This window comes from Cinclus cinclus, chromosome 3 (genome assembly GCF_963662255.1).
Source record: "Cinclus cinclus chromosome 3, bCinCin1.1, whole genome shotgun sequence".
Taxonomy (NCBI): Eukaryota; Metazoa; Chordata; class Aves; order Passeriformes; family Cinclidae; genus Cinclus; species Cinclus cinclus.
Genome location: NC_085048.1, coordinates 91,370,734 through 91,442,822, shown reverse-complemented (window position 1 = coordinate 91,442,822; position 72,089 = coordinate 91,370,734). Strand labels below are relative to the sequence as shown.

Sequence of the window (72,089 nt, the reverse complement as noted above, 5' to 3'; positions counted from 1 at the left end):
TCAGAAATTTGCAATACTAAATACAGGCCAATGCGTCTCCCCCTTCAAATAAAGCACCATTAGTAAGTGCTGCTTTGCCAGGTTTCAGGTTATTCTGTGACACTATTAGTGAGATGGCTGCAATTATACCCTTTCAGAGGAGGAGCTGTTGCTTCTCATTTGCAAAATATTTGCAACATATTGTGAGGGCAAGTTTTAGTCTCTTGCCACAATAGCAGTGTAAGGGGACCCTGGGCTGATTATGAACCTGTTGTGAATTTTGACAGGAGTAAGTCATTATTAGTCAAAGCATCATCACACTATAGAAGTCACATTTCACCAGTCCTCCTGAAGCCTTTCTAGCTCTCTAGTATCACATCTTTGAGTAACATCTGCAGCTGCAACCAAAGCGGAGAGAGCAGAACACATTTCTTTGCTGGCCTGCCTGGCAGTATTGGCATGTGCTACCATGTGCCAGAGCTCCATAGGATAAGGAAATTCTGACAGAGCTGCATTTTCAACTTAGTGAACCCCATTTTACTGATATTTTGTGTGAGTCCCTCATTTCAGCTAGAACTGGATGGGGGAGAGTATTTTTTAAATATCTCTACAAAAAGAAATGTGTTGCTGCCCATCAACATATACTTTCTCTCAGAGCCTGTGCATGGAAGGAACACAGCAGGTAAAAAGAGTTGAAAAGTTTGATCATGCATCATTCCTGTTTGCATTGTTAAAAGTAAGGTTCTGACAAAGTATGATGAATTGTGAGGAGCTTTGCATTACACATAAATATGCCCCTGTGGGCTTCTATCATCTCAGCTAACTCATATCTGCTTCCTATCCCGGTATTTTCTTATTATTGTTTACTTAATACTTAATATATACTATATTACATATTAAATTCTATATTACATATTAAATTCTATAATATGCTATATAGCAATAATGATTATAAGAATAAGTGTTCTTATTTCTACTCTCACTTGCATATTTTCAGGAAGATCAGAAGGTCATGAAATCATTGAATGGTTTGGCTTAAAGGGGATCTTAAAGATCATCTGGTTCCAATCCCCCTGCCATTGGCAAGGGCACCTTGCATTAGATCAGGCTGCTCAGAGCTCCACCCAACCTGGCCTGGGACACTTCAGGATTGGGCCATCCACAGCTTCTGTTCCAGTGCCAAAGGGCTGAGTCTGTTTCTGTTCATTTTGTGTGTGAGGGACTAACAAAAGGATCACCCTACTCTTCTCAACCTGAGTTTGACCAGTGCAGAATGAGGACTTCCTTGGGATTGCAGCCTGCACAGAACCACAGTGGCAGCCTGCCTTTGGTCACTCAACTCTTAGTATGTAGACTTAAATCCTTACTCAGCTGCCTCAGCTCTTCTGTTTTTACCTGTCTCAGCTTCTGTCTAGGGTAAAGGAAAGGATACACAGGGTGGGAACAAAATGTTACCATGCTCTTTTATCCCTCCAGTAGCTCATTATTGACTGTGTGAGTGATGTAAAGGAGTCCTGGCTCAGACTGATTTCAAATTCAGTTGTGTGCTGAGCACAGAAGCAGCAAGAGCTAGCTGTAAAAGGCAGAATGATTGCCTTCTCTGTTTGCTACTTGGTATTAAGAGCCAGAGACTGAATAGTTTTTAGTGTCAAAAAAAAGAATGAAGAGTGATACTCTATGACCTGATCATGGATTTAACAGGAACAGATTGTATTTTCATATTTACATGTACAGACAAGGACCAGCAGAAAAGAGACAGACTAATTCAAACCCTTGAGAAATACAAGAAGGGTCTTGTACATGGTCTTCCTGCCTCACCAGTCAAGTGCAGAAGTATTTTTCCAAGCCAGAAGAAGGTATGTGATGCTCTGACAGCATAAGACCTGTCACACTGGTGGCATTGAGCCACCTGAAAAAGCCCATTTTCCCCTTACTTAGCTGTGCTTTGTGGTGTGGGGAGTGCCTGTAGCACAGCAATTGTGTGCATGTTTGTTCAGTGTGGCTTTTTATAGTCTAGTCAGGCAGAGATAATATTTGACTCTCAGTTTTGCCACCTGGCACCTGTCCTCCCACTGAACCATTTCTGTCCCTACATAGCCTACAGTGACAGGTACCCATGTGTGTATGTGACCAAAATGTGTTCAAGAGAACACAGTGTTTTCAAGAGAATGAAACTCCAATATTTTTCTCTGTATTTCCACACTTTGTGTTGCTTTACAGTATTCCCTGAATTTTAGAACATTACTTATTGGCAAAACCAAAAGCCTAAAATAATCAATCCTATTTCTGTATATTCTGCCAGATACCAGAAACTGGACAACCCCATATTAATGTAAGTAGACTTTTTCTTCACCAAATTCTGCCAGTGGACCTCACCTCAACAAATTCTTGCAAAACATTTCATCCTACTGTAGCCCAGTGCCTCTTTCAGACAAAAATTCCTCAGTAGACTATATTTAGATTGTAAGACTTTCTATAATTTGAGAATCATAGTGGGTTTACCACTAGATTTCCAATTATATTGTTTGCAAACATCATCCAGTTGAAACGTGCATTATTTTGTTTATTAAAATCTTTCTCCCAGTGAAATGAATAGCAAAACAATAGATCACAATTTCACCTGTGGTATTTGTGAGGAAAACAGTGGCTCTGTTTGACTTCAAACTCATGAGATGATGCCATGCTCACATCTGCACAGGCACACAAGGAGAGAGAACAGAAGATACTACTGAATGAGGACTGTGAGACTGCCATTGAGTGATCAATTCCACAGGTGACAATACACAATGCACAAGGCAGAAAAAAGTCTCCTGTCCTCCCTCTGTCAGCCCTGGCAAGGAAAATGAGATTTCTGTAATTTCCCAAGACTACTTGTTATTAGAAACCTCAGCTTAGTAAAGAGACGGAAGGAAAAGGAAACTAGTGAAGGACTGGTTAATTAGCTAAAGCACAGGGGCAGGATGGCTTTACTAACTTAACCACTAGCTGTTGTTCCCAGAAATGATCAAGTCAGTTATACCTCTGAAAACCAATTGAGCCAGTTTGAAAACAGTTTCTTAAAATTCTTCCTGTGTGAGCTACTTTGTAGGAAGAAGTGTCTCTAGTGAATTCTTGTGTATTTTTTTCTGTCAGTTTTGTTCTTTAACTTACAGACAAACTGGGCACTGTTGGAAAATGGTCACCCATTGTCTGGTCAGAGCAACTATCCCAGGACAAAGAGAGAGCAGCCCCTCTCTGTATCATCTCAGAAGTTTGCTTCAAGGACTCTGATGCTGGGTCCTGCTGCAAGAAAGACAATCCCAAATACTGCTCTGTGTGCTTTGTCTCAGACGCCAGCTCACAGTGCTGGTGCTCACGGATCACCTGTTTCACCCCTCCTGCAGTCTCACATGCCTTTGGGCAGTCACAACAGGAAGAAGGCATTTCAATACTCTGGTCATAAAACCTACTCTGGGGACCTTCTTGATAAACATGGAATTTACTTTACAGAAAAGAAGCAGTGTTTTACCCCTCAGATCTTGAAGACATCGCATCAACCTTTTCTTGTAAAATGCAGGTATTATAATCCTCCTTCCAGAAAAAGGAGGTCCTCCCTGGGCAGATCATCATTAAAACAGCAGGCATCAACAACAAAAAGAGAGAAGGCATGCACAGGTACTGGCATCAATGCTAAAAGTTACACAATTTTGTTTTCAAACACATAATTTGAGCCATAACTGTTTCTCACTGTGCTTTTAATCTTTCAGATTTTTAAAGGATACACATATGAGACTACATTCTGTTCACTTCACTCAGCAGCCAGTTGAGGTTAGTGTACCCAGTGAGTTACAAAGACAAAAGGACAGAAAACACTGCTCATACACAAAAGCTGTCCTGGTTAGATGGAAATGAAATGGATAATGGATTCAGTGGCTTTGGGGAATCTTTGTTAAGAGCAAAACCAAAATATTCAACTATCTTATGAGAAGTGGCTATAGTTGTAATTGAGAAATCCAGCACACAGGGCTAGATAGGGTCAACAGGTATCTGTGAATAAAACAGGGACAGCTAAAGAAACTAGTCTCTCTGAGAAACACAAATGAGACAGTATGTGATGTGGAAAACAGTGCATCCCAACACAAATCTGCTCTTCTGAAAGCAAAGCTCATTCCTACTTGACCAAACTCTTGCTTTTTGGTTGGTTTACAGCCTTTTCTTCCATCCAAATAATAACTTGGAGCCCAGAAATGTCCAGACAAAGTGCTATTCACACAGCCTACGGTCACTACTGTAGAATGCCATGCAAGATTTGGTCTGGAAGTTGCACTCCATTAGTCATCTGGATTATCAATATAAATGGTGGATGATTTAGAAAATTTCAGTGCACTTAAAAATAAGGGCTGCTTAATAACAGCCAAAGCCATGCATGATAGAGGAGTTTCATATAATTCCTTGGCTCACATGCCCCTTTACAGAAGCCCTGCTGAATTTCTATATAGCTCAGCCAAGGAACCACAGGCATGATTTGTGATAGCCTTGTGCTTGATGGTACTACTTCAGTCCTTGTTCCAACCACCAAAACCTTCATTAAACAATATTAGCAAGAGAAGCTCCTACTCTCACATGATGACGTGATTTAATTTTCTAAGTCCTCTTTCAAAAAGATTTTGCATGTCCTTCTAAAGAAGATGTTGTTGTATTTGTATGGAATCTGTAAAGATTTTCAGTTTTGTCGGAAGTTCTGATTTTCTTTTATTTGCATCATTTCTCTCAGGTTATACAAGCTGATTTCCATTTCTGCTAATATGAATCTACCCAATAATAATACTTGTTCATTATTAACATGAGTGATTGATACCCAAAATGTTTATTTCACATGAGCTGGAATACGATACAGTTGTGGCTTTTATATGCTGTGGAATCAGATGATTTCCCTGGCACTTTGAATGGAAATAAATAATGATAATACAAAGACAGTTAAATTATTTACTTTTTCTCCATTTCATTTTTGTGGCAGAACCATGAATTGTGGAATCATGATTGTGATATGCCACTTTCTCCAGGACTGCAACTTGAAGAAGCGTAAGTTAAATGTTTGTCCCTTTTAAAGTATTTCTAAGTTTCATATCAAAATATTAAAGTAGAAATCTAGTGGAAAACTGAAAACATGACACAAGATCCTATTTTCAATGGCTGTATGCAGTGAGTAGAAGGATTCTATTGGGAATAAAGGATTCAGCTATTTGCTTGGGAAATGTGGGATCAGAAAGTTGGAAGAGCTTCTCTGGGTCATGCCATCCCTTTTACCATAGGTAAGCTAAATATGTTAAGATTAATTAATAAAAAAAATGTTAAAATTATTTTATGGTACCAAGACTTTGTTCACTGGAACCATTTTTATCTGGTTATTCACAAAAGGCATAGATCTTTTAGATTAATGAAATTCATGGATTAGGATATTTGAGAGTTGGTCAACAGAATTGTCAAAATCAGTAATTTTAAAAACTTATAAGCCTGATTAGTCAAAAATGCAGATTGGTAAATAGATTAAGCACTTCTGTTTAATTATTCTAAAATTACTGCCTCTTTAGTTTGTACTGCAAACCTTATTTGCATTCTGTGTATATTGAAGAAAGATACTGACAGTTTGTGTGTTTTTATAGAGAAGAAGAGTACCTTTGTTTTCTCCAGGATCTTACAAATGATATTTTGATTAGATGTTGTTACCAAAAAGAGTAAGTGCTTTGCCTTTAATATTTATTCCTTTGAGAAACAAAATTCTGACAAATCAGTGTAAAGAACTGGTGGTTTTAATGACAGCAAAGTGTAATTTTGATTCAGTTTAACTGGATGAATGTTTTTGTGACTGCATTGTATGGGAGTCATGATATCAACTGAGTAACTAAACAGAAATTACTCTCAGCCAGCCTCACACTTCCCACTGACTTATAGTAGAAACATGGAAATAACATATTCACTAACCCTGTTCTCAAGCTCATTTCTTTATACAGGATGGTGATGGATATTATTGTTATAACCGTCTTATTCCAATTCCCAGCCAAACTCGAGGTAGCAACCCATGGAGTCTTCCCTAGCAAAATTTATCAGAGTAAGAATCTGTGTTTAGAGTTCCTCCTCCCTCTTATCAAAGTAAAATAAATAAATGCAATGATTGCTTTCTGATGTGCAGTCCCAAATTAATGATCCACACATAAAGGTTAGAGCCAAACACACCTCATGCTGCTGGTGTCTAAATGCAGCTGTGACAAACCACAGAGCTATGTATAGCACTGCTAAAAGTGACAAAACTGGGTGGCCCTTCCCTAAGCAATTTCTTGCCTGCATCTTAACTGGAAGAAACTAGTCCTTTGATAGAGGATTTTACCTCAATGTTTAAGATTTTAAGTGCTTTGATGCTAGAGAGGTGCCAATCCCCCAAAATCAATACAGCTCAGCCTGACACCAAGGTATTTCTTTTTCAGTTTAGAGGATTTAAGTTAGAATCCTTAAGCCCCTTTAAAAAAAATAGGTTTCCATTCACACAAGTCATTAGCTTGTTTTCTGATTAATCAGTTAAGAGTTCCCCTCCTTCCTTCCAGGTTGTTTTAGTTTTCAGATAAACATAAGGTCCAAATTAGAAGTGAATTTTCTGGATACACTGGGAAGAACACTAGCATATTTGAAAGACACTTATCCATTTATACTGAAAAGGTCACAAATTATGGGGCCAGCCCATACATAAAGTAAAAGAAAGGTAAGGGTCTGTGTGTTTGTATCCCTGCTCAGGCCTGCAGGGTGAGAGGACTACTCTGCTGGCTTTAGAGGGAGGTAGTTTAGATGCTGTATACTTCTCCCTCAAAAATAAAGTTTACTAAAAATATGTGAAAAATCATCCATTGTGTTCTTGGCTCATCTCTAGTAACAGAACTTACTTGCTCTGCAGAAGAATAGTGAACAATCAATATTATCTTTTCATTTTAAAGCACAAGATTAATTTCTAAATAAATTTTATGTCTAACTAGGAGAGACACAACTAGTGGCCTTAGCTACCCTGCAGGATTAATATTATAGACACATTTTAAAGTTTCCATTTATTTGGGTGAGTGTTCTACAGATAAAATCATGAATGCCCTCTCAATTCCAATATACAGTATAAAACCAAACCAGCTCTGCTGAGCCCTCCAGCTTATTGCAGATATTGCTGAAAATGCAACCATTGGGTTAGATTTAATTATGATTCCAGAACCTGAAGACCTAACTTCCCTAGTCAGACAGATCTTTATTTTTACCAATTCACACATCTTTGGCTCACAGTTGATCATGGCTCTAAAAAGGTTATTGAGAGAACTTTCTGAAGACATCTCCCTTTCCCTAGTACACCTATTAAGCAAACTGTGAGTACAAAAGTCCAACCTTCAGTGTTTCCCCAAGAGGTTACTGAAAAAGAGAGCCAAGAACAAAGAGATCATGGAAATGACTTTCAGAGTTTAAAACGTGCTGGCTGAAGGCAGATCCAAAGCCCTGTTTGAGTAGCACCATATACTGGACAAAGGAACAAGAGCTATAAATGAACCTAGGAGGCTGCTTGCAGTACTGCCCAGCACCCCAGTACCCCCAGCAGTTCCACTCAGTCAGTGTAGTGGGACAGAACTCAGCAGTAGCAAGAGAGACTTAGGCCCCAGCAAAACACAGAGGGGGACTACTACATTGTGATGGAAAGCACCACTACTCCTATATTTTTATTAGAAGTGGAAGAAGACATTAGAATTATGTACATGAACATCTTTCCTTAACATAGTTCCTGTCAAACAGCATGCACTTGGAATGAGAATATCCAGCAACCTTAAAATGTTTATGATTTTAGTTTTTAAATCCACTTCCAGCCAGATGGGGAGGGGATGGATCAAAAGTGGAAGGTTGGGATGTATTTTAAGTGATCTGAAAAACAGGCTGAGTAGTAATTTTTCATTTTGAAAGTATATGGACCTTGAACAGTTCAGTTTTTTGCACTGATGTTACTTTTTTTTTTTAAGGGCATTAGAAGATGTATTTCAAATGCACATTAAAAGTAAGAGGCGTAACCTTGATGAGGTGAGCAAAAAAATCTAATATTAAATATTCTGTCACCTCCAGTAGAAATGTTGTACATCAATGCTGAGCAACAATTTATGGCAGATGAACTACTACACAATTTTAATAAAAAGCAAAGAGAAATTCCCCTTACTAAAGCAGAAGTAAGGGTGTTTTCAATGGAGGGCTGGTAAAGAGAGATTTTTCTGTACAATTTTGTGTATTGCTCTAATAATGTTTCTAAAAGACAGATACTGTAGTTAGCATGCAGAATGACTTTAATTACATAAAATGTGTTCACAAAGAACATTTGCTGCTGCACTTTTTTGCTGTGACTGCTATTTTCTGGAGTAGACCAGCAAAATAGGCTTGGAGGCTATGACTAGATCCAGTAAGAAGACTGCAATTTAATAGCTTGAATTTAAGAGTTTGGTCACCAGAGCAGAATGTAAAATTCTAAGTCCAGCATTAAAGCTCCCCAGGTGGTACCTGCTGAGTATTACACACCTCAAAGTCCTTGTCTGGACATCTCCCACAGTGAGAGAGAAGAGGCCTGTGGAGAAACAATAAGAAATTCCAGGCACAAATACACAGCCACAGTCCTATCTCTCCTGTCTGCAAGTCTGTTACTTTATCTAGGACAAGCAAAAGCATATTTGCCTGTGCTAATCTAGGGTTTGGACCCCTCTCCTGAGAGCAGAGTTTATAACTGCCTTTTGAAAAAAATTGGAAGGAAGACACTGTTTTCCTTTTAAAAGTCATTTGCAGAGAAAGTGTCGTTAGTGGTGTTGCTATTGTCTATGCTGTTAACCCAGTCTGGCTGAAGAACTTGCCCATGAAACAGGGAAGGCAGAGGACGGCAGACTCCAAAGACCCAAATCCAATGCCTCATGAGCAGATGGCTCAATTGGGCTTTTGAACTAATTCCTCTAGGTTAGACTGTAGGAGGGGGACACCGCAAACTGAAGCTGTAGCACTGATTTAAAAGGCACTAGGTTTCTCTGCTTCCCAATAAATGATAATATAAATTCCTACTTCCCTACACACTCTGAATTAAAGGGGAAAAAAATAGATAAAAACACATTCCCAAGGGCCTGCTGCAGAACTGTGGGCTCCACAGAGGGTACAGAAGTTCATTCACAGCCTTCCTTGCGTTGCCTGCCAACTGCTAATTGGAGGGGCCCTGCCCACTGCACAGGGCTTGGTGCACGGGGCTTGGGGCATGGGGCTTTTTCATCCTGTGCTTCTCCTATGTCCCACAGGGACTGAGCCTGCTAATTCTGGCCTTGAGAGGGGTTTGATACTTGAGTTCCCCTCTAGATCTTACTTTAAAGGCCTCTGCACAAAAAGGCATTTCATTTGGTCTGATGATAGAAAGGTTTTATGGTCAAGGACTTGGAGATTGCATTCTAAAGCTCATGTTGCTGCAGCAGACTCAGGTGGGAACGTTTCTGAGAAACTATCAGTGCAGCTTTTAAACAAGCTACTTTGGCTTATTTGTTTCTGCAAATTTGTAACCGTTTAGGACTATACTTCCTTCAACACTAGGCATGTGGGAGTTGCACACATGATTTTCACATTGAATAAACAACAATTAAAGGAATTATAAAATAATTAGAATGCAGAATGTTATTTTGTCTTTCAAAGTGCTACAGTTAGGGCTCTCTCAGTGGTGTTTTGGTAACTAGTTAGTTGCTGGACTGACAGGCAGTAGGTGGAAAAAGTGTTTAGGGAATGATCTGAGTTGAAATTAGTGAAATTTAAGTTGGTTTTGTGGGAAAAAAATCAGCAGCTGCACCTCAGTTTGAGAAGATATGTATTTTACATCTGACTAGAGGATGCTGAGCATATTTGTAAAGGTCAACTGTTGCCTTAGAGATAGAGCTGACAAACTTTATGAGGAAACTGAAGGTGCATGATTGCTTCCAGAAGGTTGAGTTTGTAAGCCGTAGCAAATTTCTGCTATGTCCCCCTGCAATATTTTGATATCTAGGATCACATTGTTCTGCGCCTGAATTGATCTCAAGCCTGGTGTCTTCCCCTTCAAAAGTACCGACAAAAAATTTAAAGAAATTTAGAAAAGAGGAATAAAACTGGCTGAGCACTGATTTAAAGATTATTGTTAATCACATATTTGCATGTATTGCCATGCATCAATGAAAGGAAAAAGCACCTACCTACCACTGTACAATAGAAGAACACAGCACACACAGGAGCAAGAAAAGTTCTTTGGAAAGGTTAAAAAGTGTACCATAACTTACACTACAAGAAGCTTGTGAGCAGTGACATTTATTAGACCAGGCACAGCTCCCACAAGAAAACTAATGGAAGCTGAATCACTTTGTGGCTTTTAAAAGTGACTTGGCCAGTGGATGGAAATGAATTTCATAGTGAGTGGACTTTTGTCCTACAAAAATACATCTTTCTCTTTTATTTTGTAGTCCTCAAACCAGACTCTTTTTATTTCCTATCACTCTTTTCTGGACCAGACAGACAAAATAAGATGGAAACACATGTCAAGGTCTTTGCAATGTCTTTTTTTTTTTTTACCCTCACTGGATGCCTGCCAAATTTTTATTTGGGTACTTCCTTCTTTGGGCTCTGCTCTTCTGTGTACTTGCTATCCAAAACCAACATTCCCATCTCCAAGTTCCTGCTGGCATTTGCTCCAGCACAGTGTCTGAGATCTGTTCCCTGAAACAACCTCCACGTTCGTCTACTCCTGTTAAACATCATGAGGGTGCTTAAACCCATCCAAATGTGTTGCCTGACCCACCAACTGTGTTTGACCACATACCACGTCTAAGCAATCCTCAGCACTTATTGAGAGTTCACTGCTCTAGTACCTACAACCTCTTCTCCAGCTTTGAGAGAGAGAATAGCACCATTGCTCTTCCAGGGAAATGGTCACACACTCAATGGGATGTTACATGGGGACTGAGGGAAAGAGGAATGCAATTAGTTGCCTAATTAAATTAGGAAACAGATAACATTTTTTTTAGAACATGCAACCTCGCATAGCATGCCTAGGAGAAAGCATGCACCAGCCCTTCCAGCAAAATTTATTTCTGCTATTCATACTGTTTCACTGCCTCTGCAGACTGCATTCAATAGTCTGCTTAGAAGTCTTCAGCTGAGGGTTCTTTTCACCTGGCCAGTTCTGAATATTCAAACATTCTTTTAAGATTGAGTACAGCAATTTTTTTCCTACCACACAAATAAGAAACTGAAAAGTTTTCCCAACAAAATTTCAGAGGAAACAGGTTCCCCCATTTTCTGTAGTAACAAAATGGTCTCCAGTCAAGGAAGCTTGTAAAAATTGTTTTTTTTTTCTCTAACCACTTGCTCGAATCCACACTCAGACAGTTTTATACCTTTAGAAGTGCAAGGATGACATATCTGCTGCAGAACCTGGTCCATACTCAGATACATTTTGAGAAGCTATCAATTCCATAAAAAAAAATGTTTCCTTAAAAAGAAAAAAATGCTGGTTCTTGCTAAGAGGTACTAGTAAAAAGGTAGCTCTTATAATCCAGGAAAGTAGAAAAGGTATCTTCTGGGCTTGAAATAGCCACTGAAATGGGTCTGTAAGTGCATCATTTCAGGAAATTGATGGGAAAGTAACACAGCACCTGCAGGGGTAAGGGATCCAGGGCCCGTCAGTCTTCCAATGAACAAACTGTTCCAAGTAACTTGTTTCTGGGAATTTTATCATATAAAACCAAAAGCTTCTGAAGACACAAAGTAATACCTTACACTTGTTTTATGCCTTTGCTTTTAGGAGGATCATAAAGTGTTCATTTTCAAAAAATACAGTGTAACGACACCAAAAGTTTTATCTCAGGTGAGGGGAAGATGGAAGACATCTGATAAATGGCACCCTGCAGTGTTACCAAACATTTCAGTGCAGGAACATAGAACAGCACAAGCAGCTGAACACCACAGTGCTGTGGTAGCTGAAAAGCCACTTTATCCAACCAAATAAATTAATTTCCTCTAATTACTGTGCAAGCATGGCCTCAGTGATAAGACTTGGCAGAATGTGTCATAGGGTCTTTCATAGCCAGTATTGGAAAGGTTTATTCCCTTAGAAATTTTTACATTTCTAAGGGGAAAAAACACACTATTTTTGATATACCACACCTCAGCACTATCTTGAGTCACACTGAAGCAGACACAGGAGAAAGCAACCTCTGCTTAGTCCCTGGCACTGTCTCCTACACGTTCTTGGCCATTCCCTTCTCAGAGTGCCATACCCTTTCTACTTAGCCCATCATGCCTCATGGGATTGCCTAAGGAGGAGACACATCACAAACGACTGTGGTTTGGGATGCTAATGCAATAATTAGTGGCTTAATCATCAAAGTGAATAAGCAACTTACCAACAGTCCCTTTCAGCCCTGTGCACTGTTACCATTTAAATACAGCATTTTGTAATGGACCATAATTAGACACTGCACATGGGAAAGTTTTAAAAGTAAACCAGCAAAAATGAAAATGACTGCTCTGAGATGAGCAGAGGACCCAAGTTTATTCTTCTCACAACAGAAAATGTCAGTGATCTGGTATGTGGAAACTTTCTTCCAAACCAGTACTGACCCAGTGGCCCCATCACAGGCAGAAGGGGAAACGTCCTGTGAAACAAGTTCTCTTACCCATGTGACTTAAAGTAGGAATATTCTATCTTGGAAAAATTTTAGAATTGCCAGCATGAATAGTTTAATTTCAAGTTCTTAAATTTCTTCTGAAGTTTCAACTGGATGTACTATTTCACTGCCCGCTCTGGCCATTTATACAGCAGAACTCATCCCACTTCAAGTGCACATTCAGTGCACTTTACAACCTTTACTACAAGCTGCCTACGTAAACCAGAGTTTCCAAACATGAAAACAACTGGAGAATTGGACAAGTACCATGCAAGCATGATCCACCTCACTGCCAGAAGACATGTGCAGGGTAGATTCTTCATACCTGCACTGGATACTTTGGCCACTGAAACCAAGCCTAGCCCAGACCATGATTTAGTTACAGGTCACCAAGCTTTAAAATGAGGTTAGAAGGGAAAACTCTCATAGGTAAAACACACTTCATTCACCTAGTTATACACAAGATCCAATCTGTTAGTTCAGCACTGTGCAGGCCTGGCCACAAACTCGCACACTTCCCACCCTTCCGTTGCCTTGGCTGCTATACTGGATTTTTCCCTTTTGTTTTAGGTTCACTTAAGCAGTCAAGGTAGCAAAACAGAACACAGAAGATATAAAATTACCTTATAATATTGACAAAGAGCAGCCTTGAAGATAGGTTTGTATAACTTTTATATTAGTTCAGAAATTTCTGTGAGAATTTCTTTAGAGTCATGGAAGAGATTTTAAAGTTGTTCTTTTCACTTTCTTGGGTATTTCTTAATGTCTATCATAAGACATTAAGGGCATAAACTTCTCAAAAGAAAAAAAATGCTGAAGGCTGCAAATCTTATCAGTCAGTTTGACAAAGCATGTGTATGGAGAAATCCACTGGATCCCTATCACAAGGAGTTTGTTCCATATTTTCTAAACATTAATTTTCCGAGTTACAAAAGTGACTTATTTTGAAGCACTGGACATTTTCTGTTTCCAGCTCATGGAGAATGTCCATTATCTTTAACATGTTTCAACAGAGCAACTAAATTTCTGTTAAAGTGGTCAAGATTTAATGCTTGTTGTAATGACCTTCAAATTGAACTAGAGTTATAGAATTTCCCCAGTAAGCTCCTCAGAGTCCACCCATTTTTTTTCCCTATGTGACAGCTTCCAGACTCTATTCCATGCCATGAATATCTACAGGTCCTCCTCCACAGACCAGAGGCCATCATGATTGTCATCTCTTAATAAAGCAAAGTTCATTGAGGGTGCTCTAGGAATCCCAATTGATTAAACTGCAATCCATTTTGCCCTTCATTAATTCTGACAGTGATACTAATAATTTTCTCAGTCTTAGCAAGTCAAACCACACCGGTCAGGTGCTCTCAGTCCATTCTGCAATCATCTGCCATTCAGAATCTACTCTTGTACTTTCCAAGATAGGTGAACTGCTTGCTTGCTTACTACCTGCAATCCACACTGCTGACTGCATATTTCATCACCATCTTCCCATCTCCCAGCACAATTATACTGGATCACTGATGTCTTTTTTTAATTCCAATGGTCTTGACTTTTTGTAAGGCTGAAATAGATAAATATACGGGGTCAAAACAAAATATGAAAAAGGACCTGTTTTGCTCCAATGAATTCTGGCTGTTCAAGCTGGAGTCTTACCTATGAGGAACCTGAGTACATGGTAGGCATAACCTTGGGCTAACATGCAGTCCCAAGCTATGATGTAGCAATCTTCCACATTATTCTGACACAGAGAATATTAATTTGCTGCTACTTTGTGCTGTGTGTTCCATGGAGCACTACTCCATGGGAACTTATTGTAGGCAGGCACTTCCTATACAACATACTCCACCAAAAGAAGACAGATTAAGATAAGAGCCAAGTGCTTTCTAGCAGTTACCTACACTGGAGGTGTCTAAGACACCTCTGTAAAGGAACAGAAGTACCACAGATGATGCTCAAACACTGCTCGTGCTGCAACAGCTGTGACCTGGAAAAGAGGTGCTTGTTTCTAGCCTTTTCTGGTATTTAATGTAGATGGGAACTGCATCTTCCAGAATGGGATTTTCCAGGAGAATTTAGCTAAAAGATAGATAATCTAGACTGCAAAATTCCTTGCAAATGGAAGACAAAGTCTCTGCAACTTGAGTGAGATAGAGGAAATAAATGAATGAGGCAGAGGGGACAGAAGTGAAACACCTACTTAACTGAAACCTCATTTCAGTAGTTTTATCCAGTTAATTAAGTATTGAGGAAAATGGATGCAGAAAGTACATTTTAAAGCAATCAAGTACTGCCAGAAATCAAACCAGCAATTTGAAAAGAGAACAACACTGCTCTCTGGCATCTGACAAAATAAGATATTTGACAGGGAACAATATGTGCAGTACTGGTTAATTGGGAGGCGAGGAGAAGAATAATCATAGCAGCATTACTGAATTTATAGAAGTGTCTCCAGTGCACCACAGGGACAATGTGAATTTGTGGAATCCTCCTGTCTGCTACAGCAAGCCAGCAATCACTTACATTCCCATCAACATTTTTTTCAATGTACCCTAGACAGCAATGCAGAAATAGCAACTGTGGTGGCTGAGCCCAGGAGAATTGCCTTTAAAATGACTGTAAAATCCCCCACTTTCCCCTGCTGATGAAGAGATATTGGATAAGAAACAAGTGGGGAAGAATTAACACTTGATCTATGTTAAAACTTATCAGAGCTGGGTACAACCCTTTCCCAGTTATCTGAGTATGGAATATGGCTATTCCAGCACCAGTTCTACAACAGGTTAGGTTGACTGTGTGTTTTTGCAAAGCATTAGCTTTAGAGCAAAGACAAGACTTTTGTTTCCCCATCTTTTACTTCTAAGCTGTAGCCGAACACCATGGGAACTCAACCCATAAACTCAGCTACATTTTGGAAGCTCTGGCACAGTATTCAAGGCTATACTGTCTCCCCTGCAGCTGGTTCACTGACCTTCCATTTTTAACACGTCATTTTAAGCACATTAAAATGATGCTTTCAACACAAGAGTGCTGCTTTGTTAAATAAGTCAGCAATGGGGATGGAGACACCTGAACAAATCATTTGGTAACCTCCTCATTCATACTTTCAGTGTAAGGGGTTGTGCACCTCATGGAAGATTCTTATTTAGATTCTTTGATATAAACTAATACTTTCATGTGTAAATCCATGTCTCAACAGTAGTTTTTCTGGCCTGAAGATAATATCAGGAGCCATATACCAAACAGATAAAAAGAGAAGTAAAAGAACAACTAACCAAGTTAAACAGTTAAGCAAGTAGATCTGGGAATCACAAAATAGATTCTTTCCTCTGTAATTGCTCACAAGAAATTGAAGAGAAAGAAAGATCCCACAGGATGAAGTATAAGTCTTCTCCATTACTACTTTTAGCCTCCATGATGAGAATTCAAGGTAATTATGTTAGTCCAAAAATTAAGTTAATCCAAACTATGCTCCCCTCAGAAGAACTAAAATCTTTAATCCCTCAGTGCCAGGCAGTACCTAAAACCACACATAAGCTTAAATATCAACAACAGTGCTGAAAACAGAGTATTTTTCAACTTGAGGTCAAAAGAATACAGAACACTTCCCTTTCTCTATACTGAAAAAAAAGAATAATTGAAGCACTCCCCAACCACAATTAATAACTTCCAACTTCCCATTTTGCCTCTAAAATAAAAAATCAGTAGACAGATGGGGATATGCAGTCTTCACGAAAAAGTCAATCTTCCTTCACAAGATCAAATGTATTTACACTGTATTTTATGTGGTACTCAGCAGGCCACTTAAATAAAGGAGCCCTGAAATAAAGGAACCTCTGTATCCAGCACAGAGCAGATTCTCACTAAGCTTCCGTCTGTTTAATTTATGAAGCACAGTAGCAGAAAAGCAAAATACAAAGAGCTGCTGATTTTTCTATGCACCCATCAGACCTTTCACTGAAGTATTTCAACAGCTGTATTGTCAATAGAGATCATGATTTGTCTGCTGTTAAAAAAGCTTCCAGGAATAAAACCATGCAAAAAGCCAAACAGATTTAGCTGCTTTATAGCTACATCCTGTTTTTCTATGTTCCATAGAGTTTCTGAACTCTACACTGAAATAAGTACTTGACTGTGCATATAAGTATTTCAGAGAACATGACAATGCAAATATATAATAACTATTATATATATATTTTTACTGAGATCACTTCTTATCCCTGGAACTATATAGATAGACTAGTCCATCTATCGAGCATATCCACAACATTGCCTTTGAATACTGCAGTTGTAATCTGCTTCCACCACAGCCCACCTTTACATCCAGTTGTCAATATTGCTAAATTCAAACAGCTGCTTTCAATTGCTGTTTTCTGCAGAAAATTGCTGGCAGCCTTTTATAATTTACGCCTACTTAGGATAAGATAGCCAAAGCAGAGGGAAATAGAAACATTTTAATGGTTAGAGAGCTGAAATCTCAAACAGCAAGAACACAGCAACTGAAACGAGTTCTGGGACAAAGCTGGAGCATTCTCCAGCACCTGGGCCATGGAGTAGCACTGGTTTTGTTTTTTCCTACAGTGTTAACATTGCTCAGCAATATTCCCTGTGTAGAGGGAACTTGTCACGTGTTGTATAGAGAAGTTCCCCATTAGGTGGTTGTTGCACTTTTCTCTGTCAACACTTTCAAGGTTTTAGGGCACTATTTGCTTTGTTGTCCAATACACACTTCTGAGACCAGGCACATTTGGACTCATCACTGCTCTCCCGGGTATTTTTCTTTCTGCTTGAAAGTGTATTAATTTGCATCAACTGTAGGGCACACCAACAAAAGCAGCTGGATAGTGAGAGTGTGATTCTTCTTTCAACTCCATCTCTCCCTTCCACTAGCTGTCACTGGATGAGTAGACTCTTCCAAGTGGTTCCAGTGACCCAACAAACGTAGAAGTGGCAGCACTGTCCCCAAGGGTGGAACTGCAGGACAGTGCACACAACTCGTAATCACCCCTGCAGCCAAGTGGGCTTCACAGGGCAGGATCTGACATTTTAAACATTTTAAATTCTGGGAACATTTAAAATTCTGACACCTGAGAAATCAGTTCAAGCATTAGTCCTTAATAATAATCCAGGAAGAGCAGCCAACAAACAAATTTCCTTTTATGTTTTCCTTTCATTACTAGGTAAAAATGAGAAGAATAGTTTAAAGTCTGAAGAAAGAGCTGAATATCACAAACCACCCAGACCCTTCCATCAGCTGAGGAGGAACATGCCAGAAGGATGTCAGCATTCCTGCAACATGCTTTTAATGTACAGCTCTGGGCATTTCAGGGAACATGCAAAACCACTTGGAATAGCAAACTAGATTTTACACCAATTACAATGTAAACCTTGGGTAAAGGGAAAGTGAAGAAGAGATCCAGCTAATGCATGTTCCTGTGATGTAACACAGTATCACTATGGCAACAACCAGGGTAGCATGCAAAGAAGGATAGTAGAGCAAAGACATGTTTACAGGGACTTTCACAGTCAGAATAGAAACCCACATAAAAGTGTCCTTTCATTCCTTCAGAGAGATGACAAAACACATCCTATGCAATCCTACTAGGAATCCTAGTGTGGCACTTTTTTTTTTTTTTTTTGTCTGCATGCTTTATATAGAGATAGGGAAGTTCTATCAAGAGCATATTTTCCAACCTATGTGAATTGAGACCTGAAGTCTCATCAGTTTGCAATGGAATGTAGAATATTAAATCCCACTTTCAGTAGATTTAGGCATTAATCTAAGACCTCTTTAAAATCTTAACCTACATCAAAAAGCTAAGACTACCCAGTATTCTGATTGATACTAGTTGCTAAAAAAAATCCAGATATTCAAAATGCAAACATTTCACACTTAATGAAAGCTAAAGGCTTATAAAATACAAATACAGCCAAGTAGGAAAATATGTAACAACAATGCTTTCTAGTTATTTCTTTCCTAATAACATAGTTCAATTTTGTCTAGTTAAGATTAGACAGCTTTCTAAAGATAGATGTTTTTTCCACACTCTTTTCCAAGTGGGACACTTTTCAAGTCATCAGATTAAAATAGAAAAACAATGATTTGGACAAATAAAATATACCAGTTTTGTTTGGGTTTTTTCTATTATCAGCTACCAAAGCCTCTTCATACCCATACTTCTACCTCTAGACACTTATTTTTTTAAAATTGGTGTAATTCCACAGATGACCCCTATATACAAAACTTGGTCTGAAATAATTTAGCTTTTATGAGCTTTGACATATGACAGTATCCTGACATAAGATGAGGTAAAAGTGCCTCCTTTAAGGTGGGCCCCTTTCAGTCTCTCTGGGAGATGTCTTTAGGCATAGTGCCACAAAGACTGTTTTAATTACCTGACATGAGTTAACAAACAACTTGAGATATTTAAGAAAAAGCCACAAGATCTACTGCTGTGAGCCCAAGCACAGGTATATCTAGTTACTGAAGGATTGCTTGTATGGCAAGATTTTGATCTTTTGAACAAAAAAAATATTTTCATTTGCCTGACTCTGTTATGCTTGCAATACAAATGCTGAACTTCAAGATTGTTTGGTTAAACTGATGAGTAGATAATTTTTTCTCCTAAACTTACTGCATTCTAATAGACAATACTGTAAGAAAGGCAGAATAATGGAGATATGTATATGTAAAAAGCAAAAACTGCTGCTTTGAGGCTAAAACTATCATTATACTTCAAAAGTTCAACTTGAAACAAAAGTATTCTCTCTTATTTTAAGGAATCTTTTTCAAGGAGTAGAAAACATTATTACACACTGTTGTGGGTTTTTTTGAAAGAAGAAACAACATCTTTCTGACATGGTAACAATAACAATGTGAAAATGCATGCCTGCTGTGCATCTAGGAGCTTTAGGGCACAACTGCTCCTGTCCAAGAGCTTGATTTCCCCAATATCTGGCCAGGCAAGTATAATATAAATTATCAGAAAGTAATTTTTTTTTTAGTTGAATAATGATGTGGTTGATGTCACCCTTTTCCTATAGAGTTAAGTTGATCTGTGCTACTGAGCAATCCCAGTTAGACCTTTGAGTTCCACAAGCTGGGGTGAGCATTTCTGTAATGAATCATCCTAAATTCAAGTGCACTGTCATGAACTGGGTGGAGTTATTTCTCTTGCACTGATGATACCAGAATATTAAATGCTATTTGAATGAAGCAGGAGGTAACACAGGGCATTCCATTCCAAGATATTTCTTGACATCTGACCATTTCCCAACACTTGCCCTCTTATTACATCAGGCACAGGTCTTCAACGATTTTCATAGAGACAGATTTGAGGTTAAGCATTGTCAAGGTGAAGGGTGACCTGCAGAGGAGCAGCAGACAACCACTGCTGGTAGCACAAGAACAGATTTGCTGTAACCGGGTCCTTTCTGGCCTGGTACAAAGTGCTCACCCCCATTACTGGCTGGCCAAAGGCCATTTGGCAGATGTGAAGATCAACATATGACCATCAGCTAGGGAAGTACATCGTTAGATGCTTTGTTTCAGGGAAACAGACAGCCCTCTTTGACACTGAATAATCTCTCACCCCTATCTGCACACTATGATTCCATCAGGAAGAAGGGATATCAAGACACAGGACACTAGACCTGCACTGGGGATTCACTTTCTATCTGCTCCTATACTTTTGTCTTGCACTCAAAAAGTAAGTCACTGCTTCATTTTGAATCATCCAATAGAGTGTTTGCCACATCCTTCCTGGAAACTAGTATTTTTAGGTACTTGAGTCAATTTTCCATTTGTAAATGAACCATCAGTACACAAAAATGACAACAATTAACTACATGGCAACATATGGCCACTTTTTCTACAGTTTAATTTTTAACAGATTAATAAAGAGGTATTTACAGAAAATCTTACAGTCATAATTCTACAATTACATCTCAAAGGAGGTTGTAGCCAGGTGGGGGTTGATCTCAGTTAACCAGCAATAGGACACAGACTCAAGCTGCACCAGGGGAGGTTTAAGCTGGACATTAGAAAGAAGTTCTTCAAAAAAAGAGTGATTGGGCATTGGAATGGGCTGCCCAGGGCGGTAGCAGAATCACCATTCCTGGAGGTGTTTAAGAATAAAGACTGGATGTGGCACTCAGTGCCATGGTCTGGTTAACAAAGTGATGTTAGGTCACAGCTTGGACTCAATGATCCTCAAAGGTCTCTTCCAACCTAATTGATTCTGTGATTCTATAAAAAGATCAATTATATATATTCATTATTATTTCACTAGTGTGAGTGACTATTGGTATTAGTAAATATTCACAAAATCTCTTCAGAAGCCATATATCATTATTCATTGGAGAAGAGAAAATGGTGCCCTCTATATGGTTCTGATATTTATTTTACAAACTGGTTTTGATCACCAGTTAGTTATTCTTAGTAGTGACTAAGTCAGATTCACTGCACCTTACAATTTTCTTTTTGCTCATCTTGCTCAGATAATCCTTGTTCATTTAGGGAATTTTTTGCTTTGCGCACTGTACGACTCTCCCTAGTATTATCAGAGAGAGGTTTTGGGGATTGTTTATGCAGGCAAAGTGGTGACCTTGATGTAGAACTCATGGGTGGAAAAGCTTGGGACTGCTGCTCATCATTTTCCTGTAACACAAACAAAAACATCCTTGTTTACTGGTAATGGAAAACCATATTAGCTTTCTGCCTTGGGTCAAAAGACTTGCTGCAAAAGACTAAATATTGTGAATTTGCAAAAGACATAGACATATTGAAAGCAGAAAAACATATTTTTAAGGCACTTATCACTCTGAATACACAACACAGTGAGGCTTGATAACTCTTGCTTTGTTGTGGCACGAGATGAAATATCTGCTACACTGCTGGCAAGCTATTTTCCAGGAACAAAAAAAAGCCACACAAGGAACAGACAGTACTCAAGCTGTTTACTAAAGTACCTGGTACTGTGTACCAAGAGCTGTATTTAATTTTTCCTGTACATATTCTGCAGACATAAAGCATGGATGTCACTTTTTTGCTGACATCTGGGCAGAAACCACTGCTTTCACATTTTGACCGATGTGCAGTCAAAGCACTCAATTTAAATACTACATTAAATTCACATAGAAAAGTGAATACATTTGCATATGATCATGACAGGCACTTTTTAAACACCTTGAGAAATTTGCAACAGTTTGAAACTGGGTATTTGAAATCAAGTAGATACAAGTACCTCTCAAAGAGAAGGAAACAAGGTTTATTTCACTTTTAAAACAAAATACCATTTACTATATTCATATAAAGCATGAAACAACACTTTTTAATGGTTTCAACAAATGATGAAACAATATGAGCAATTCCTCCAGAAATTCCCAGATGTATGTTATCTTGGAATAAAACCAACACACATATTTAGCAGTGTCCAAGAGAGAAGGGCACAAACTTCTGGAACTGATGACTTTTGCATATTTACACTTGGAGGCAACAAAACCAACACTGAAATCTTAATTACTGCCATCTAGTTGAAGGTGAGGAGTAGCCTGTCCTTGGACCTAGACAATACAAGTTTATACAAAGAGAAGGAATGTTTGGGAAATCCCTCCTCCAGTTATATTAGAAAATATTATTACTGATTAACTGTTATTTGCTATATAACCCTGACTGTGGTTAGCAAGAGTCTACAGCAAGCTTACACCATGCTGGCAGGTGATTACTACACAACTTGCTGTGAACAAGGGGTTCCTTTCTTTTTTGCACTACTCAGATTCTTTACAAGCTACAGCATTTGTTTCTAAGGTTATAGGGAAACAGACATAAAGGAATATAAATAAAATTTATTGGCATCGCTTAATGAAACAGTAATAAAACACAGACCTCCAGGCAATGTATGTAAGAAGCAGCAACTCTTGGCAAGTGGGGTAATTATCCTTTGAAACAACATACACAATTTCACTGGATTCACTCTCACTGCAAAACACCAATTTCCTATAGCTGTAGCTCAAAAAAATTATGGGTCTGATCTGATTTGTGTTCCCAATAGTTTTCTGGCCTCAAAAGCTATACATCGACTAAACTATGTGGCATTTGCCTTTACTTACTTTTGGTATCCTGCCAACATATTTCATGTGCTAAAAGAAAATAACTGGATGAGAAAAAAAACCTAGGAAAGAATAAAAGAGAAAAGACCCAAAAAGCTACGTGCAAGATTCTGATGATTGTCAAGAGAATACTTACGCGTAACCTGGCAAACTGGAAGGATTTTTATCTACTGACATATTTCTGTGCAGCCCTCATACAGAGAGCTACCAATAACTATTCACTTACTACTCAACTTGAGATAACATGGGTACAAACTTCGGAGGAAGTTTTGGACAACAAAAGGTTTATTTCTGTCCTGTATTTGGAACAATTTTCTATAATCTGCAAAGCATTTACATCACCTTAGAAAGAACACGTTGCTCTGATACTCTGTGAAACATTCAGCAATGTGTCTATCACTGAACACACAAAGTTAATGTAAACTTTGGTTACTAGCCTTTTTTAAATAATAATCCATTTTCAAAACATAACTGTGTAGTATTTACTTGCTTGATAACAAAATCTGGTAAGCATGAGCAAACTGGTCTAGTGGAAGGTGTTCCTGTCTGTGGCAGGGAAGCTGGAATCAGCCGCTCTATAATGTCCCTTCCAACACAACCCATTCTTCATCACACAAATGTTCCCTATTTACATGTTTAATAGCCTCTCAAATACCTGCAGTTAATCTATAAATTCCAAGAAAAGGTATTTGCAGAAAACTTCCAGGTCAAACTCCCAGAGGTTAGTCTTTTTGGTAATTACTTTCCCTGCAACCTAAGAAGCCACAATATAAGCAGTATCTGCTCTTTAATATCCATTAGAAAAAACTGAAAATATACCTACATTGAATTCACGCTTCTCACTGGTTGCTCCTCTGAGCTCACAAATAACAGCACACAAACAATTTGCAGATTGATAGTGCAGTCAAGACCTATGTCATGTTTCAGTCATCCAGTGTTTATGATCATCTCTCCACTCTATTGTTGAGGAACAAAGAATATATCTCCTCAAATTTACTTGGCAGGACAAATATATTTAGTGACTGCATTAAGTCTTCCCCATGACTTTCATACCCAGATAAAAATTTTTCCAACTTACTTTCTGTGGTTTGCTGCCACCAGGTGTCAAACAGCAGCGCTCACCAAGATGGTCTGGTCTGCACTTCTGTGAGTCCTGTGTAGGCAAAGGCCTTTTCTCACTTGAAGCCAGATGGGGACTGGATCTGAGGTGCAGCGTTGTTCTACGTAAAATATAAGGGCTGACCTTGCCACTGGGGATGTCAGCAAACCCTGGAAAATAAACAGCTTTTTAAAAAAAATCACCTAAAGCAATCACATTTCCTCAAAAAGATTTCTTTTTTCACAATAGGAATAAAGTAGCTGATTGAAATAAATCATTTGTTCCATTGGAGAAAATGGAACAAAGATTGCTGAATAGATCTTACATATTTCAGAATTTAAATGCAAAACTTGGATATCACAGAACAACCATTGAATTACAAGAACAATTCTATAGGGAAAAAAGCCCTAAAGGATTTGGTCTTTTTCTTTACAGGTACATTATTATGGAGTATTGTGTAGAGTAATTCCAAACTGAAAACCAGTACTGGTTAGTTTATAATACTGTGACATGATGCTCTTGATTTTTAAAACTTTTCTCTGTGTAGATATGTATAGAGTGTCTGTTATTTCTCCATCTAGCCTAAAAGTCAAACATGTACTGGCACATATGTCCTCGGAACAGGGCTATTTTTAGAAGATATAGTAATGCTGGTAAGAAAGTGAAATGCAAATAATGTTTAGCCTTAGAAATCCTTACTTCTGGGAGTGACCAACAAAGTTGAAGTTATTCAGTATCCCTATGGTTAGTCCTTTAATAATGGCAATTACATTAATTATTAAGAGCAACTTAATAAGTAGTTGAACTTACAAGATATTTTTCAAGCCCTGATTTGTGCAGCCTTCTCAGTTACCCTCTGCTGCAGTGAACCCTTATATGGAATACTGGGCTGCCTAATTTCATGGCACTCATAGCAGATGGAAAGTGAACTCTCATGAAGATGGTAATGTCTTACTGCTGTGGGCAAGTCAGTTTCAACTCAGGGAATTTTAGTCAATTTAATGTTTTGCAAATTAACACAATTACTTATATAGAAAGAAGTATAAGCACACAAATAAGCAAATAGTTGGGGAACACACCTGGGTTTCCCTCCAGACACCATTCCACCCCAGTTTCTGCTCTCCAGTTGCCTCACTGCACACTATACCTGTAAGTGAGGTGATGGGAGCACATGAGACTGCCACAAACATTTAGCTCTTAGCAGAATGGGAGTTATTAATCCAACAGAAATGTGTTCTGCTGGTCTAGTACTAGTGTTCCACAAAGGCTGACTTGGCATCAACTGCCACATCTCTCATTGACTCCTTTCACCTTCCATCACCATCACAAAAAATGTTTGCATAGTCACCAACTCAGTGTAAAAGCCATTCAACAAAACAAAAGAAATGCACACCCGCTTGCTCAGAGAACATTTAAATACCTTTCTGCACTATTTCTGGAAGCCCATCCAACTCACAGTCAGTGTTGTCCCAACCCTGCAGATTTTGAGAGATATCACACTTCCTTTTCTTTTTCAATGAAGTCTCTGGAGCAGGAGATCTTGGTCCTCCATTTTCTTTCCTGCTGTCTTCACATCTCTGCCTTTTACTTGAAAGCTTAGTGGTATCTTCATCTGACCTTCTGTCTTTGACAAAGTGTTTGCTCTTCTGTGTTAACGACTTCTCTGAATTCAGTAAATGAGTGCTGACAGCATCACTCACTTGCTGTTTCAGCTGAGTACTCAACAAACTGACTTGTGTTTTCAGCATCTCATTTGCTTCCTCTAGTTTATGATATTTAACAATTAGAGAGCAGTATTTCTCCAAGTTCTCGTTTGCTTCTCTGGTCTTCACCTCTGTAGATTCCTGCAATTCTTCCAATTTTAACTTAATTTCTTCTGTAATAGCATTATCATCAGCAGCTTTCAAAGAAAAACATGATTATTCATATAACCAACATAAAAGATGCATATGTAAGAATTTATCATGCAATGGTCAAGCATCTTTTAATTACACATGTTCCGTAACAGTGCAACTATAAAAAATAACTGGGAAACAAATTCAGTAATATGATGGACATAACAGTATTCCTGTTAAATATAGAACAAATATGCAAATATTGAAAAGAATCCTTGACCAGTGCATGAGGAAACGTTTTCCCTATCATTTTGTAAATTCTGAATACTTCACTTGCACCCTTAACTTGCTTTAAGTATCATCTACAATATGTTTGCATCTCATGAGATGAGCCAAAGTATTAGGAACAAAGCATGGGAATCAGAGGGAAAAGCTTGCTGGAAAATGATAAAAGAACTTGTACATAAAACTTACTAAGAAAAACATCCCTTCCTTAAGTCACTTTTAACACCAAAAATGTAGGATTTAAATATTTATTCAGAACCTAGTGTTGGTTCTGAAAAGAGAAACAACAACTTTAAAAGAAAAAAAGCTTAGCTAAGTTTTGAAAATATTTGACATTTGCACTTGTAATTTTTTCCTCCTAATTAAGAATCACGCTCTATACTAGAGCTACATATGCAAGTGGACATTTTAGGGAACAAGAAAGTTTTACATATTAATGCACCACTAAGACAGCATTAAGACAACCTAGATTCAGTTACCTTCTTTATTATGCTTTGCCATAGTCAGATTTTCCTTCTTTAGCAGCTCATCATGTTCAGCTAGATGTTTCTGCAACATTTCCTTTTCCTGTTCCAGCTGCTTACAGGAATTCATCCACATCTGCACTTTACTGTGGGCATATTCATTTTCCTTCCTCAGCTGAATTATAATGTTACTATTATCAGCCTAAAAAATAAGAAATTTAGTTATTTCACCAGAAACACAATTCCTCCTTTTCAACATTATAATATCAAATGGAGTAATAGAATCACTGAAGTGAGAAAAGACCTACAAGATCATTGATTCCAATCTTTGACCAAACACCACCATATCAACTAATCCATAGCACTAAGGGCTGCCTTGAGCTCAGAGGTGGTGACTCCACCACTTCCCTGGGCAGCCCCTTCCAATGCTTTACACTGTTTCCTATAGCAAAGAAATTCTCCACAATGTCCAGCATGAACCTTTCATCATCCCATTGGTCTGGTACCAACACAGAGAGCAAAGCTAGGAGCCTACTCTGCTACATTGACACTACCATGTTTTCTGGCACACATCCCATAGTACTTTATCCTTGGACTGCTCTTATTAACCAAATGCACATGACAGTGGAGGGCCCTAAGAATAAAGAATTGTTGATCAAGATGAGCACGTTGTAATTCAGTATTTACTTGCATGTAAATTAAATTGACTGTTTCTTCAAGTGTGCATTTAGAGAGGGATTAATTCCTGAAGTAGGTGTACAGAGTTGGAGGAGCCAGAAATCAATCACAGACTGAAGCAGCACCAAAAAAAGACCAAAACCACCCAGAAAACAATAAAAAATGCAGGGATAGAATTATTGGCATAGAAGTTCAGTGTATGGCAGTGAAGCTTCACCTGTACTACTAAAAAGTAAACCAAGGACATGAAGAACTGTTCCCAGTTATCAGTAGCTTACCATATGTGGAGCTCATATTCCAGCATCCCTGAGAGCAATTATGTCAGAGAATTGCACTAGTTTATAGCTGTAATGAGAATTCTATATAAAATAGAACTGAAAAAGCTGAATCAAGAGCAATCTATCAAGACTAATGCTTAGGGATAGACCATAATACATTTTACCATGGAAGTAATTCACAAACAGAAAATAGAGGCACTGCAGACTGAGTGAATTCTAACCACGTTTTAGCTCAGCTGCAATGTTCACTGTAGTCAATAGACTGCTGTGTTTAGGGTCACAGAAACCAATTCTAGGTGATCTCAGTCATGGCACATAGAATAGAATTTTTCCAATGTACATCAATAGTAACAATGTTTTCTCCAGGCTCTGTGTTCTCTTTAGCAAAAGAAAGGCTGTACTAAAGTCAAGCCAAAGTTTTGGAGCACTGGTTCCCAATCCTGTATTTATTTTAATACACAGTGTCTTGTGGAATCTCATGTAATTTATCATACTTAGGGGGTTTTCTTACCTTAGTTTTTAGGAGTTCTCCTAAGGCTTGATTAGCTTCTTTAAGGGAATTATTTAGCTGCTCATTATTGGACTTCAAACGTTCAATTTCCAGTTTTTGTGAGCTGATAAGGTGCTCCAATGAACTAATCTTCTCATGATAGGCCTCAATTTCCACTTCATTCTAGAGAAACATATTGTGCCTAATTACTATGATACCAGAAAGGACACCAAGTTGCACTTTCAAGATGCACCTCACAGCATATCACAAACCCACAGGAATTCCACAGCAATTTTAATAGTTATGTTTTGAGGAGTTTCAAATTGAAAGGGCAATTTTTCTCATGTATATATTTTGAATACTAGCATCTTGCCTCTAAGAAGTCTGTTAGAAGAAAGTCCTTATATTTTACTACAGCTTGCTCTTACACATACATTAATAATAACGAAAACTAAGAAACAATTATAGTTATTTGCATGTGTTCTACTGAACTCAAGTTCATAGACTTTTCTGCAGTAAAGTCAATTGATGGCTCTTTGTATACAGAGCATCTGACAAATTTATTTCCAACAAATTTGTCCACATATCCTGAACTGGTTAAGCTTTCTTCCCTCTTCCTACCAAAAAAAACAACTTCCTGGATTAAACAGTGTTGTTTTCACTTTTTCAAGGTTATAGTCTCAGTGGATTTTTATATATATATTAAATGCTTAATAAGTTGTGAGATGAATCACTTTTTAGAGCTTGTTATAGAGAAAAAAGTTAAGTAAACACTAAGTTGAAAGGTAAGTATATGTAGATTTTGGAAATATTGTAAGCAAAGAAATTATTTTGCAATAGGATCAGTAAAATATTGTAAAATACATAGAACTGAATTAAAAACTCACAACACTACTCTCTTCCTATTTTCTGATTTACCTTTCCGTTTGCTTCTGTCAGAGCAACCTGATGCTCCTTCTCTGCTTGAACTAGTCTGTCTTTGTATTCTGATATTTCTCTTTTAATTTCACTCTCTTTTTCTTGTAGTTGATTCTGGACCATCTCCAAAGTCCTGGCCAGTTCATTTTTTTCTGAAGTTGTCTGACTCAGCTGAATCTGTAAATAGTAATAGTACATTCTTTGGTACTTGGAATTATCTCAATTTAGAGAGAGACGACCCATTAAACTCTTTAAATCTGAAGCATCTTTGAATTTTCAAAAACAACTTAGTAAGAAATGGATTTAACAGTGGCTAAATATACGATAATCAAAGCAAAGAACATCTGAACACAAAAGGTAAGACAAGGAGGCAAAGGAAGTTTCTCTTAAAAGAAAACAAGTGCAAGTCTGCCAATAGTGTTAAAACAGGCAGCACTGCCAAAAACAAAGCTTAACTTTCTTCAAATGTTGCTCCCTCAGAGTGACTTGAGAGGTTAAGGATCACTTCCTCACTTTAAGATGATAAAACTTTCTAAGCATTTTCATCCACTTTTATAACTACTTTTTGGATAGCTAGTCTCCATTTCCATTTTGGCTCTCTGAAAGTTGCAGAAATACCTGTTCTCTTCCCATCCCACTCAAAATCTTCAGTGCCACAATAGAAACAAACCTCTGGTTATAGAATTTTGTAAATAAAGTTAGTAGGTCAGACATGACAAATTGGTTTAAAGACATACTATTGTTCACAAATAAGAGTTGTCTAGACTATAAAATAGCCTCTAGGAATTAAATGCAAACAAATTTTTAAAAAGGCTTCAAAACTGTTTCTTCCTTTATTATGTCCTGAATTAAACTGGCACCACTGAAACGCTGAAAGTAGTTTTGAGAAGTGCTTGTTTTTTATCTGACCTTCTCAATCTGATGATTGAATGCCTATAGTAGAGAATTTTTCAACACTGAAAAATGTCTAAAAAACTAGCTGTGGCATTTACGCCAAGAAAACATAATTTGGATGGAAGGAAGTGGGAAAAAACTATTAAGTAATCTTTTTATCCCAGAAGAAAACATTGGATTCTTGGAAATTTGGAAGTAACAACCTCTAATACTGTACATTATCACAGACACACTTGACCAGCCTCCACACAGGTACTGTACTTGAACATCTGGCTTTGAACATAGAAATAATGCAGATAGAATAACTTACTTTGCTCTTTTCTGAATGTTCTTGAACATATTGCATTTCTTCAGCAACCTTGTTTCTTTCTTCCTGTAATTTGGCAATCTCCTGTTCAGTATTATTTAGCTTGACTTCCAGCTCAGTTCGACTTTCAGCCAGTTCATTTACCTCAAATAAAATTTTCCAGATTTATTTTTAATACATGTGTCATGACCTCCAAAGAATTCACTTATATCTGAAAAGCAGTTTAAGACTGATTATTTTGTTCCCACGTTTGGCCAAGTTTTAAGCAAGAGTCACAACAGGGTAATGATGTTTTCACATGGCAAATGCACAATTATTGTTTCACTTTCTTTGGAGTTTCCAAAGAATTTATTCTTGACACAAAAACTCAGACACCCAATACCAATTTTTTCTTCTTCCTTTTCTTCTACAGGAAAGAGGAAACTATCCTGCATTATTTGATTGCTTAAAGTTTATGTTGACTTTCAAGCTACCTTCTCCTTCATCCTATGCAAAACAATGTCCTGCTTTACAGCTCTGTAACTTCAATGAAAATTTATGATTGTATGGAAAATGTAATTTTAAAAATAGGATGTTTACTGCAGAAGTCTGAGGTTAAAATTATTTTAACTTAATTTATTAAGGAAGTGGTAAACCCAGAGGACACTTTATGCTCACTCCTACAAAGGGAATCCTACCCTAATGGAAATTATATTACCTTTATACATAGAGTGTTCTTTTCACAAACTGTAGATTCCAGCTCCTTCTCAAGGTCCTTATAAGACATTTTTAGAACATTCAAGATATCCAGAGAGGTTTCACCATCAGAAAAATGTTGTTCCTTCAGCTTGAACTCAGCAATCAAGTTCTGAAGCCTCTCTTTTTCCTGGTGCCAGCATTCAAGTTCATGCTGCATGTGAGTCAGCTCCAAAGATAGTGCTTCTGTTTCTTCCAACTGCTTTTCAAGAGCACCATTTTCCTGCACCTTTTCATCAAATTTTTGTTTATAATCCATCAATTCATGAACAAGTACTTCCCTTGCTTGATCCAATTTGATGTTTTCATTTTTTATTTCCTGACATTGCTGTAACAGCATTATCTTATCTTGCTCAAGACGAGCCACCTGATTCATCAAGACTTGCTCTTTTGCTCTAGCATCTGCTTCCTCCTTGCGTGAAAACTCAAATTTCTCACTCATATCTTTGAGCTCAGATCTCAGCAATGCCACAGCATTTTCAAACTCATCTTTGATTTGTATCTTTTCTTCCTCCTTTTCTTCCAACTGTTTTGCTGTAGTCAAATTAGAAGACTCTAGTTCAAGGAATCTTTCTTGCATTTCTTTTAAATCTTTAGCCAAACACTCTTTTTGTGAGGTGAGGACATCAATTTGTAAGTTAGAACATGTCAGCTTTTCAGTCATCTCCTCCATCTCTGTTGCTAATGTTTCTGCCTCTGCTTTGGCAGTCTCCAACTCAACAATTGTATCTTCCAGATTTTTCTCTGACATCTCCAATTCCCTTTCAAGCCTCTCTATTTTATCCTGGAGACAGTCAGCTTTCCGTTCATTGTCTCTCAGCTTTTTAGCAATGTGACGTTTTTTTTTCTCATCAGACTCAATTTTTACTTTCAGCTTCTCAATTCCACATCGCAATTGATCTGCTTCTTTCTGCGCTGCGCTGAGCCTTGCAGCAAGTTCTCCTTTTTCCATTAACAAGCCTTCCAAAGACTTAGAAAGCTTTGAATTTTCCATTTCTGATGAACTTAATTTATGCTGCATCGGTCCCAACTCTCTTGCAATCAGCTCTTTTTCTTCCTTTGAATCCGCTGCTTTATTCTGGAATTTTTCTAAGGTAAAAGATACAGCATCATTTTCTAAACTTTGCAGCTTCTGAAAAAGACAGTCTTTTTCATTGGATAACTGATTTGCATCAGATTTTGCAGCCTCAAGCAGATTTGCTTGTGTCCTCACTTCATCCTCTAACCTTCTAATGAATCCAGTAGAATCCATTTTATTTAACTCTAATTCTTTTAATTTCTCCTGTAGGTTTTGATAGTTCTGATCCAGCTCTTTTTTGCTTTCAGACAAAATACTCAGTTCTTGGCCAACATAGTTTCTCTCAGCTGTGACTGAAACAAGGTGCTCTTGAAAGCTAGAAATAGTTTTGAGATTAACTTCCCTCTCCCTTTCTAATTGCTGACATTTCACCTGAAGCATTTCAATGTCACACTCTATGAACAAGGCATGGTTCTCAGTATTAACTTGCTCAGATTTTGGACTCCCTTGTTCATTTCCAGCCGCAAGAAATTGTTCCTGACCCACACACTTGGTCATTTCCACATCAAACGTGTTTGCTGCATTAGGCGATCTAACTTTACACATCTCCAGCTCAGACTCTAGGATCTCAGGTTCTTTTTCTAATGAGACTACTTGAAGAGATAATTCCTGCTTACTGACAGAATCGGATCTATGTTTTTCCTTTACGCCACAGTTTTCTTCCTTAACAGCTACAGTAGCTTCCTCCAGTTCTGCAAAAGCTGAGCTATTTGAAATTATTTGTGCCTCCTGGAAGTTCATCTCTGAGTCTAATTGCTCAACTTTTATTTTTAAATCAACATAGTTTGGGTTTTTTTCTCTCTCATAGATCAGCTTCAAATGTTCAGCTGTCTGTTGCTTTGCCTCTTCCTGAAGCATTTCGGCAGTTATTTGATTTTCACAGAAATACCCAGCACTCAAAACCCTACTATTGGAAAATGACAACACACTGGCATGGTCTGAGGGGCTGACTATTTTTCTAGACATATTTTCACACCCATGTTGTCCAGAAATTTTCTCAGTGTAATCTTCCATTAATCTTGCTTCAGCAGTCTCAGTTTCCTTTTCACACCCAGTGGCATCTCCCAGAGCCGTTTTCTCAATGGGGATTATTTTAAGATTGTTTTTCAGAGCTGAGTTTTCAACAGGCACTCCCAATTTATAAGGGCTGTTGTTTTCTTGTTCTGTGTTCTGCAAGGAATAAGAAACAATCAAAATAAAAACATAGGAGGGGGAAGAATACATATAAGAAAAAACAAGGTAAGTTTTAAAACTTTCCTTAAACTAATAAATTTCCTGCTCTTATGTGAAAAATAGCTATCATCCATCCAAACTTCATAGCGCCCTTTCTTACAGAAATGATTGATGCTTACTTATACATACATCTTTGGCCAAAAGGTTTTAAAGGTACTGAGGGAGGGATTTCAGATAAATTTGCTGAAAGACTAAGTGTAAAGATACCACATCCTCCTGTATTTTAGGAAAACAGGTGTCTACATGACAAAGTGAGCTATTATTAGTATTATTAAAAGGACAAAGTTCACTGCTCAAGTATGGATTATTTTTCTTCTTTTTCCAAAAAAATAGTACTGCTTCTGTGGTGCACAATTTTAAAGATATTTTACTGCAAAAATTCTATTTGGGTGACCACAAATCAAAGGATTTACATACAACTCATTTGCATGACAGCAATCACTTACATGTTCAATATCTGTGCACAGCAGTGAATGAGAACTTAAATCAAGGACCTGTAGTTGGAGTCTTGCTGCTTCCAGCTCCAAAGAGAGATTCGCAGTTTGTTTCCTTTCTGCTGCCAGTTTGCACTCCATCTCCATAGTCACATTATTCAGCTTCTGCTGCCATTCTTCCTTTTCAGACAAATTTTGCTGTTTGAGATGATCTATTTCTTTCCTTTCAGAAAGTATAACTTCTTTCAGCTCTTGTATTTCCTCATTTTTCATATTCTCTTGAACATGAAACTGATCTTCAAGCACCTTGATGGCCTTCTCATATGTTTGACAGAGCATCTGAAGTTCTTCAATTCTATTTTCAAGGTTAGATTTTCTTGGAGTAATACTCCTGAGCTCTCTAACAGTGTCCAAATTGTGATCGTTATGACACTTTTCAACCAAAATTTCTATTGCATCCTCTGAAATTACTTCTACAGAGCTGTCTGTCTGATTCATTTCCTCTGTCCCTTTGCATGAGCTACTATTATGAGAATCAACAACTTCACTTATTTCTAACAAACAGGGATTTACAGAAAGGTCTGAGGAAGAATCCGTGGCCTTAGTTTCATCTAATTTAGGCAGCGTGCCGTCTCGGCTGGATGACAGCGACATTTGCACAGAATCTACATGAGCACTGCTCTGACTTGTTGACAATGAAGAATTTTTTGCTTTCAGTATTTCAATACAAGACTGCAGCTCACATATCTTTGAGCTCATACTACAGTGCTGTTCATATAATTTTAGGTGTTCATTCTGGAAAGTCAAAAGCTTCTCTCTTACTTCTGCAAAGTGTACCTTAACTTCTTTGCTGGACAATTTTAAATCTTCATAGTCAGAAGAACTGCATTTATTAAGTCTGAAGGACATTTCCTTATTATCAGAAAACATTCTAAGATCACCATTATCACTTTGATCCATAAGTTCATCAGAAAGAACATCTTTCTCAGCTTTTAAATTGCTATCTACATTCATTATATAATCTTTCTCCTCTTCCACTTTATTAATACCTGTGGTAGCATAGGTTTTTGCATCTTTAAATCCAGAGGTTAATGCAGCATTTTCACTCTGCAACCTCTCACACGTTTTCTCAAGCTCACTCAGCTGGTCTATTGTTACCTGCAAAGAACATGCCAGCAACACTGATGAAGGACTTTCATCTATTTCTCTTTTGCCACAATCCTGGGAAATGCCACTGTAATTATACTCCAGTGAGTGGCCATCTTCCTCTTCTACTGCGAGCAAAGAATCTGCAGTTTGCAGTTCTTTAACAGACAGTAGTTCTTGCTGCAGTCTTTCTTTCTCTCTCACATTTTTCTCAAGTTCTCCTTCCATACCTTTTAAAGCTGTCTCCAGCTGCATCACTTCTAACCTGCATTTCTCTAGAGAGAGTTGGCTATCCTCAAAATCCATTTGAAGAAGCTCAAGTTTAACCTGGTATTTATTCAGCTCAATGTCTTTTTCCTCCATGGATTTTCTCAACTGTTCTGAACAGAGTCTCTGTTCACAATTAACATTGCACATTAGAGGTTCATTTTTTGTTGGTAGTTCCTTTCCCAGTTGTTCCTTTTCTTGAAGCACAAGGCCAAATTTCTCTTGCATTGTATTTTGTATTGTCCTGGCATTTAACCTTTCCTGGCTTAAACAGTCAAGCTCCACAGAAGGCATATGTTGGATGCTGGAAAATTCTGACTGCAGTTGCTGAAGTTCATTAACCAAATCCTTTTTTATTTCTTCTGAGGCTATTAGTTTATGCAAGATATCTTTGTTCTCACTAAGTACCTGTTTCTCTTGCTCTAATTTTGCTTTTGTTTCATCTAATTTGATTGTCTGTTCCCTCAGAATGTTCATAATTCTTCCATTTTCTTCTTCTACTGACTTATACTTTGTCTGCAAAACTTCAAGCTCTGTTTTGATTTCTTCAGTTCTTGATTCAATATGCTGTCTTTCCTCCTCTTGTTTTCCAGACATTTCAGAAATTACTTCTTCTCTTTCCTTTAGGCTGTCATAAATATTTTTATTTGTCTCCAGTAAAGTTATTTGTTCTTGCTTTAAAGCACTACTTAAATCCCTAAGGGCTGCATTTTCTTCACTAAGTTCACCAATTTTTTTACTGTATGAGCAAATCATTGAAGACATGTCCTTCTTCTCTGAATCCCATGTTTCAGACATGAGCTTCAATTGCCTTAGAGAATCCTCAAGCAATTTATTATTGATCTTTAAATCCTGAAGCTCAACTTGTCGGTTTTCTAATTTTTCATTCAGAGTCTGTAGTTGCATGTCCTTTTCCTCAAGAATAGCTGTAGTTTTTTCAACTAATTCCTGACGTGCTGAAATATCCACTTGCAAGTTACTGATGTGCTGCTTGGTTTCTGTCATGAAGCTTTTGTACATCTGTTCTACTGCAAATAACCTTTGTTCTGTTTCACTCTTAATTTGAAGTAAGTCTTCATACTGCTGCTGCTGATTTGAATTCAGCTGCTTTTGAGCCACTAAAGAACTCTCAAGAAAAGAGATCTGCTCTTGGAAAGTGACCAGATCTTTAGTTTTTCCCACTTCTTGAGGAGGTCTTGAACATCCATGATCTGCAGTGCTGGAGTTAGTTGCTACAAATTGCATATTATCTAAAGGAGTCTTATCCTGTCTGCTTTGTAAATTAACTTCTCCCTCTCCTGTCATTTCTGAAATATCTTTTGCTTTAACAAGACAACAGATTTTTTCATATTCACCAAGCAAGTCATGATAGCACTGTTCCCTTTGCAGTCCTTGACTTACTGCCAACTGTAACTTTTCTTCTACTTCAGCAACTTGGTTGGTGAGCTGGAATATTTTACAGGACATATTTTCTATCTCTTTGCAGTATTTTTTATCAGAACATTCTGCTTTCTGCTTAAGTTCATCAAAAGCTTTTTTTTGTTCTTCTAATTCTGTACTTTTATATTCCAGCATATCTTTAAGTTCTCTAATCTCTGTGGATTTCCTGTCACTTTCAGTTTGCATCATTCTGAGTTTCTCACTAAGCTCATGATTTTTGCTTTGCTGACTTTGAAGGGAACTCTCCAAGTCATTAATATGAGCCAGCATACCTTCCTTTTCAGACTTAAGTTTATTTATAAGATGATCAGTTTCATTTTTCCATTGAGAAAAAACAGTAGCCTCTTTTTGCAATTCTTCACATTCTCTCTGCTTTAATCCAAGGAATCTCTGCAAAGTTTCTGATTCTCCCTCCATCTTACTTATTTTACAGTCTTGTTCTTTAATATGATTATCTTTTTCCTTGAGGAGACCTCGGGCAGACTCTTGTTGCTTCTCCATGTCAGCTAAAGCAATTTTCATGTTCTCCAGTGAAAGCGAGCTCTCTTGCCTTTTAAATTTCTCTTCCAGTAACTTCAGCTCCACTTCCTGAACAGCATTCTTATCTGTAGAAGAAAACACCATCAGATCCTTGCCAATCAATACTGGCAAGTCTACTGATAACTTTCTAGATGAGGTGTTACTATTTACTTTCACTATTTTCAATTCTCATTCTACTGCAAAGCATTACTGTTATGTTATATACTTGATGAAGGATGTTTATATTACTTTAGGCTATCAGGCACTACATACAGTTCATTTGTGGAAAGCAGATTGTAAAACATAAGGATTTTAATTAAAATAGAGTCTATGAAAACAAACTTGCTGATAAGTTCAATACACTTTGATTATTTTCAAAACAGAGTACAAACTTAATGTTCTTAAAAACCACTAATCATGTCCCCAGCAGAAATGTTTTACTTAATTGACAATGAAACTTAAAGCATTGGAGAAAACATCCAGAAAGAGTTCTATAAAATTAAAATAATAACTCACTTTTCATCTCTTCTGCAAAATTTTGGCTTTGTTTTAGAGATTGCTTGATCATATTTAGATCTTCTTCCAGCTGGTGGATCTCTTGTGATTTCTTTTCAAGTTGACAGTTGAGAAGATTTTTCTCCTGCTTCACTTCCTAAACCAAAACCAAATAAGGCCATATTTCATGCAAATTGATCATGAGTTCAATGGACTCAGTTCATTAAATCAAGGTAAAGATATTCCATTGGTCCTGTTAAGACTTTGGACACCTATGCCTGGGTTCCTAAGCACTCCTTAGAAACATAAGCTGAATTTTTTATTCTTAATTAATTGACAGCATCTGAGAGGTTCTGCCAGTTGATGTAGTCAGTGTGGTCCTCATTAGCATAGAACAAACAGCTCCACATTGCCTCACAGAAAGAGATGGGACAGGACAAATTCTACAAAATCTGAGCTGATGAAGTCAGGCTACTTTCCCAAAGCAGCTCAGTAAACAAATCCCTGCAATGGCATGAAAATTAACATGAAATGTTAATTAAGATTTCACCTGTCACCTCATGTGGAGACAAGTTCTCTTTCCACTGCACCTAACAACATGGCAGCACTGGTCAAATTTTATTTAGAAGTGCTTACGCTTTCAGAGGGTTACTTTGCAATTGACAGCGCTTTCTTCCTAATAAATAGATTTAAAAAACACCAAACAAGCAAATAAAACACACTATCACCACCACCAACAAAAAAAACTGCATTGCACCCAGGAAGTAAATAAAAGTTCTTAAAAGAAACTCATCTTTGTTCTCCAAACTCCTGTGCTCTGGACAACAGATGGCACAGAACTGACATGGCCCAAATGAAAACAGAGCATCAATTATTCATGCATTTCCTACTAGCAGATGTGCATCAATTCACAAAAGCCAAGCTCAAGAAATGGAAAGGTCTGAATGAAAAAAATTAAACGCTTGCTGGCATGGCAGGGTTGTTTTTACAACAACGTAAATAAATTGCTCTCAGAACACCATTAAAATTGTCACTGTAGCAAACAGTTGCCTTCCCCACCGGCAGTTAAAAAAAATCCAGTCACATATAAATTTCAATGAATAAGTTTGCTAGCAATCTTAATAAATTTTCAAAGAAGCCCAAGCATCTAAACCCCTTGCATTCAAAGCTGCATGTACAGACGCAATACAAATACACAAAATCATTCATTAGAAAACCTAGGGTGATATGTGGAAACAAAACCGGACAAGTTTAAGGAATTAAAATGGCTGATAGGTCCAATTATTTTGGTTTGGTGCAAACATTCCCACTACCCACAGAATCATACATTGGGTTGGAAGGGACCTTAAAGGTCATCAAATTCCAACCTCCCTGCCACAGGCAGGGACCTCCCTTAGACTGGGTATAGAATTTTTTCCTAGTATCTAGTCTAAACCTCCTACCTGTCAGTTTGAAACCATTCCCCCTTATCCTGTCACTACATGCTTTTGTAAATAGTCTCTCTCCATCTTTCTTGTAGGTTCCTTTCAGGGACTGGAAGGCCACAATTAGGTCACCCCAAAGCCTTTTCTTCTCCAGACTGAACAAACCCAAGTCTCCCAGCCTTTCCTTGTAGGAGAGGTGCTCCATCCCTCTGATTATCTCCTTGGTGGCCTCTTCTGGATTTGCTCAACAAGTCATTGTATGAGAGAAAACCAGTAAGCTGGGCCAAAACCATGCAAAGTGCTGTTCTAACAATAGTCAGATTCCAATAGCTGGGAATATTTTCAAACACTGCAATCTAACAGTAAGAAATGTACCTAAATTTTCACAATATACTCAATCCATACAAAAGTTTGTGATGATCTGAACAAAACCCACTATTTTACCTAAGACTTTTGCAGAGAATTTTAAAGGTAATTTTTTAGCAGAGACTACGCCAGGTTATTTTATATCTGCTGACAACTGGCAACAAGCAAAATGAGTGTTTAACAAAACCAAACTGTGACATGGATTAAATAGGTGCCCAGATGCTTTTCCTACTTACTGCTGATTCTCCACATAAAGGATAAAATTTGCATTGAGAGGTCTCTAGCAGCAAAATTAACAATTTGAAGTGTAGCTATTCTGGTTGCCACTAAAGCAAAACAATTTAACTGAGAAGACAGAAGAGAATCTAAAGTGAAAAGGGTTCTGCAGGTGTGGGTGTGGTAGTTTGGCAGCATACAGAAACTTCTCTGAATTTACCTTCGTCTGGGAGAAAGTCCAATAAATATACAGTGCTGGAAAAACTCTCACTCTAAGAAAGATGCATTTTTTTTTTGAAAAGTTTAAACAGTATGAACCAAAAGTCCATTCAACTGAGTTTAACAGTATGAACCAAAAGTCCAAAAGTCAATGATTCTAGAACTTACTTTCAAAACTCAAACATGCATTTTATTATTCTTCAATTTCTATTTCAGAACCAAAAGCAAAAATCTCTTGAAAGGCAATGTATTTTATTTTAAAATAAGTCCAACATGAACTAGAACCATACCATCAGCATTACAGCAATGAATCCTAACCACACAACTCATTCCAGAAACTACAGTAACGTTAGGGAAGGCCACATTTTTTGTTACAGCTAGGATGAGTTAACATAGTCCACAGAAGTTCTGAAAGATTCCTTATGAGGAAAAGCACAATTATGAGCAAATGCTCTAAAATGTTGTTTATAAACTGGTGATCTATGGCATTAATTCTGCCAAATACTCCTCAGCATTGCTCACCTGAAAGCTTCTTGTCAGATCAGCTTCCTTAGCCTGGGCTGCTGATAGAGCCTGCTCTGCTCTGCACAACTTCTGGGTGAGATCACTGGTGTCATGCTCCAAGCACTGTTTTGCTGATATTACCTGGAAAACCAGCATTGTAATCACAGGCACAACTGCTTTCTTTAAACTCCCCTTCTTGAACTCAACATTCTGCTACAAAATGAAACTACATTATTTTATCCCACCATGAACCCAAGGGTTGCTTTACTGTTGTTTACAGACAAGTTGCTTAATATTAGATAAGTGCCTTTCCACTCCCTTGCTTCTGACCAAAACAATGGTATGTCTCTAAAATACATACATTTCTAGACTGTCTAAAATAAGATTAATTCATCCAACTTGCAGCTACAGCACTACAATGATATCTGTAGGACAGAAATGTGATTAGAATAAGATTGCCTTTTTGCCAAGCTGTGTGAATCAGAAAATTAGAATCATAACTGCAATTACTGCTCTATTGACAGAGACTTTATGAAAATGTCCAGTTTTTAATGCTCTCAAGAGGCCTAAAATGCTCCAGACTAAAAAAAAGTCTATTAAAGGTCATCAACTAATAAATTACCTTTCTTTGAGAAGGAAGTAAAAGGCACTTTTTGTCCTCTCAATTAAATAATTTTTTCAGTAAGCATATATGAAAGAAAACACATACAATAAAGAAGCCTCCAATAAAAACTTTTGACTGAATGTAGTTCCACAGCTATATTTCTAAAATAAAAGAAGCCTGCAAGAAAGCTGTTGGCAGCAACAGAAATGATGTCTCAGTTCAGGCTGCCTGTAAATGGGGCTTCTCAACATAACTTTCAAGAAGTTTCAGCCCTTTTTAGAAAATCTGTTGGTGCTGCTGCTTGAGAAATTTTCTCAAGGGTTTTCAGAGGCTTTTAAACACTCCTCTTTTCTGGTCACCCACTCCTGAGGCTTGTGCTGCTTTCTAACCTACTTAAAGTTGGGAGTTTGTGAAAACTGATGTGTTTTAATAGCTAGCTGCTGCCAAAGCTGTGGAAGAGCTCCTTCACACTGACCTTATTCCTTACACAAGACATGACATCTGATTTTGTGAACAACCAATTCAGGAAGTTAAACTGATAGCAAACACTTGGTTCTGTATACTCATGTACTAACTTAAATGTAATATTTTCTTTGCTCTTTTATCCCTTCTATCAGCTGTCTCCTGGATCACACAAGGAATGCATGGCCAGGGTATATGCAAATGGGACTGTTTTTCCAACGGGTGATGACCTGTTGGTCAGTAGCTCTATCGTCAAACTACACCTCTGCATGGGCTTTTTTTTTTTTACATAAAGTGTCTTGTGATCAGCCTTAGCTGCTCCTTTCTCAGATTTATTTTACTTGCACTGTCTGAATTTCCATCTCCTAACCTGTGAGGAGTCAGCTAGCCACAAACTTTTAAAAACCTATAATTCACATTTAAATACATAGTATTTCAGTAAGAAATACCAAATCATAAACACAAAACATCTAATACATACTGTAAAAACATTAATACAAGATGCCACATTAATTATTTTTCTTGCTTTATGTATAATTAAATTAAGGCAGTGCTGTTGAGACAACTAAATACCATTCCAGTAGAGAATTTTAATTCTTAAAAAAAAAGCCTACTTTGTCAAATTCTGCCTGCAGAATGTTGAAGTCATTTTTGGCTTGCTGTAGCTCCTGATTCAGTTTGCTTCTTATCTGGTTGCACTGCTGATCCAGTGTTTGCAAGGAACGCTGCTGACAAGAGAGCTCCTAGAAAACAGTGGCAGTGAAGCAAAGAAACACACGAGCACAAGTTTTTATTTTGGTTACTACAGAAATAACTGATTTTTATATGCCTGCTCAGGGACACTATTCTTAAACAGCAAACAACAGTTTAAACCCAGCTTTGATTCATGAGGCAAATGCCACATAGGCAAGAATGACATTAACCCAGTTTCTGTCATCTGCTTAAGATGTTCATTTAATTACTCTAACATTCCTGTCACAGAAAGGGGAAAAAATGAATCTAAAACTAATGAAAGTAATAGTGTTAAAATTTTTCATACTAAAGGTAAATTTCATGTAAGAATTAGAGTACCAGTAGACAAGCTCATCTCTGCTATTACTTACCATAGTATAAGGTTGATTTATTACCACAATACTGCACAAATTTTGTAGCAAGATGATGTAATACAGAGCCTTTAAATAGGACTTGACAGACTAATATTATAAATAAATGAACATTAAAACAAGCATTTTAAGAGCTTGTAACAGCTCACAGATCCTAACTATTACAGGAAAATAGTTCTTCAAAATTAACGGCCTTGCTGAACAACTCAGAGTGGCAGTATGAGGGCTTACATACTCATTTTATGAAGGGCTTTTTTTTTTTAGCTAACTAAAAGAAAAAGGAATAACCAGGACAGAAGAGTCATAGGCCTTCAACCCATCCTTTGATTAATACAGTGATGTCACAGCTATTCCAATACTAAGATCAGCTGTTCCAATTTCCCACTTCTACAAAGATTCAGTATCAATTTGTGATCCTGAGGTAGCACCTAGACTAATAGACTTCATAAAATCACTTTTCCACTAGAGACTGCTGGTAGCAGCACTGTTTATTGGCTACCCCACCAGAACTCCTCTGCCAATTATTTTACCTATCTGGACACACATTAGAGAAGAGGTTTCAGGTCAAACTCTTGACACAACAAGCAGTCTTCCTCAGGGCAATCCCCACATATTCAATCCATAAAGCACAGTGAAAGTGCCCATCTAAAACAGCACTATCACTTTTGAATCTGTGTCTTGGATTTCCTAACACTGATTACATTATTAATCTTAAAAAGAAAAATACAAAGAGTTTAGCCCTAATCCAAATCAATGTTAATGCTGTTAATACTAAATATAATCTCATTCCAGAAAAAATCTGGGGATAGTGCTACACTTCCTCTCTGCAAGAGCTGGCATGAAGTAAATTAAAGACACTCATGCTAATTGGCTATGTTAACATCTTCTAAGCATGAACCAAAATCAGAATAATAGAGATAAAATCCTAAAGAAATTATTTTCTTCTGTGTGAAATGCACGCAAAATTAACTCTAATTCCACAGAAATAATTGACTTGTTACTAAGTTTGAGCTCACATATACATACTTTTATGAAAAATGGAGCCTAATTTCTCATGGATTTGCATCTCACTCCATCTCTCAAACATGTTCTTTATTGTCTGGTGAATACCAACATAATCCTGCACCTCTCCAACACTATTGAAATGTTTTCTTTCCATTTTTTCCAAATGGTTTCCAAGTGTTTCTTTTTCCACTATTGGAATGTTTGTTTTCCATTTTTTCAAATGCCTTTGCAACTTCTCCCTCTCTGTCAAATGTGATGGCAACTAACAGAAAATTAGATACACAACATCAGCCAATTAATTTCATCTCCCCAGTAGTCAAAGTTTACAAGCTCTCCTTCTTTACCTGTTGGTATTCCTTTTCCTTTGTCTTTAATTTCTGTTCTAAAGACTGACGAGCACTCTCAGCATTTTGTCGTTGGCAATTCAGTTCTTCTGATAATCGCTTCACCTTTTGCTCCAACGTTTGGACCTATAATAATTTCATTATCAATCACAACTGTTAAAGTGATGTTTCATTTAAATATATAAGCCTTCACAGAAAAAAAAACCCCACTGCTGTCAGCTACCACAATTGTTCTAGCATTCATATAACTACAGTAATTTTAGCTGGTACCATAGAAATTCTTAGGAATAAAAAGTACAAAACTCATTCTTCCTTATGCTAGTGAGAAAACGTGTGTGTATATATAGGAAGAGCAGATGTACTTTTAAATGTATGCATGAGGTGTGCACATATATACACATAATAATAAAAACATCTTTATATATAAGATATTATATTATCTAAGTATTCATAAAAATATGTTAAAAAACAAAAATATATATTTAGATAATAAAATCAATGTTTTTGATTGACAATCTGCAGAAAGATGCTACACTAAGAATAAATTGTATTTTCAGTACCTCAGGTTGCTACCAACTAAAGAATGACTGCTAACTGCTAAGCAACTACATGTTTAGACTGAAAATAAATGGATATTCCAAATTTCAAAGTGATTCAGCAAGTTGGTTTGGACAGAAAAAAGAAGCAGCTTAGTTTATTAGAAGAGATATTTTTTACAATTTAAACTTTAAAAAAAATCAGCAGGCTATGTCTGTGTTCACCTCTACGTTAACTTGTTATTTAACTCAGTTGATTATGTCAATATTATGGCACCCAAGAGAGTGAAGCATTTTTCACCTAACTTCCTGAACAAAAAAAATGCAAATTTTATTCCAGACCAAATCTATTAATGCAGAATATGTACTTTTTTTGTCCCCAGAGAGTAAGAAAAATGGCAAAGGGTGAATGGGACACTTTCTTCAGCAATAAGAGCTGTTTATTGAGTTAATGAAACAGCAGAAGTAAGAGAATAAGAAGCAGGTAGTCGTACTGGGATGTCAGGTTATTAGGCAGAAACTGCAGGGATTGTGAACTCCTGTAAGGTGACATGAAAACAATTGCAGAAAGGCTGCAGATCTCACAAGGTGTGAAAATACTTGATAACACAGAGGTGTTGTGCTTGAGGTCTGTGAACAGTACCAGTCACAGAAGTGCACAAGAGGGTTCGCCAGGAATAAATCCAGGCTACAAGGCATGAACTAAAATCTCAATGCAGTTCTACTTTCCAAGTCCAGGGTGGGCAGGCAGAGATCCAATTCCAGTGCAAGAAAGAAGAAACAGAACAGAAAGGAGTCACCTTCAGATGGCAGGACCAAAGGAAACTTCTGGGGCAACATGCACTGCTCACCTCAGTTCCAATGGTGGCAAGTCCCACTTCTTGTCCTTCCCCACGCATGTTTCTAGATACACAATCTTGCCCCTTCCCTTAGGCTGCTTTTCACCCCCTTTGATTCCTCAGTAAAACAATTCCACTCTTACACCCATAGAAAATTAACAAGGGAAAAGCTAAATACACAATACCCTAATATTTTAGGAAGCTGAATCTTGAATCAAGTAATTTCTGAATGAAATAAATTAAAATTAAGCCCTTTTCAGAGAAATTGAGCTGTCAGACTGAATCAGCTGTGTCTTCCCAAAAACTCACCATGATGATAGTGCCTTTATGAAGTCAAGGGACTATGTCAGGCATTTGATTTTCCCTTACCCAGCTAAGACTTCCCCCACACTAGTTCCTCACAGAATTATCAATAGGCAAATGTTGCTGTCTCTCTGAGAAGGCAGGACGTTCAAGGTTTACGTGCAAACACGATAAGGTTTATTTTTTTAAGGGTCTATGCAGGAGTTGTGGGAGACATTAGCTCAATAATATACTTAAGCAGCATGCAGAAACTTGCTGGCAAACATGGATAAATATTCTACACAGAGAAGATACAAACAAACATCTTTTTCATTATACTGTAGATGAATAAAACCAGTAGAGAAAAAAGTTGAGATAAATGAAATTAAGACAATTCAAGGAATAACAACATCTGTGCACTAATTTCAAATTTGTTAAATGTTGTAAAAAGGAACTTCAGGAAGGGAATGCAACTTGATTAATCAAGGAAAAGACTTACTTGTTACCTTCTGCAGTTTAAATTACTTCAAGCACTGGCAGATTTTTTTGTGTATTTACATACACCCCGTAAATTCCTGACTAAGCAAGTTGCACTATTATACTGATCTTTACTATGAATTCAAGATCCTTAGGATTAGACTGAAATTCCTTTTAGAAACTGCATATATTCCTAATCTTGCACTGCATTTTTACCTAGACATTTTCTAAAACAAGCAATTTACAGTACAAGGGCTATGCCCCCACAGATGCCTGTAGTATACCAACAGGATTCTGATCTCCAGCCAAAGATGCAACAGTCTTTTTCAGGTCACAACTGGCCACCAGATGTCATTGTTGCTCTATGCAACTTGATCAGTAAATATTTTTTTTTCAGAATTTAAGTCATTCCTACCCGAGTATGAAAATTATTTTTTCAAGTAGTGTAAGAACCTTCCAGAAAATGTTACATATTAATATTTAATCAATTAAAACTTGATCCTCAGTAAACTCTCAAGAAACTTAGTCTAAGAACCTTGGTTATTACTAAATGGCTGAAAACTGACACGTAAAAATACTGGCAATGAATTCTAAGGACAGTTAGAAGATGTGTGGGCAACATTTTACCTGTGTGGTAGCTTGATCAACTTGTGTACTTGTTTGAGTCAGTTTATCTCTGGTTTTGTTCAGAATTTTATCCTTCTCAGTTAACTCCAACTTCAGTCTGTCTAGCTCCTGTTCAGTTTCTTGATGTTTACTCATATGGGACCTCTTCAGTTTTTCTTGAGCTTGCAATTGCTGCTCTAGGTCTTTAATAATGGAATTCAGTTCTGAATTTAAAAATAGTAAAGATTAAGGATACTTTCTGCTTTGGGAGATACCTCTTCCAAGTATTTAAAATGTTTGACAACAAACCAATTTCTTGATACAGGCAGAAACCCTGTAAAATTTTCAGCAAGTTAAAACAAGTTTTAACTGTCATCTACTGTGATATCAATGACAAAAACTACCAAGACTGAAAGACAGTTAAGTCTCAATCAATAATTCCTGCCTCATAAGAAGGAACACAAACATAAGAGCTCAGGAACAAGTGCTGCAAAAGCAAAGAAATTTGTTCCTCTGCTGGTTTATTTTTGTTACTGTTTTTAAACATGTCACTTGAAATATCTATTTTTTTTTTCTTTTTACAAGTATATCCACTACAAGCATTTGCTTGGGGCAGCTGTGCTTCCAAAAGACTTTTCAACTATTTGGTAATTGTAAATGTCCTGTTTTGTGTTTTAATCATTTTCATGCCTTAAAACTGCATACCTACAAAACTAAATCAAACAATATTCTCACAGTAAGAGTTTATCTTCCAAAAACCACAAAACAGTAGAAACACAATTCTCAGCAGAAAACATAAGACAGCTACAGGAAGCGTTATCCAGAATTACTATTATCTGGTTTTGGCAAGTCTTCTGTTTTGTTGTTGTTTTCAGCCTTTTTTTCTTTTTTTTTTTTTTTAACTCCTGTCTTCCTGATTCTGAATTTGTATGGCTTCCAAGTTGAAAAAGCCACCAAAATTGAAGCTGTGAGGTATTTGAAGTATGAGTTTGGACAGTACAGTGACCTGTAATAAATAGTGGAAAAGCTGTCCAAAGAGTACAACTAGCCAGCTCAAGTGAATGATAGATAAATCCACAACAAAGCAGCTAATTCCTCTATTACAACTATCAGATGACAGGAAGGATTATTTATTCATGTCAGTATGTGCAATACAAGACCATATCTTGGTGTTAATTGTACTTTTTCAGCATACTTCATTTCGTGCTTCCAGTAGCATCCAGCAAGGACCAAATCAGTTATGCACTAAGTATGTCCAATCGTTGAATTTTTAAGACACTTAGTGCTCAGTCAAAAGTATCAATAGCATAGAAAAATAAGGAAATAATAGAATTGAATTTTGCAGTGACATGCAACAAAATCCTGAAGAGCTTTTTGCAGCTGTTTTAAGAAGATTGTTCCTTGAGCAATGGGATTAATGGAAAAAGGCATTTTTCCTTTTAGATGATGCCCCCTACTCAGCCCAAATAGACAAACTGTTCCCTTCTAATTCTCATACCCCTTATGTAAAAGATACCACAGCTTGTAGATCATCTCTATGTGTGGCTGACCACTGAAAATACACCAGCAGCCAACAGGGCCAGCTGCCAGAGGCAACAAGTATCTTTCTTTTTTCCTTGCTAAAGCACTAATTTCAATAGCTTGATTCTACATGCACACCAGCTTTCATGAAACCATAGAGGAAACTGCCTCTGGGTCTTAAAGAAATGCATCAGATACCTTGGTTCTGTGCTCTTAGCTGGATTATGAGGGAAGAATTTGAGTTCTCAGCAAAGCTGTTGTCAAACTCATTCTTCTCTGATAGAATACTTGAATTTGTTTCTTTATCCCATGAAAAGGAAGATGCTGCAGAACCTCCCCTTGCAGGTGTTTCTTGATTTCTAGCTGGTGTCTTTTCCTGTTGCCATGAAAACACGGATGAGGAAGCCTGATGCCGAGCAATCTCTCGGTGACTCAAAGAGCTTTGAGGATGAGGCTGATTTATTTTCTGTGTCCCAAAAAAGAAAAGGATGTACCTTTACACAGTTCCTTATCCAACATGTAACAAGAAAACTAAACTAACATTATTAACTAATAGGTCATCATTCCACATCGTTATAACATCAGAGTACCTACCAGTCCTGATATATGCCATTTTTTTATACTATGTAAATTAAATAACTTTAGCCCAAGTATCCAAACACAACTGATACCTATAAATACAAACCAGGATATAAGAAAAAGTACTTTGATCTGTGTATCTTTTTAAGTAACATACATAAATTTTTCTCTTTTTTTCCAAGAGAATGATGGGACCATCATTTAACTCCTACATTTTTTAAAGTCAAAGCCTACATTTTTGTAGGCAAGTGAAGACAAGTAATTTGCAAGGAAAAAAAAACAGAAGTCTAGACTAACATACCTGATATTTGACCAACATTGAGGTCTACTGGAGAAGCACAGGCAAAATTCAAAACAGATTTAATTATTTAAACTTATAAAAAGGGTACTCCAAATTTGCTATAATAAAATCTGTCAGGTACAAGCTTTTGATATTTTTCCCATAGAAAAATTAAACAGCAAAAAAACTAGATTTTTCCCTCCCTCTTAAGTGAAAACCTCAAACACTAAAGCCCCTATTGTTTTTAACTGGATTTTGAAATGCAGTTCATTTGAATTACTTTTTCCTTAAACTAAATCCCTAAACCATGTAATACACAGTGTGACTTCTCAGCCAATCCAGAGAATATGCTGTTATCGAGGAACAGCTACAGCAAGATGAAACATCTCTTATATTGTCCAGAATGTTGTGTCCGATCCTGTAAAGTAACTTGTTAGCAGACAAAGAGGAAAAGAAAATTAACCATGCATGCAGGAGTCACTTCCCCTACATGCCATTTAAATTTACAGTTTCAGACAAAAGTTTAAATCCAGAACCAGCCACAATGACAAACAAATGCTTCCTGGAATCACAGGCTAGGAGTCCTAATGGATCAGGTATTCTTTCTTCAAATTAATTTTTCCTGATGTATTACTTCACTATTTTTTAAGCTGAATTTTACTCACCATCTTAATTATTGCAAGTGTTACAAAATACCATGTGATCATCAACCATATTATTCAACACTTTTTCAGAAGGCTAATCAATATGCTGATTAGCACAGTTCTCTTTACCAAGGCTCTTCAGGCTCGTCTGCTGACCATTCCCCAGTAAAAACAGAGCATTTTTTGCTATTCCACACTCAATCTTTTCCTTTACATTTGCAAGAACTCCCCTTATCAATTTTCTTCCATTTAATCAGTGTATATCCAACAACATTACACTGAGTCACACTTAACTTACACACTTTCTGATTTGTTCTTAAAAGAAAAACTCCAAAAGGTCTGATAATATGAGGCATGATTTGCCTTTATCAATATGTGGTTGACCTTTTCTCCATACACCTACACATACTTCAAACATATCTCGTCACATTTCTAACAATTTTCCCAGAAGAAAAAGCTGGCCTGACAAAACCGTATTTCCAGGAAGCAGCACTGTTTTTTCTGACATCATCATCCTTGTCCCCTTCCAGTGTCAAGAGAAGAACGAGGCAACATTGAACATCAGTGATTCAACAGTCCCACACTGCAGAGCCCTATCAACTAATGGGCAAATAGCTGGTGATTTTTTTATTACTACTCATTTTATCAATCTAATTTAAGACTACTTCTGACTTTCCAATACGAAGCTGTGCCACAGATGCAGCACAAATGAAATAAGGCTTTTATATAGAAGAGTTTTCAAACCTTTACATAGCAAGTACCAAAGAAAATTATTTCACATTTTCTGCAATGGCTTTTTCCTTGAGAGCATTCACATCTTACTCATCTTGTTCTCAGAGATTAGCTAATACTGTTTCTCTTTCGTATATGTTTGAAAGATTTATGGGTTTCTATTTTCTAGGTGTAAATTATTTCTCACAATCTTTTTCAAGGCTATTTTATTATCCTATGGTATTTAACTTGGCAAAACTGACATTGTTTTATCTTGTCCTTGCTTGCAAAAGACTTCCAGTTTCTGAAGGATGTGTTCTCATTTTTAATGTCCTTCTTTCCTCCGATATTCAAAGAGGATGGCTTTTCTGAATTCTCCAAGATTACTTCTGACTGGCAGTACACACAGATTAATTCTCTTTTCTTTTGAAATTAGATTTTATGTGATGTAGAACATTTTTCACTAGTTTTCCATTTCATTTTCCAAGTTCACTGAGCAGTTACTTTCTTAGATATCACACAAGAGATTATTATTATTGTTATTATTATTCATAAGAGATACTTACTTTAAGCTGGATGGTTCTCAGTTGCAATTCTAACTCTTTATTTTCTTGTACTTTTTTCTTGTATTTTTCTTCTAGTCCTTCAAGCTTAGCATCTACACAGACATGATGAATATGAGTTCATAATCTGCCTCAGTCCAACCAGTTTCCTACCCAATCGAGCCATGTTTTCTTACCCCTATGGATCCCTTCCAACTTGAAATATTTTAGGATTCAATGATCTTAATGAATTTAAAACTCCAGCTGTCAAAGGAAAATATCTACCCAGGAATATAATTTTAAATAAAGCCAGGTAAATAATTTTAATCTTATCCCTATTTCAGGAGTGCAATGCTTAGTGGAATGCTTGACATTGCTACTAACTGCACCCCTTTTTAGATACACAAGAAGAAAGTAAAAGGAACAAGAGAGTAAGATGATAGCTCAGATTTCCCACTGGAGTAAGGCTGAGTTGCCAAACTTACAGAACATTTGTTCATAGCACTGAAAGAGGTCAATAACACGTATAATATTGAACACAAAGTTTTTCAGTATAAAGAGCGTAAGGGTGTCTGGCTACAGAATTCTCCATTTTAGCCAACTTCCTGTCACTTTTCCAGTCCATTCAAATGTTTTTAATCTTTTTGATGTCCCTAATTTGAAGATAGAAGTAATGCTTTGAAATTGATACAGAGCATTAATTGTGTAATTATCATGCACAGTAACAGTCCAAAGAAATAACACATTTAACTGCTGACTGCATTTTAATTAAAGTAACTATGGTGCAGGAAGAGAGAAATTTGCTCCCCCCAACATGAAGGGAAGAGCTGGCACCAGGAACAGGCATTCGAGATTGCTACAGTCTACTGAAGGATCTTATTACTATTCCATGTCCCCCAATGTAGCATTGAAAAGACACGATATTTGTGATATGTTCCATCTGTACTAATAATTTTGAAAATTGAAACCTAGGGTGCTACAGATTAGATAATCTCATGACTTGTGTAAGAGAGGCTAGGCAACTCAGTATTAGTGTAATGTTTAAAATACTCAACTTTCCAAGAGAAATGACAGTCAGCTATCTGTGCTGGATGAAGAGAAGTATAATTTACCATTATTATTTTGAACTGGTGTTAAAGGAACAGTAAAACTTTTCTGCGGAGTGCCACTGAACGATACATCTCCTGCAGTCAATGTTTGCTGACTTCTCTCAAGCTCACATTTGCATCTGTTTAGGAAAGAAGCAGCAACATAAATTAATAATGGAAACTAAGTGTTAATAATTAGCTATTTTTAGGAGCCCAACATACACTAATAAGTTATATGATTCTAAGAACTTAAAGATCATGTCAAGACATCTCCAATGAAAAATCCTAGGTGGTATAACACAAAAATATGAACATATTTTATTTGGAGTTCCAACATATTTAATCAAGTCCATAGGAGTCAAAACTAAAACACAAAATCAAACCCCAAGTAGATGAAAGTTTGTTAGAACTGTTTGAGGTCTCAGTGTATGAAGCTGTAGTTCAGCTAAACATACCCAAATCACTGTAAGCACTGAGAATAACAGACTCTTACTCTTCAGGAAGCATCTTTATGGCATGAAACACAACTTTTAATTGCTATGTTCTGATACTGCACAGTTTCAGAAAACTTCATGAGAACACAAGGGAACACTCTCCACTCAGTGTATTTTTTCCATGTGTTCCATTTACACCACTACCCAAAACACCACAGGAGATAACCCATTAGAGTGACTTTTGTGAGCTTGAAGAGTTACAAGGGCATCCAATTAAACCATATTACTAGTTTAGAGGCCATACAGTAACTTTAATGCTGCTCAGTGAGCACAGGTTGGTAAGATGCTGGTTTCAGGCTGCAGGCCATCGCATCAGTGACTCCACCTTTGCCTTTTTTATTTTCTTTTATCTTTTACAGCACAACACCAAGAGCTCCTCTCCCACAGGACTGTCAGCCGGGATGAAGTGGCAAATGACCACGTACCAAATGAAGTGCAGACAAATACAAAACCACCAAGATGGCCAAGAATGAGGTACATGCAGTAACTGGCATTTTGTAATGAACAATTATGCAAAATAATATACTGGGAAGGGGGAGCTCAGCAAACTAGACTTAATTTTGGGAACAGATAAATGGAACACATATAATCAGCTCACAACCTCTTTGACCCAACATTTGGGAGCAAATAAAGAGAACATCAATGAGGTTCTATCAACCCTGTACAATCTCCACAGAATCTCAGATTCTTCACTGGTGGATCTCAGCAGCTCCTTGCACAAAGCTGGTGTTCCTACATATCATAAATTGTGTTGTATTATTTCTTATGGCAGTCAAATACGTCAACTCTCTTAAGTTGTCACAAAAACCAAAGAGAAAAAACAAATTAAAAGAGCACCATACCTTCCTCTTTATTTGCTTCTATAAGGACATGTATGATGTGTGAGCAAAAAGCTGACAAAATAACCACTGTAAATACACTGGAGAGAAATAGCAAGTCCTCACCTTTTCAGTTCTTGTTCTAGCCTTTCAATATCCTTCTTGCAGGAATTCAGCTGACCTGACTGAATGTTGACCTGAGATTCTTTTACTTGAAGATCATGTGAAATTTTCTGCTTTGCTTTCTCAAGATTATCACACAATTCCATCAAGCTCTGGTTTTCTCTTTTCAATATTGCAGATTCATTTTTTTCATTTTCAACCTAGTTGGAACACAGACATTTTTGAAATTATCAACTTCTCTCTATACTCTGTTACTTCATTATTTTATTAACACAAAGTTTACATGCTGTTTTTTCCTTCCTAACACTTCAAAACCCTGACAGCTCTAAAAAACTCAGATGTATATATTGTTTCAATATTCTTGGATGTGAACAAAAAAAAAAAAAAAAAAAAAAAAAAAACAACAACAAAAAATTTTCCTAAAATTTAGCTCACTGACATTAACAGGTTCTACTTATTGATGAGATATAAGCTCTTAAAAAAAATTCATCCATCCCTAAATATTAATAATCATCATTAGTCCACATTCTTCAATGATCATCTCACTTCCCTTTCCAGCCTATCTTCAGCAGCCAAAAGACTTTGGCTCAATCTGCAAAGTGTGGACAATAATTATCAAAGGTCACAGCTTTGAAGATAGAGTCTGGCAGGAAAAATGTCCTCCTTCTCCTCCCTGGAGGACCATCCAAGGGGCACCATCTTTAGCACAGTATTGTTCTTTTGACTGAGAATTGAACTACGTGCTGCTTCTGAGAGTTTTAAAGCACCTCTTCTTTTTGTTTGGGGAGCACAGCATGTCCTTGGAATGGTAGAAACGATTTCCTGGAAACTCATGGGAAGATAGTCAAAGAAAACTACTAGGATTAAGACCTTCTAGAAAGTAGTAGCAATCTAAAGGGAGTAACAGGCAATCTTTGTAAATTGAACCAAACAGGTCACTGCTGACCTGAAGCATGGCAGGACCCTGCCCAATCAGGTCTTTAGTCCTCTGGTTAGAGGGCTGCCTAGGTAGAGTTAGATAAGGTGTTAAATTACAGCCCTAAAAACAAAAAGGAACACCAAATCCTAAATCCTCAGTCTCTACAAGACAAAAAAAAACTAAGGAATAACATAAACTAAGATTACAGGTATCAGTGAGCAAGGTGAGATAGGAGGCAGCTGTCAACTGTGCAGCTCTGGTATATAAAATAGACCCAGTCATTACCATGGATTTTAACAGGTATAATAATAAAATGTTTATTTTCCTAATGATGAGTATTAAGTAAGATGAAGAGAAACATCTTATAATTCTGTGCTACCTTTCCTTTCAGTCAGGGGGAAGAAACAAAACACTAACTCAATCCCTAATAATCACCAGAAAACAAACTGTTACAACCATGTTTGGCATGGAGAATGGCATTTTGGGTTACCTTCTGCTTCTGTTTCTGCAAAGCTGCCTCCAAAGTCTCTAGCTGGTATTGTCTTTGCTGACGCTCCTTTTTAAGCTTGTCCACTTGACTTTCCAGCTCATGGATCTTCTGCAGGACTCTGGGGGAGAGGCCCTCTTTCCATTCCTCCACAGCCCAGCTCATACTGGCCAGATTCTTGTTTCACATAGAAGGGAAAGTATTTTACCTGAAACACAAAGACAACAATGGAACCTTCCAAGACGTTAAGCAAAGGGTCCCTTTTAAAGAAATTACATTTTTTTAGACTTAGAAGTAATTAGAATATGGCATTCTACAAACCTACAGGCCTCCTGATCTAAACACCAAACAGCCCCCTAAAAACATTAGGTCCTGTTTTGACACACTTCTATGCAGTTAAGAGCGGATCATAAAACTTCGCTGTAATGAACCTCCTGGCAACAACAGGGCTTGTACTCTCAGGGCTGCGTTTGACAGCTCTACCTCAGGTGGCGCCTCCTTACGAAAACACACTGCTCCGTACGAGGCGTCAGCGACGCCTCTTCATTTACTTTTCAAAGCAACGCGGCTGAGCTCGGGGCATCTCAGAACAACTAAAACTAGAGACCAGCGACAGGCGGAGAGAGCCCTCACGGGACAGGGGAAGCTGCCTGCCACCGTCAACCCCGCGCCCAACCGCTCACCCACTATTAAGCACCGACCGTAGCCCGGCGATAAGCGACTCAAGCCCGGCGACCGCCGCCGACACAACCCGGTGCCCTGAGCCCCTCACGGCCTCACCGCTCCCGCCGCGACTCAAAACCGGCACCACCGCCCCGCGGCCGTTTGTGCCCGCCCCCGCCATGCCGCATCCCTGCGCGCTGATTGGCCCGGCCCCCACGCCGCTCGCCACGCCACTGCGGCCCGGCCGCCAATGGGAGCGCAGCGTGGCGCCACCCGCCCTCCTGAGTGGCTGGTTCGGAAGCGTTCAAACGCCATTGGAGGCGGCGGCGCAGGCGCGCGGTGGCCCCGAGGCCGTTGCCCAGAGCTGGGCGGGGCGTTGCCCTCAGCTGGGCGGGGCGAGCGGCGGGGCGGGAAGGGGGTGAGGGTGAGGGTGAGGGTTGAGGACGAGCGTAAGCGTAAGCGTGAAATCAGCGGTTGTGGGGTGTCACAGCGGTGTCGCATGTTTATCCAAACCCACCAAAGAGAACCTGAGCTTTGAGAAAAGGAACGACCGCTGTCCCCGCTCACTGGGAAAGATCAACGGAATGATCCCGAAGTTCTTTCCTATTCCATTCTGCTCCGCGCTTGGGGCTCGTTTTTTGTTTCTTTTGTTTTTATTTTGTTTTGGTTTTTTTTCTGTTGCTGTTATGTTTGGTTTGGTTTTTGTTTGGGTTTTGTTGTTTGGGGTTTTTTTTAGGCAAAGGGAGGCAATTTAGCCCAGTATTGCACATTTTCTACCCAGAAATACAAACACAGTCAAAAAGCCCCCAACAGCTTGTGAGTATGGTGTATACGGTGTAACACAGAGCATAGAATGGACGTGGCAACAGTGAAGGCTGAAGGATTCTAAAGTTCCTGAGAAGTTCCCTGGGTACCTGAGACTGGTTTTTCAAACCCTCTGGCATTTCCCTCCCTACCACCCGACTGCCTCTCTGAGTTGAGTTTTGGGTTTGAAGTGCAATGTTCCTTTCCATCAGAATCCGTGATTTGTGTTTCTGTGATCTGTTTGTTATTTTGCCAATTTAAATGTCTTGCCTCCCATAATCATTGTGAGAATATTTACTCAAGCACTGCTCCTTTAATCATATTTAGGAAATCGAGTTAAACAAACCTTCCATGAGAAGTTAAACAGCTCACCAGTTGGCTGGTGAGAGCTCTGATTATAAATAAATACGGCACAACAAACTCACCAGCACATTGTTAAAAAATCTCCAGACTGTCTCCTGAACAAAACAAGCCATTGTAGTGATGGAACTGATCCATCATAAATACCTCTTCACAAATTAGAATTAAATGAAAGCCACCAAACAGGCTAGAAATTTCCATTTATGCGGGTGTTCCTGAAGGAAGAGCACAGAACAGCAGTGGAACAGGAACTGCTTTAGAAGAGTGGAAAACCCTTAAATAGTACTGCCAAATAATTAATGAAAGCTGAGAACCAGTCTGAACGGATGGGGATCCTGTGTGTGGTGGACAAGGGGTAAATGTTCTCTAAGAATAAAATACTCATTATATGCTTCTTTCAGTGTTTCCCATTGGACAATAAGAAATGCTGCTTAATCAATTGTAAAAGTTGAAGAGTTTTCATTTTCTACAGATGTTATTACAGTGGGACTACTGATAGACATGCAGCTCTAGCATTTAAACCATTTCATCATGATTAATCCCTCAGGGAAGACTTCAGCGAAACAGCTTTAACTTCCAAGACTGGTGACATATTTTTCAGAAGGGGATGAATGAGTAGAGGCAGCCTCCAGCATTCTTACAGGGCATGAAAAATTAAAATCAGCTGGTGTGTGCAGAACTTTTAAGATGTAGTCTGATTATTATCTGGATAACAGAGGCTAAAGGAAGGGACTGTTGTCAATTTAAATTGACTGTTGTCAATTTAAATATGAGAAAACACTTCTTCTGAAGCTGATTTCTAAGAATGATCAGGTTTGTACTAGGTTAATGATTTACAAATCAATTCTTTCATATCTGACAACTTTTATGTAACTATTGCAGGAATTAACTAATCATCATGAAAGATAAAGACTCATAAAGAGCGCAGAAACTTGTTTTTTCTTTTGCCACATCAACTTATTTGGCACAATACCTTCATAAGTGTCAAGATATTAATTACCAGAAGTAGATATAAGAATAAAAATATTAGTAAATGTAAGACTGAATTTTGAAATACAAGATTAAGATCAAATTCTCTGAAAAAAAATAATGACAAGTTATAAAGGATGTTAATAACAACCATCAGTTTGTCTAACAATTGTATTTATTTTCATTATTCTCTACTGGCTAGAATTCGTAAGGTCTTTCTAAGAGGCTTTAAAATTCCCTCCTTTAGAGTTCCCCATGATTTTGAGCAAAGACTACCTCAGGTCTTGTGAATTTGCTTTTCTCTGTGCTTGAAATTCTATTCAGTTTTTGCCAAATGCCGAACATCACCAATCGTTTTCTCACCTGCGTTCTTCACTGCAATTTCTAGTAAAGAGCCAGAACAGGAAGCAGAATACAAAAGCCACTAAAGCTTATATTTGTATTTCTGCAGCTTATATTAGAGTGTGTGATGGAGCAAAACCAGAAGGAAAAGAAAGGGTAAGAACATCTGATGAGAAAATCTCCCTGTGCTTGGATACTACAAGTAGTGGAAATCAGATGGAGCTTTTCCTCCATATTCTTCACTGCCAGACTCAGAATCCACCAGGAAAGGCCAGATTCATGAAAGTGTATGTATAAATACATATGCACATCAAAGAGCACCTGAGAAGCTAGAGCAATCCCATTCACCCAGGGAAAGATAATGGGCTGGATACTCTGTGAACTTCCCTGGGGAGGCACCAGAGGCAGACACTCTGCCAGGCTGGGTGTGAATGAGAAGATGGTTCATTTTCCTTAGCCTCACCCAAACCCCACCTTGTACTAGGCGATGTCTCTTGCCTCTGGAAAACCAAATTCCCCATCTCTGCCCATGTGGGAAAGTAACTGAGAAGATGGTGTCAGTTTAGATTGCAGCTGCACAGTTTAGTCTGCACTAACTGAACCCAGTGAGCTACTGTTGTAAAATATGTTTGGTTGTTTGTACACCCTTAGATTCCCTATTCTTCACATGGTTTCTCACAGAACACATAGCTTTTTTGGTGAACAGAATGAGTGTTGAGGTGGATGCCATTGGGATGCATAGAGAACCTTACACCTTAGATTTCTCAACTGCTTTTTGTTCTTAAAAAAGGTTAAAGTGACCCGCACAATCATTTTTCACAGTTTATTTACAAAATCAGGGACCACAGCATATCACAAATTCTAACTCTGTTGCCAATGGAGATGGAGCTGTTTCTTTAGTGAGCATTACAGTATTTTTTATGTACCAATTGAAACTGTTACTGAAGCGCTAATGCTGACACCTGTGCTAGGGTCAATTGGATGAATGTATTAGTGGATCAAATACCCAGAGTTGCTCTATTGTTTGGGATCACATTGGCTAGTACAGCCTACTAAACAACAGTGGGGAGGTTTCCTAGTATTTAGAAGGTGGATGAGGTTACCTGGCTTGTCTAAGGTGACCCAGTGAATCACATGCAGGTGCTGGATAGGGACCCACAAGTGCAGCTCCTGGCAGTTTAAAACACCTCCAGGCAATGCTGCCACCCTGCCACCTTCCCTTCTGTCCCCCACCTTGCCACTGCTCCTTTGTGACTACTTTGGTGCTGATCTGAACTGCCAGGTGAGAAGATTCAACAAGTAAGGGGTGTTATGTCAAGCAGAGACCTTTCTGGTAGCATCAGCATGTACACATATGCACTGGGCTGCAAACTGCTGCATTGTCTGGTCAAATAAATTCCTGTCCCTACTCAGCAGCTGGAATGGGCATATGCAGGAGAGTGAAGAGGTCTGTGGGGACACCAGCTCAAATGAGTTAAAACATCATGTAACAAGACCCTAAGTCCCTGTGCTCTAATCCCTAACATCTATCTGTCACAAATGCTAGTAAGAAACCTTTACACAATAAAGTAATTCTTGTGTTTTGCAACCAGTGTGTTTTACAGGGATAAAAGCTATCTTACAGCTTCTGCTTTCAGTTAAGTCCCCAGTATATTTAGGGCAATTACTCTGAATAATTTTCATCACAGGAAAATATTCTCTGACCTTTACATGCAGTGTAGTATTATTGTGATGTTTTAAATAATCTAAAAACTTTGGCAGAAGTATTAACCACTGGATTTAAAGCTGTTGAGCAGTTACAAAGATAGACCCACTACAACAAACAATAGTAAATTATTTAGCCATATAAAGAATTGAAAACCAGGGTGCTTGTTAGTTGATGTGTTAGTTTTGAATGTAAATATTATTTGTTTAAAACTTGTTAGTATATTGGAAGGTTAGAGGAAGAACGCAATATCTAAAATGAAATGCTTTTTTATGCAAGTGAACACATATCCTCCTACCTGAAGATGGGTTTGCAGCTATAGCAATAATTACAGCAGTGAAAAGGTATTCATGTCTTTCTTTCCTTTTCTAAAAACATTATTTTCAAACCCTGTGAATACAGCCATTAGCATAATGCTTAAAGGGCTGATGTACAGTTAAGAAAATGATAAATAATTACAGCAATTACATTATGCTCTGACACATCAAGTCCATATTGTCTAGGGCTTCAAATTACCAGTTACTAAACTGTAAATAAGATTGGAACACCTTTTTCTTTTTATAATAGTGATTTCCCACTCTCTGTACTTCAGTTGCCAACTAGAAATGACAATTCCAAGCAAATGTTTCATGCTACATATGCTAACACAAAAACCCACATTCATTACGCTGTCACACACTGTTATATCTTATGGGCAATGAATTACCAGATTTCAAAGGGCATTTGGTCAGATAGGAACACGTATCCTCCATGGTCTACTCTTCCCTAACTTTCATGGATCTATAGCTTGCATCTCGTTTGGCCCCCATTTTTGTTAGAACTGCTCGCTTAAGTACACACAAGTACACCTACTGTATCATCCTCTTTTAACCAGAGAGGAAAGCAGTTAAGAGGGAAGTGTACTACATATAAACTAAAAGGCATGCACTTTTTTATAGCCATCTCTGACTCCTGCCAACTTTACCACCACCTTTTTAAAATGGGGAATTTAGAAAATGCCAGCTGATAAGTTATTGGTAAGACTATTTTTTGTCAGACTTCTCTAAGGTTTGTTTTTTCCTTTGGCTTACATTCAATAATTTTCTCCCACCATTACCTTTAACTACTTTATTAACCTTTTTTTTATTTCCCACTACTTTTTAATTTCCCTTTTCCTCAAAGGCCATTTCTTCCAGTGGTACCCAGCCATGTCTTCTGCATGACTGCTTCCACAAATCTGAGTTTTGTTTCTTTGTTGACTTCTCTATTCTTGGTTCTTGATCATTTGTCATGGCTGCTCTTGCTATGCTTAATCTTCAGTTTGGACATCTCCTTTCTATGAACTATCCAAATTAAAGTTTTGAGCTTATACTTTGTTTCTACCTTTGTTATGATCTGGGATGCACATAAGAATTCAAGTTTTGTTGCTTTCTAAACACTGGTTCCAATTACAGCTTTTTGTCATGGAAGTTGATTTGCGTTTCTATTATTTATTTTTTGAATATACACATGGTCCAGGAAATATGCAAACCCATACCCTTTGAAAACACAAGTTTTGTTCAGTAACTGCTTTCACTTTACAATATGCAGTACTGTATCATTTAAAGAAATTCCAAATTTCTGCTTCATTCACCCTTAAATAAATTCCACCAACCAAGACTGTTTTTGGCATGATTTTTCCTTCTGGCAAAACATGACTTTGACTGACTGTTGACAAATGAGTGTTACCTTCTGAATTACTTGCACAGAGGGTCTCTGCATTTGCACACATCATTCACAGAAGCTGAGGCTGTGCTCACACACTTAAAAATAAATGAGGCTTCTAAAACAAAAGCAATATGAATTTTTCTGAAAAAATAACCAAAAAAACCCCTGCAGGCAGGGATTTTGTTTATTGGGATTTTTGGGCTTTTTTTTTGCTTTTTTTTTTTTCCCCAGAAGTGGAGAAAGGCAGCTCTGCATAAACTTCTGTATCATGGATTGCGTATAATGGGTCTCATCTGGATTTACAGGGGATTGCTCTCTATTTGAATCCCTGTGGATTACCTTGAACACAGGTAATTCTCTCAGGTACTGGATACTCTTCTCCATGGCCTTCCACCTGCTTGGGCACACTACTATCCTGAAAAGAATACCTTTCCCTCACGCTTGACAGGAGTCACCAGAACACTGAAGGACATGTTCAGCACACTGAATTCTTTCATATATTAGATGGCTTATCTGCCAGTTATCTCCTGTTCAGCTTCCAATTTCTTGCTCAATGAAAGACTTAGATAAGCCTTCCCACTCATCATTACTGCTTTTAAAAGGCTAAGTCTTTACCTCATTTCAGCCTTGCTGACTGCTTGCCATCTGATTTAACCTGACCAGTGACACGGGGCTTTAGGTCCACAGTGTGTCTGCAGCCTGAAACCCAGGATTTAAGCTGAAATGTTGGTCTTCCAACAACCAAGAATTCATTGGGAAGAAATTCCACTGTTATTTACTATACACATATATTTGTAATATATATATATATATAAGAAATTTATATGTATATGTAACTGTTATGCATGTACTTATCAGATAATCTATACTTGCTTTGTGTTGTGTTCACTTACTGGTCAAACAATTAATTAGACAGTGAGATAATTAAGAACATCCCTTACACCATTCGTGACAAACTAATTAAATAACTTATTAGCCTCTACCTATCTTAATGTTGTCTCTAAAATTTTCCAGTGTTTCTCTGTGAAAAGTACACTTCCTTATCCTACACTCACCATAACCACCCCAACATTACTTCTGCCACTTTTACAGGCAAGCTCTACTGTGAGTTTTCAGTCACCCAACTAATTGTAGTAGGAAACCCATCTCAAACAGCCATAGTTTATGAGCCACCAACTGAAATGATCCAACAGACTAGATATGGAAGGAGGAAACAACTGTTCTCTATATTTTACTGACTTTGGTTATCATTTTATCTCCTCACCTCTTCCAAGACTAAATGTCAACAGTTTTATTGATATTTCCTGTACTGTGTTTGTATTAATCCTTTCCAGGAAAATGGTTTTTATGGATTTCAAGTCTTTCCAGAGCATCTAGCTTATCATGCAAATGACAGTCAGCATAGAAAGTAATATTTATATATACACCTCTCAGCATCCCAAATTTCTCTAACTCAGAGCAAGTTCCCTGTTTGTTTAAACCATAACTGAGAATAAGAATCATAGCTCTTTTAGAAACAATATACAGATTCCAAAAAGCTGAGACACATCTAGCTGAGGTTTTATTCTTTTACAGTACACTTCAGAAAAACTTTTCAGAAAACTTTAAAATCTAGAGTTTCAGTGTGTTCTCAGTCCAAACATGGTCTTAGACCCATTTCACAGAGATAAGCAAACATTAATGGCTCAATTCAAGTTGTGCTCAATTCAATTAATGTTGACTATCACACAGGTTTGTGGCAGTCCAGAATCCACATTTTAGTTTATAACATTAGCTCTTTGCTTTCTCAAGAAACCATTTGTCTCTCTCTCAGTGGCAATAAAGTATTTTCAATGAGGTGCCCACAGCCAGACACATAAATCCGTGCTGAGATTCATGATTACCAGAAATCAGCACCCACTAAACACTAAAGCAGCTACAAATCAGTGGTGTATACTGACTTCAAGGCATGCTGAAAAACTAAGTTCTGCTAAAAGCTAGTAATTTTTGGGGGGTTGCATTTTGTTTTGGTTTGCTTTTATTTTCTTTTTTTCTCTTCTTTTTTCAAGAGGCCAGAGTTTTCAGAAATTTGAAGATCTAATAAAATGCTAAAATATAAAAAATATCCAGATTGGTAACCCATGGAAACTCTAAAAATATTATTTTTGTCAGTGGACAGCAGTAACAATTGCATAGTAAGCTGTATTCATTGTCCCATATGCCTTTGGAGTACTGATATCCATGGAATCAAAAGTTCATTACTTTATTCACAAATACTAAAAAGTTTTCTGTTTTACTGCCATCACTGGAGAGCTGAAAAGAGACACCTGTATTAAACAAGTCCTCAGGCAGAATACAACTCTAAGCAAACTAGAATATTCAACACAGCATAGTTTATTTGCACAGATAATCAACCAGGACTTTTTCTGGACTATAAAACTGGGTGCTGGCTTTCTTGTGATAAGCCATAGAGTACCATAACATGTTAGCTCATGCTTGGTGGCAACAGGTTTGTTTTCCAAGGTTGTGTAATCCAAATTCCTTTTCTAAGAGATGATTTTGAGAAGCATTATTAAATGGAATAATTAATGATAGCACTGAATACTAGAGAAGTAAATTTTGTTTTTGTGGTAAGCTTCAAACATTAAAAGTATCAATTTATAAAGAACTAATATGATTTTAGGAATGGGAATTTCTGCTAGTGCACTAAGTTTCTGCTTACATTACAACCAGGTCAGCTGTAGCACATGACAGAGATTTCAGGAACACAGTTAAGGTCACATTTACAATACAAATTGTGAATGTGTTGCAGCTGCATTCTTTGATTTGATTGTAATGTAGATGACTGTAAAGCTAATTAAACATCATCTACTGTTCAGAGAAGAAACCACCAGCTGTTGCTTAAGCACACTTTAAAGACAGTTTTGTATGAAACAGGTTATGACATGGTTTCTCCGACCAACAAGGATTGAGATTTTTCCATTTTATAACAAGATTCTTTAACACACTCGAAATATGTTTCGTGCAGGTTTTGCTATAGAGGTGCTAAGTCACTTCGAAATTCCTTCCACAGTTTCATAATAAATATCTCCTATATTTTGACATGGATAAAGTCAGTTTTCCTCTGTTGATAATTAACCATTTGGTCAAGCAGAATGATGTTGGGCTTTATTTTCATAAGGGTTTGAGAAAACATTCAGGTCTACCAAATCCAAAATTTGGGTTAAAAAAATTAAATAATGTCTCTCTCCTATAGTTGCTTCCATCTGGAAATCAAAAGCACCTTCTTAAGATCACTATCATTATCTCAATTTTCAGACAAGAAAAGAGACACAGGGGTGTGCTGCTACGTGCCCAACATCAGCCAAAAAATTGGTAGCTAAGGTAACTGAGGTACAGTCCTATGTCAGCAAGTTATTTCCTACTTGTTGAGATGTTTCTATTTGTATGCTATTTCGTATATATTCTATTTTGTAGGACACTTAATACAATGATCCTAGTGATACTGTACAAGGATCTGTCCTGAGAAAAATTTAATTATACCAGAGCAGAGGAAATATTTTTGAGATATACTCCATAAATCATTACAGCAAGTCAATAAAATATCTAAATATAATGTAGAGGTGTTGCGTTTTCAGGTGAAAAATAAAGTGCTGTAAAATTCTTTAGCAGCATAGAAAGACAGCACATAATCCAGCCCCCATATGACTAATAAAAGACTAACCATCAAAGTTTTCTGGACAAATTTGAACCAGCACAGGCATTTGGAACAAAATCAATAATTTGTGCTATTTTTACCTCCAATTCTTGAAACAGTTGGAGTAACACCTTAGTTTTAGTCTTTTATTAAATCACTCCCCAGCTGGCAGAGAAGAACAGTTAGTTTTAATCCCAAATTCATATATTCCTGACTGCTCTTGAAGAACAAAGATATATGTAAAGATTGCAGGTTTTAATGGTCCCAGAAAACTGTAGCAGCACCAACACAGCAGATTTGCATATGGAAACCTCTTTGCAGGAACTGGCTATAATGTCTGGGAAGTTTGGTGTTTTGAAGCACCTACTGCTACAATCCCTGAGAGTCTAATACAGATATTAATCACTGCATTAAGTAATCTCATGAAAAATAATGTTCATCACAATTTCCAGTTTTGGGAGCTTCTCTTGGTTGGGTACATCCGCAATGCAATTTATTTTGCATAGTTTGTTGAGCTGAACTTGCTCTTGCTGAGAAGCAATATGATTTTATTTATTCTAGTTAGTTTTATTTCTTCCAGAGGATCCTATGAGTAACCAATACGTCAAATCTCTCCCCCAAATCTTCTCATCCTTCAGCGTGTCAGTGATTCTCGCAACATTGTTTCCTTTGCCATTAAGCTCCCTAAATAAGTTTACTTAAATACAGAGAGACCTGAGAAAGTGAAAGCGACCAGCAGCAAACCAGGAATCCGACTAAAAGGCTTTAGGGACCTAGCACACCACCTTGAGGCACAGATGCACAAGTCAGTGTTTACTGTGTTAAAAACAGCATCCTTATGCCTGGCCCATCATGGGGAGGACAGGACAGCAACCAAACAAGTTAAACCCTAGGTTTGATGTATACTCTTCTGCAGCTTTCTACTGAGCAATCCCTTTCCTGTATCAGTTCAGAGCATGGTGGCTCTGTGATCCATTTTAGCATCTCATTCTGACGTCTGATATTTCTTCCAGATTGCTACACTGAGCTCTTGTATCTACACATGGTCAAGTACAATTCAAGTTTAAATCTTAAATGGTGTCACTTCTTAGTGCCTTAGTGTAGCTATATGTAAAATGGGGATAATTGCTTACTTCATTAAGGTGTGGTGCTTGTAAAATGCAGATGTCTCAGAGTCTTAGATGAAAAGGAGTGTTTGCAAAATGTAATTATAATATTATTATGCCAGAGGTAAGGCATAGGCTTGTGTTCCATGTACAGTGTTTAAATACAATTACTTATCTATCAAAATCAAGAATCTGTGCTGTTTCTCTGTCTCTCAGCTCCTGATCCTCTTACCATTAATAATCTGAGTAATCCTGACTCCAGTGAATCTGCTCACTCCTTCAGTAACATGTACAAGAGACAACCAGTAGCAGCAACTCCAAAACAGTATCAATTCTCATTTATCACTGTTTTTAATAATTTCCCCTGTTTGCAAGAGTCCTTAAGTTCCTCAGAGTGTCACAGTTATTTTAAAGGGGTACCTGCTTTTGACATTTCTGTAGATGCCCATTGGTGCCAGAAGTACTTGTATACACTTTCTGGAATGTGATTTTTTTTTTTTTTTGAATGTGGGTAATTTTGAATAAGTGTAATTTTTCAGGAAAAAGAATTCACGAATTGCCCATTAGCAATGATGCAGAAGGGCATCTACACGTAATTTCTAATATCTACATTGCTCTTAAGCCTACTTGATTTGGTGTAATATATTCAACACCGTTGGTGGCCTCAACCTTCCTGACAGTATTCCTACAGCGTGATATGTTCCCTGCTCCTTTTGTCACTTCCACCAGGCATCAGATGGGCTTTCCCACATCTGCCAAGTGCCGGACTTTTGGTGTAATTAGAAACCGCCACGTATTAGGCCAACTTCAGGTCTTCTGCTCGCTTTCCAGCAAGGCAGAGGCATGACGGTGGCATCACGAGTGTTTTTCCATCACGGGTATTTTACCCTCTGTGCAGCTGGAAGAGCAGGGATAGCCACACTTCTAGAAGTGAGGGTCACACAGTAAGCAGGAGACCTAAAGGGCTGAGATGGGAAGAGAAGAAGCAAACACAGGGAGGAATAGAGAGTAACGAAGCTGTCGCGCAAGGCGGCAAGAGATGGACAGGGAGTTGAGGAAGGGCAGAAAAGTGGGTAGAGAGAATCAGGGCGGCACCGCGCCTTCCTACGGGAGGGCTTGGAAGGAGGATCTCAGGAGCTTCCAGGCCCACGCGTGCAGAGCCTGTCTCAGCTCCCCGCCTGCCCCTTCCCAAAGTCTGTCCGGGGGTGCTCCCTCAGCTCCCCCGGAGCTCCCGGGCGGGCCGGGCCGACACGTGCGCGGAGCCCCGCGGCAGGAGGGGCGGGAAGGGGCCTGGAAGGGGCCGGCACCCGCACCTGGCAGCTCTGCCCTCCTCGGGAGAGCCGCCGCCGGCACCCGCCCGGATTGGCAGGAGCCTGCGCCCTCCTCTTCCTCCCTCCTTTTCCCTCCTCCGTGGGGTGGGTTTCAACCCTCCTCCTCCTTCCTTGGGGAGGGGGTTAGAGTTAAAAAAAAAGGGGAAAGGAAAAAAAAAAAAAAGAAAGAAAGAAGGAGAAAGAGAAAAGAAATCCCAAGTCGCGTCCCCGACGTCTCCGGGCCCCGCGGCCGCAGCGGCCGCCCCACATTCCTGGCATTCCTGGGCCGTGACTCCCCGCGCCGCCCCGGCCCCAGCCCGGCCCCGGCCCCGGCCCCGCCGCCTCCGGCTCGCCCGCCCGCCGGCCCCGCTCGCCCCCGCGGGACACCAGTCCCCTCCCTCCTTCCCTGCCTCCCTCCTTCCCGCACCCCGCGGCCGGCGGCAGGAGCTCAGGGCGCCCGGCCCTCCGCGCCGCCACCGGCGGCCGCAGCGCCCTGCCGGCCGCCCCGCCGAAGTTCCCCGCGGTGGCCGGGCCGGGGCGGCGGGAGCAGCTCTCCCTCCGCCGCTGCCCGCGGGCCGGGACCGGGACCGCCGCCTCCCGCGGGCGCGCACAAAGCCGGAGCCGCCGCGCTGCCCAGCAGGTAAGGAGCCGCCGCCGAGTTCGCTGGAGCTCGGGCGCGTCCCCGCGCAGACTTTGAAACAGCCCGAGCGAGTCTCTCGCACTCGGAGTGCGCGGTCGGCAGCGTTCGCGTGGGGCTCGCTGTGCGCGGCAGCGGGCTAGCGCAGCTCGGCCGGGTGTGCCCCGCTGTCTGTGAGCCACCTAAATAGCCGTGCTTGGGTTACGAATGCCAGTCGGTAACCTGCGATAAGCGAGTCTTGGACGGTCCGTCCAGCTCGTGAATTTAATCTGTTAGACGCCCAGATAACATGGCATCTGTCTAGTCAAGAGGTATTTGTAAATAGCGAGGAACGGGCAGGGCTCCGTGCTGCGCTGCCCCTATTTACATCGCGGCATGCCCGTGTTTGCCTTCCCCCCCGCCCGGGGCTTTACCTCGCTCTTTGTTAGTTACAGTCAAGCCTAAACTGGCCGTCTTCAGCAAGTCTGTAACTCTGCCGAGTGCTGCAGCAAAGATCGCGGCGAGGCAGGGAAGAGTGACATCTGCTCTCGTTTCTGATGTGGCAAAGTCGATGAATTGTTAAGATCTCAAACCAGCTCACTTTATTGGGGTGTATTTGGGACAAGCGTTACATAATGTATGTGTGGTATGTGGATATTATGTGTGCTGGAGCTTTCCTATGGAGTGTGCCTTATCTCTCTGATTTGCATAAAATAATCATATGTTTCCATTATAAGCACATCTTTGGTTGTTTCTAACTTTAACAAGGTGGGAACAATGACCCGTAAAAGGCTCAGATTCAATACGTTGCTGCCCAAGAAGTTTTCTGGGATTTTTGGCATGTAGCCTGAAACCATGGAAGAAATGCTTTTACCAGTTCTTTTTTTTTTCCTTTAAACTCTATGCAGATAGTTACATATAGTTTCAGTTGTTACAGGCGTTGGTTATTCCAAAAGCATTGTTATATGGTGCAGTTCTTCAGAGTTTGGAAAAATACTCATATAAAATGGCATCCCCCCCAAAACCACTAGTCACCACCTGCCAACTTCCATATTATGAGAGTAGATACCTCTTTCTGAGGAGAGATGTGAGTGGATGCAGTCCCAGCAGGGTCTGTGTTCTCCTTATCCGACTGAGAATGTCCCATCAAATATGAGTGACAAATACAGATTAAACAGCTTTTGCTCTTGGCCTCTGGGGGTTTAGTTGCTGACATCTAGTACTTGTTATGTGGTATAAAATAGAGCGTGTGTTGATATTATAGTAATGCCAATAAGCTTTAAGACTTTTTCTGTCATTGGCAGTACTTGAACTCTTTCTGGTATCTTTAGAGGGCTGTGCCAGAGTTGCTTACAGACAGAGGGCACTTGTGTATATCTCACGGGTCATGATACAAAACTTGGAGCTTTGCAAACTTATGGGCTGAAGCACAGTCCGTCAGCTAAAAGATAGTCCCTAAAATCTGTGATAGAGCTTGTGGGCCATGAGTTCTGCCACTGCATTTGTGTGTGAGAAGCTGTAAAGCGTGTCTGCCTCAATGCATCCTCAAAGAATCCAATGGTGCAGACCAAGGCCAGAGTGAGGGCTGCTGGGTTGATCTCTGTACTGAGCAATATGAGCTTTTGTATGTACATTATATTTAGAGTTTTACACGTGCCTTTTGAATATTTCTGTAATAGTAGCAGAAGTAGCTTTGGAGCAGCATTGTTCTTGAGGGTTAATTGGCAACCAGTGTTAGCACTAATGACTGACTTTTCTCCTGGTCATTCTTGTCCAGCAGAAGCCCGTGAGTCAGTTATTGCAATTTAGGTATGGAATGGCTTTCCATGAAATGCATCTATTCCTGGACTTAGCAAGTTGCTTTGGCCAGCACTGGCTCCTCCAATCATGGAGAAAGTATTTTACATATATACACACAAATAGAGTTGTGTGCATAGTTCTTATGACTCTATGGCTTCCTTTTTCTATGTTTATTTGGTACTGTTGAGCCAATCTGCTGCTGTTTGTTCTGTTTCTCTTCATATGCAGTGAGGCTGTGTTTGATTAATTGTTACTTAAGTAGCTCATTTTAATATAGATTTCCATTTAGCATAGGTGTATGCAGTATGAGAAGCATACTTGAACTCCATCTCTTCAGCTGGAAACGAATCCTGTGTTGCAAGGGTTTGTCAGCTGAGGGGAGAACGTGTAAACTGGTGGTAATATGCAACAGGTACAAAGTTTTCAGCAAGCAGTGCTGCTCAGCAGCTTACGCATCCTAGTCCTGCAAAGACCCACCCATGTGCTTCAATTCACATTTGTGAATAGTGCCTTTGAAACCATGGGATTTCTTTTATATACATCATAATGAACATGTATACGAGTCCTTGCAGGAGCCAGGCTGTAATACTTAGTATGCAGTATGTTTGTGCGTGTGTATCCAGCTCAGTTGTAAGAAGATTTCAGTAAAGGCTTAATTTTTATGCTGAGCAAATGCCATGAAAGTATTATTTTATGTCTAAGTCCGCTGTGAAGTAAAGCATACCTTCACCTATTATGCTTCGTGGAGTTGCATTTGAACTAATCCTGATCTTTGAAAATAAAGCAGTACCATGTAGATTTTCCTCCAGTGAGGAGGGAGTATGGTACAAGATTCTCTGAAGTTTTATGTGGAAAAAGTCAGACTCCTTTTTGAAAATCTACTGGTTTTCTATTCAGTGACCTCATGAAACCTGTTGCCTCTGCCTATGACGTGAAATAAAAATATATCTTAAAAAGCAAGAATTAAAGAGTAGTTCCTAAAGGAATGTAGGTAGACCTGAGCTGAAGTCCAGCTGAAGTTTGTAGTAAAAATATGATTTTGCTTTCATTGTCTAACCCTTATCCTCCTGTGCCTGGTGCAGGGGAACCTTAAAACTCAGTGGGCAGGTGCAGCTTCCTCTGGTGGTGCTGGATTCAGTCCATGTCCAGAGCAAATGCAGCCTGTTCCATGGGGTGCCCTTGTTCTCCTTGGAGCCTTTTGGTTTGCTGTGCACTTGGAGCTGAAGAGGTGATGGGTGAGGAGACACGTCACACCCTCTGGAGGAATAGGGCTCCTTGCCAATGTGGAGATAGTGCCAGGAGCAGGAACTGCAGTCCATGACTCTTCTCCTTTCCTTTGTGCTGTCGGAGGCAATGAGGAGAAATCGGGAATGGGAAAGGAATTAAGGATGCAAGATTATGGTGCAGCACAAAGTATGTAAAAAGAAGTGCATATTTGTTCTGAAATGTATCTCCTACTTTATCATGGCTGTCCTAATAAGCAGCTGAACATGTTATTGTCAGCTATATGTGAATACCTAAGTGACTGTAAATTTAGTTAACGCTAAGAATGTTTTCTGACCAGAGGACTTTTCTGGAGGATGTTTGCTATCTGATGGATGCATGCTGGCTTGGGAAGAAGAGAATGCTGACCCCTCTGATGTCCTGTAGCCATTGTGACAATCTTATTTTCTGCTCATGCAAAGAGTTCAGGTATCGAGCTTTGCTCAACACCAAGCACATCTCCTGGAAGCTGCAACTCTCCTTTCTAATTCTCAATCAGTCTACCTGTCCTTATGACTAAGAATACTTTTTTATTTTGTCAGTAACAATGTAAACTTAAAATTGCATTATGTGATGTATAAACACCTCTGAAAAGAGGGTGGTGAACATGCATGTTGGTGATCTAATAAACTAGATGAATGATGGTGTGCCAAAACTTGCTAATGATGCAAAAGTATTTGGATTAGGCAAGACTGAAGAAGACTGAGAAATTGTAAAGGGAATCCAAGAAAGCTGGGTGAAAGGGAAGCACAGCAGATGATGTTGATAAATTCAAGAATATGCATGTTAGATGGAATAATCAAATTTACTTGTTCATGTTACTGGATTGTAAATTAACTGTTTATTAAGGTGGAGAGGAAGATTTCAACAATGTTTTATTTGAACTTGTGCACTTTCTTAATGCGTAGTGCTGGGCAGAAGAAAAATGCTGCAGTTGTTTTGCAATATTGTGTTAATGACACAAAGGATGATAGTAAATTGGTGCTCAAATTCACCTGGAATAATCAGTTTGTCGTCTCCTATCAAAGAAAAGTGATTGAAAAATACTCATGTAGCACTGTTTCAAGGGGGTCAGTTAGAGGAGGTAGGATGAATATGTGCAAAGTAGTGCTTGACCATTACCTTTTGGTACAATGACTTGTTATAGGGAGCAGTTTGAAAGACAAAGTGTGTAATATTTCTAAACCACCATTTCCGGTGTATACTACCAAAGGAGATCATAC

At 38.4% G+C, this 72,089-nt stretch overlaps 1 protein-coding gene across 1 annotated transcript; it reads right to left on the bottom strand.

The window, feature by feature from the left end:
- Positions 1-20,630: 20,630 nt before the first annotated feature.
- Positions 20,631-54,731, bottom strand: CENPF (centromere protein F). The gene is made up of 19 exons (XM_062489305.1): positions 54,570-54,731; positions 53,164-53,360; positions 51,750-51,865; positions 50,662-50,753; positions 48,080-48,347; positions 46,382-46,584; positions 43,621-43,746; positions 41,783-41,911; positions 40,121-40,243; positions 37,395-37,530; positions 33,519-36,964; positions 30,724-33,009; positions 30,030-30,170; positions 28,826-29,002; positions 27,929-28,090; positions 26,477-26,663; positions 25,298-25,777; positions 23,857-24,047; positions 20,631-21,327 (listed from the first exon to the last, which is right to left on the bottom strand). The coding sequence occupies exons 1-19, from the start codon at positions 54,729-54,731 to the stop codon at positions 21,127-21,129; spliced, it is 8,823 nt and encodes a 2,940-aa protein (XP_062345289.1). The 3' UTR covers positions 20,631-21,126.
- Between the last annotated feature and the right edge of the window lie 17,358 nt (positions 54,732-72,089).

Bases quoted from the DNA above. Each gene is read 5' to 3' on its own strand.
- CENPF (XM_062489305.1), bottom strand. From the start codon at position 54,731: ATGAGCTGGGCTGTGGAGGAATGGAAAGAGGGCCTCTCCCCCAGAGTC. The intron at 51,866-53,163 runs GTGAGGACTTGC...TTTCCTAAACAG, and splicing joins CTAGAACAAGAACTGAAAAG to ATGCAAATGTGAGCTTGAGA. The intron at 36,965-37,394 runs GTGAGTTATTAT...TTTCTTCTACAG, and splicing joins TTTTGCAGAAGAGATGAAAA to ATAAGAATGCTGTTCAGGAA.